General features: G+C 41.3%; 4 protein-coding genes across 5 annotated transcripts in view; 1 reads left to right on the forward strand and 3 right to left on the reverse strand.

Moving 5' to 3' along the window:
* Nucleotides 1–8996, reverse strand: part of LOC111967002 (AMP deaminase 2) — a 105819-nt gene extending 96823 nt beyond the window's left edge. Inside the window, exon 1 of one of the 2 annotated variants that reach the window (XM_023991919.2) lies at nt 8583–8996. In XM_023991919.2, the coding sequence (XP_023847687.1) occupies nt 8583–8592 (10 nt within the window). In that variant the 5' untranslated portion in view covers nt 8593–8996. Of the gene's footprint in view, nt 1–7642; nt 7823–8582 lie in introns of those variants that run through there. The other variant, XM_023991937.3, reaches the window with a different exon arrangement.
* Nucleotides 8997–12627: 3631 nt separating this feature from the next.
* Nucleotides 12628–26072, forward strand: LOC111967043 (guanine nucleotide-binding protein G(t) subunit alpha-2). The gene is made up of 9 exons (XM_023991954.3): nt 12628–13025; nt 20638–20680; nt 23006–23147; nt 23370–23527; nt 23650–23778; nt 23952–24081; nt 24574–24727; nt 24942–25148; nt 25399–26072. The coding sequence occupies exons 1-8, from the start codon at nt 12908–12910 to the stop codon at nt 25130–25132; spliced, it is 1065 nt and encodes a 354-aa protein (XP_023847722.1). The 5' UTR covers nt 12628–12907; the 3' UTR covers nt 25133–25148; nt 25399–26072.
* Nucleotides 26073–29781: 3709 nt separating this feature from the next.
* On the reverse strand, nt 29782–49476 carry LOC111967055 (guanine nucleotide-binding protein G(i) subunit alpha-3). Its single transcript, XM_023991962.2, has 9 exons — nt 49376–49476; nt 48827–49008; nt 47769–47811; nt 47412–47553; nt 45596–45753; nt 36565–36693; nt 36188–36317; nt 35922–36075; nt 29782–30395 (listed from the first exon to the last, which is right to left on the reverse strand). Exons 2-9 carry the CDS (start codon nt 48942–48944, stop codon nt 30205–30207), a joined length of 1065 nt encoding a protein of 354 aa, XP_023847730.1. The 5' UTR covers nt 48945–49008; nt 49376–49476; the 3' UTR covers nt 29782–30204.
* A 3878-nt stretch (nt 49477–53354) lies between these two features.
* On the reverse strand, nt 53355–59446 carry LOC111967065 (G-protein coupled receptor 61-like). The gene is made up of 2 exons (XM_023991967.2): nt 59076–59446; nt 53355–57172 (listed from the first exon to the last, which is right to left on the reverse strand). Exon 2 carries the CDS (start codon nt 56965–56967, stop codon nt 55579–55581), a length of 1389 nt encoding a protein of 462 aa, XP_023847735.1. The 5' UTR covers nt 56968–57172; nt 59076–59446; the 3' UTR covers nt 53355–55578.
* Nucleotides 59447–72089: the final 12643 nt, after the last annotated feature.

The following is a 72089-nucleotide window of genomic DNA, read 5'->3' on the forward strand; positions in this document are numbered from 1 at the left end:
CAAAAATGTTCAACATATACTTTCCCCATTCTACACTTGAGAAGCAGTTCCCGTATTCCACCACTTGGCACTGTGTGTACGCATGGTCATGGCTGTGCATAGATTTACGCACACGCTCAAGCAAACGTTCATATTGATAAATCTCACACTTTGCGTGCAAATAATCCCATGTATGGTTTACGTACAGATTTGTGCCTACGCATTATTGATAAATGAGGTCCTGGATTTCCTGACTGTGCCACCCCCAGGCTGTGAGGGTAGACAACAACCCATCTGCCATGTTGACCCTCAACACGGGGGCTTCTCAAGGGTACGTGCTGTTAGGTTCGAATGACACTATGAAAGACTAACCAAGTTTATTCTTCCCAGAAGATCAATACAGCTGCATTAGACAAAATATTTTCCACCTCCTTCTCTCCAACCCTTACATCTTTTATTGTTCGACAGGAAGATGAAGTGATGGGGTAATAAACCGTTCCTTCTCCCTTAAGGTGACCTGACCTCAACCCACTTGATGCCTAATCCAAAGCTCTCTCCCCTTATCAATGCCTGCCATATGTGATCGCTTCCCTGCCCAACTCACGGCTGTCATGGTGCCTGGTACCAGACTGTGTCTCCTCTCCTCCCAGAGGATCCCTCCCATAGGATCCCTGATGGCTAACAATAACATATCCTGACATAATGTAAACATTATACATTACCCTCTCTCCCTTAGTGACATAAGTATATTTCATATTCTCGGAACCCAACAGTGCTTAGTCCCCTCCTGTACTCCCTGTTCACCCTCAACTGCGTGACCGCGCATGACTCCAATGACACCATTATTAAGTTTGCTGACAACACAATGGTGGTAGGCCTGATCACCGACGACAATTTTCCATTAGTGCCGGCTGTCGGTACCAGGTGTTGAACTGACTGAATAAAGTTGATCCCTTATATCCCTTAAAACATGCAACGCGGCTATACACTAAAGGTATATGGCCAAAGGTATGTGGACACCCCTATAAATTTGTGGATTTGGCCATTGCTGACAGGTGTATAAAATTGAGCACACCGCCATGCAATCTCCATAGACAAACATTGGCAGTAGAATGGCCTATACTGAAGAGCTCAGCGACTTTCAACGTGGCACCGTCATAGGATCCCACCTTTTCAACAAATCAGTCCCTGGTTCGGGTCCCCGTTGTTGACATTGTGGGAGTTCTGTCGACGTGCACTTGAGCAGGGCGTAGAACCTGGCTGCTTCTGTGGGTCGCTCTGGATGGGAGTCTGTTAGATGACTGAATGTAATTTAAATGTTGAGCGGCTTCACTGCAAGTAGATTGTATGTTTTAATATTCAATAAAATAAAATAAATAAAGAATAATATAAAATACAACACTGCCTCTTTGAGACAAAAAAGCTCTTTACCGGACTAGCTTTTCAAAGACGTCTAGAAATTTAAATTTTTTGTGCTTTTGTAGGAAGCAATCACTCCCCTATTGTTGACTATAATTATCTATAACTGGGCTAGTAACTCACTAACTAGCAAAGGATATGTGCACGTGGTTACATGCAGCTCTCGCTTTGATCTCAAAACAAGCACATCTACAGTACTCATGCTGTAAACACAGCCCAGATCAAAGTAAATGGCACAGATCCATATATGGSAAGTCTATTTGTATATAGGCCTACTGCAGCTCTGATTGGTTATTGTCACTTCCTTGAGCACAGGGACTATGGTGGTCTAATTGAAACATGTAGGATTTACAGACTCGGTCAGGGAGAGGTTGAAAATGTCAGTGAAGACACTTGCCAGTTGGTCCACGCATTCTTTGAGTACACATCCTGGTAATCCGTCTAGCCCTATGGCTTTGTGAATGTTGACCTGTTTAAAGATCTTGCTCACATTGGCTACCGACAGCGTTATCACACAGTTGTCTGGAACAGCTGGTGCTCTCATGCATCTTCAGTGTTGATTGCCTAAAAGCGAGCATAAAAAGGCATTTAGCTCGTCTGGTAGGCTCACGTCACTGGGCAGCTCGCGGCTGGGTTTCCCTTTGTAGTCCGTAATAGTTTTCAAGCCCTGCCATATTCGACGAGCGTCAGAGCCAGTGTAGTAGGATTCAATCTTAATCCTGTTTTGACGCTTTGCCTGTTTGATTGTTCGTCTGAGGGCGTAGCAGGATTTCTTATAATTGTCCAGATTAGTGTCCCGTTTCTTGTAAGCAGCAGCTCTAGCCTTTAGCTCAATGCGGATATTGTCTGTAATCCATGGCTTCTGGTTGGGATATATACGTACGTTCACTGTGGTGACGACGCCATCGATGCACTTTTGATAAAGACGATGACTGAGGTTGTATACTCCTCAATAGCATTGGATGAATCCCGGAACATATTCCAGTCTGTGCTAGCAAAACAGCTAGTTGAGTGCGGTCTTAGTGCCAGCATCGGGTTGTTGTGGTAAATAGACGGCTACGAATAATATAGATGAGAACTCTCTTGGTAGATAGTGTGATCTACAGCTTATCATAAGGTACTCTACCTCAGGCGAGCAACACCTTAAGACTTCTTTAATATTAGACATCGAGCACCAGCTGTTATTGACAAATAGACACACACAACCGCCCCTCGTCTTACCAGACGTAGCTTCTCTGTCCTGCCGATGAATGGAAAATCCTGCCAGCTCTATATTATCTGTGTCTTCGTTCAGCCACGACTCAGTGAAACATAAGATATTACAGTTTTTAATGTCCCGTTGGTAGGATAGTCTTGATCGTATATCATCCATTTTGTCTTCCAATGATTGCACGTTGGCCAATAGAACAGATGGTAGTGGAGGTTTACTCACTCGCCTACGAATTCTCAGAAGGCAGCCCGACCACCGACCCCTTTTACTCTGTCTTTTCTTCACGCAAATGACAGGGATTTGGGCAAGTTCCCGAGAAAGCAGTATATCCTTCGCTTCGGACTCGTTCAAGAAAAAATCTTTGTCCAGTTCGAGGTGAGTAATCGCTGTTCTGATGTCCAGAAGTTATTTTCTGTCATAAGAGATGGTAGCAGCAACATTATGTACAAAATAAGTTACAAACAACGCAAAAAAACGAACAAAATAGCACACATGGTTAGGAGCCTGTAAAACGGCAGCCATCCCCTCCGGCACCATTTTCATTTATGACTCCTCATCCTTAGGAGTTGGGTGCAAATGAAAAGGTGCTTCACAACTGCACTCGCTCCTTCAAAAAAGTTTGGTGTTCAAAACACTCCTGCTCCAAGAACAGCTTTTGTTTCTGCCAGTTATTGTGGCATCCCCTTACCGAACATAAAATCCCCATTTTGCGTGAATCCATTTAAATAATTAGCTTTTTATTTCACTGAGCTGATGGTCAGTCTCAGCTGAGGGAAAGAGCAGCAGACTGAAGGTCCGCTTCTCAACACCTCTCTTCTCTCCCTTACCTCCAAAAAGAGAGACTGTCTTCCTGCTGATGGCGAAACTCGAGTCGCACCACATTATTTCTGCCTCATGAACAGTGAAATATTTCTCTATATTAAAAAAGACCCTAGCCGCTAATAATAACAACAATGCAAGCCTATCGATACACTTTCTTACTCATTCATTACTGTTGCAGCGCTTGTTGTGGAATGCATTCGTGATCGACCGGTTGATGAGCACTGCTCTAGAAAGTGGAGTGAAGTTCAATCTTGTGCTTCTCTCTGTGGGCTGATATTTCTTCTGTGCGCAGCAGTCTCAGGGTTACTGCGCGCCCGAGCACGCATGTAGCTTTGAGGGAACATTGGTGAAGAGCCTCATTCTGGTCCAAATAATTAAGGTCTTCACAGAATCCAGGCATAAAAACGGAATTCAACAATATTCAAAAATGTATTGACCTTAGTAGGGAATCAACTAGATGTATTGAACATTTATAAATTTGCCAAAGTTTATCATAAGACATGAACAGGATGCATCAGCGATTTGATTAACAGCAACTTTCTGAAGTGGCAACGAGAATTCCCCTGTCTGTGTGTGTACAGTGCACGAGTCTACCACTTTGTGTATCCGTTAGCGATGATGCTAATGAAAACAGTTTTCTGGTAGATGGAAAGGCTTCCCCAAAAACCTTCTCAATTAAATGTTAACTACAAAGTAGCTTAGCTTAGCTTATGTGCACTACAAAAACACTGCTAAACAACAGCCTCTTGCTAGGTGCACACTTGAATTAAAAGGGTAACTTTTTCGCAGAAACCTGTCTGATTCACACCCATCTCAGTGAAATAATCCATTGCGGAGGTCACGTGGATAGCACAGTCCAAGAAGGGGAGTGTGGCTAAAATAAACATTGCAAGTCTCTTTCCAGAATGCGCTCTCTATCGCTAAATGTTTTTATTTGTTGGCTTTATGTAGGCTATTTTGACATAGCTGGCAATGGTAATAGCAGTTACTTTTTAGGTTTGTATCGTTTTCATTTAGATTTGGATAGAATTTTGATTAACCACATGACAATGATTTTGAGATAAAGACGCTATTATAAATTATATGAAACTGTTCCACAAAAATGTGCATATGAAAACCATAACTGGCATGCAGATTGATAGAAATTGAAAGATACACTTGCATTCCATATGAGAAAGGTTGCCGATTGCTCGTGTAGCCTATTACTGGCAACTTCAGGAGAGTAATGGCAGAATATGCGAAAGCCAGCAGGAGCAGGAGGCATATGGTTGGGGATCTGGATCTCTGGCTTCCTTCAGTCATTTGTGTCTTATTTCATCAAACAGCATCAGACAAGCATATAGTTGTGTCTATATATTGAAAAATACACGTTTAAAAATATGTTGATTGGTCGACAGAACAGACGACTCTTTCGGTCAACCAAGATTTTCTTTAGTCGGGGACAGCCCTAATGTGGTTTAAGCATTGTTGTGGACTTAGAAAAGCAACAAAATTGGATGTTCTATTAAAAGTGTGATTTTGAGAGTGAAAACCCTAAAAATCGGAAAAACTGAAACCTGGAAAAATAAAACCTTTAATCGATTTTTCAAGATACTGTGGGCTATTTACTTCCTTTTTCTGTGTTAATAAAATACATAATTTGAACAAACATCATTGTGGCAATTCATATCAGTCAAACTGTAAATAAGATTTTAATCTCAACAGAAGACGTTAAATGTTAAAAAAGGTTTAATGTTCTCTTAGGAAATAGTCCTGATCATATACTGTAGGCCTCGACCTAGACAATACCCAAAACAACTAACAATACACTGAATTCATAAATGTTCTGTAATTTAAAATTGTAAAGGAATGTCTTTCTACCACAACAAATTTGTCCAATCTGGGAGGTAAACTCAATAAACTATTCAATAATTTCGCTGTGTATTTCAGATTGAATCAAGGAATTAGAATGTACCACCAAAATAGAGCTCCATCTGCAAAAAAAAATTCAACAGGACTGAGGGTGCCAGGCTGGCTCATTTTTCTATTTGGCTGGCTACCCTATGTACTTGTGGAAAACACTTCTATAGAGAGAAGGTCATTGACCTGGCAACTCTCCCTAAACAAGACATAGAAGCTGATTGTGGACAACAGGAAATGGAGGGCACACCCCCATCCACCTCGACAGGGCTGTAGTGGAGCGGATCGAGAGCTTCAAGTTCCTTGGTGTCCACATCACTTAGGAATTAACATGGTCCAGACACACCAACACAGTCGTGAAGAAGGCACGACAACGCCTCTTCCCCCTCAGGAGGCTTAAAAGATTTGGCATGGGCCCTCAGATCCTCAAAAAAGTTATACAGCTGAACCATTGAGAGCATCTTGACGGGCTGCATCAACGCTTGGTATGGCAACTGCTTGACAAACGACCATAAGGCGTTAGAGGGTAGTGCGAACGGCCCAGTGCATCACTGGGGCCGAGCTCCCTGCCATCCAGGATCTCTATACCATGTGGTGTCAGAGGAAGGCCCCAAAAATGTGACATAAAATTGTATACAATTTGATAGATACCTCAATTACCTCGTACCCCTGTACATCGACTCGTTACTGGTACTCCATCGACTCTGTACTTTTTACTCGTTGTTGTTATTATTTATTCATTGTGTATTTACTAGGGATGTCAAAGTTATAGCTAGCTAGCAACCTGGTAACTTGACCAGTGTTTAGGCTATACACAAATTTGGATGGCACAAGAAGAACTGAAATGGAATAGGCTACTCAAAGATGCTTCAAATGTAGGCTGCATATGCAAGAGTGGGGTGTTTATGATGGAAGCTACAATCTATCTGCAATATTAAAGCTGATCTATCCCCTAAAAAAATACAAATAAAAGAGTTGGGTGTGTATGATTGTGTGTGTGTGTGTGTGTGTGTGAGAGCGGGTGTAAGTGAGAGAGAGAGAAGGTGTGGGAGGGAGGGAGAGGGTATAGGCCTATGTGTGTAAAGTTATCTGAACAGTACATATAGTTACATTGTTTTCATAACATTGTTGGACAAGTTTAAAAGTTATTTGTATCCATAGAGCTAGCTCTTGGCACACTCATTTAGAACACCTGAAGCTTTAACAGTACTTAAAGCTGTGTGTGTGTGTGTGTGTGTGTGTGTGTACACAAGTGTTAAACTTCAAGAACATTGATAGGAGGGAGTAGGCCTACTTAAACATTAGGAGCATTTACAGCTATGTTACAGTGACTTTTGTGTTGTTTATGGTGAAAATGCTATTAAAACATTCTGATGTAAATAACTTTGTGTTTCTGTCCCTTACAATCAAAGCATAGTATACCTGTAACTCAATGTACTGCTTTTTAAATAAAAAAAATCTTTCTTTAGGGCTAAATTTGAGCAAATATTTTTGGGGGATTAATAATAATGTTTTACTGTCACATACACCGGATAGGTGCAGTGAAATGTGTTTTATAAGGTCAGCCATGCCATTAAATCTTCATTATTATAATTATTTGACAGCCTTAGTATTTATTCCTCGTGCCATAATTTATTTATATTTTGTATCTATATCTTTAACTCTGCAATGTTGGAAAAGGACAGTAAAGTAAGCATTTCACTGTTAGTCTACACCTGCTGCTTACGAAGCATGTGACAAATAAAATTTGATTTGATTTGGAACTGAGGTAATGAGACACTGAGGGAATACTAAGTAAAGACCACCATCTAGTGGTAAGAAGACACAACTACATCAAAAGACAAAACGTTCTTCAGTGAAAATCAGTATCCCAGACATCTTCACCAACTTTCATGCAAGGTTTACCTCTGATAGACATGTTGGACTTGACACGCAAGTGCTGACACCTAAACTAATGCACACAATTCATCAGATTTGTATAAATGTATGTGACAATCAATAATTTAACTTTCAATACAGTCACTTGTCAATACAGCTGTAAAATATATATAAAAATATCATTCAGACTGTGTGGCAACTGCCAACACAGTAAAATGGTGGTTTCAGTGGAGGACAAAAACAACTACTGCAGGCTGTCTGCAACATTCCAATAAATCTGACCCTTTTTTTTAAAGGACTGACTTCTCGCAGTCTACACCACTAAAAATTGAGGCCTACATTTTTCCCCGGGGAATTTTTTTTTAACCAAAAAAGCCCCAAGTCTATGACAGGTAACCAAGACAAATGATGGCAACGCAATCTTACAGCCCTTACCGCAAGAATGGGAGGATTGTTGTTGGGAAATTACACAGGTTCTTACTCATTCTTCTGTGCTTTTGTTTCAGTCTCTGCCGGCCAGGCTTCCTGCCTGGACACCCTAGCAGTAAAAAAGAGACCAGACTGCTGGCTCTTTTTGTTTTTTTTCTGCAAAGCTCAGGGTATTGCAGATTTGTTTGCAGAGTTGCAGATTTGTTTGCAGAGTTTGCACACCCCCTCACCCTTCAATCACTCCTCCCCGAAAATGATCATCCTCACCCTGAGTCAGTCATGTAAAATTATAGCCCCCCTTTTCCTGAAAATAAGTGAATTTCACCTCCCTTGTACCAGTGACATAACACTGAGGCCTAGAGATGATAGACAGACTGAGTGCAAAGTCGGCAGTGTTTTTCCACTGTCAGGCCACTGTTACACCAGCGTTTGAGCTAAACGTTCAATTTGAGTTACTACTGTCATTGTGTATCAGTGTACATATCCATGCATAACAGTCTAGTCACTACAAGAAAATCAACTCTCGTAAAAATCCTCAATTACTGATATGGGTGCACTGCAGTAATGCTTTTACTGAAACAATGCAACTTCAATATGTGATGGCTTGGTACTGCTGAAGTGAAATACTGACAGTATAGAAATGCTACAATCATGTAATAAACCAACTGTCCTGCGCTGTCCAGGTAGCTAAGTGTGCCACACATTTGATTTACAAGCAACGTTAACAGCTTCTGTTCTGTCCAATGTGGCTCTCTAGATCTTTTACATTTATAAGCTAACTTAGCTACTACTGTACTCATGAAAATAACGAACTGTGTATTTTACATTGTTTAGCTAGCCACAATACATTAAGTCACATACCAAATAACTCAAGAGGATTGGTCATGAAAGTTCTGACATCAACACGTGGTTAGAAAAACACTGGTTTAGCTAGCTATCTACTTACCACCTGCCATTGTTGCGACCTCAGTCTTAGCTCGAAGAGGTGATACAGATCGTCGCAGTAGCTTGCCTTGCACTAGGAAACAACTGGTAACCTTACTGTAGCTGACAGTTGTTGTTTTTCTCAGACGTCCCGAGTACAGCCTTCTAACAACTTCTCACTGGTAACTAGCTTGCTAGCGAGCTAGTTTTGTTAGCTCCAACTGACCAGTCATAAGAGAATGTGGAAATATTCCAGAAATGTGAATTTATTGTCTAGCTATAGACACATCTATTTTCTTGAGTAAATATATTTCCCCCACCGAATGTATATCTCATATCATCAGCTAGCTATGTTAACTAAACAATAAGATGTGTGTTTTTGTTTGTTTCGTGTGTGACTGAAGACTGCACACATTACCATTTGGCTGCACTTTTGACCGGGAAATGTATTAGCGGTTTTGACGTCATGTAAAACAAATTTTAAAAATCACATACAGAAAAAAGTGGAGAAAGTTTTAAAGGGGCCGTGTTAATTAGTTGTGCACAGGTCAGAAGTCAAGTAGTCCTACTAGTAGTCCATGGCTTTAAAACAAAAATTCTGATACATTTTAAACTTTGTTTGACAAGTGGTTCTGAAAGGTTATGACATTAACTTTCAAATTTTATATAATACAGTGCATTCGGGAAGTATTCAGACCCCTATACCTTTTCCACATTTTGTTACATTACAGCCGTATTCTAAAATAGATTAAATCGTTTTTTCCCTCACATTTACCTAAGTATTCCGACTCTTTACTCAGTACTTTGTTGAAGCACCTTTGGCAGCGATTACACCCACGAGTCTTCTTGGGTATGATGCTACTAGCTTGGCACACCTGTATTTGGGGAGTTTCTCCCATTCTTCTCTGCAGATCCTCTCAAGCTCTGTCAGGTCTCTCCAGAGATGTTTGATCGGGTTCAAGTTCGGGCTCTGGCTGGGCCACTCAAGGACATTCAGAGGCTTGTCCCGAAGCCCCTCCTGCGTTGGCCGGGGGGGCTTTTCTTGGATCATCGTGCTCTAGCGACTGCTTGTGGCGGGCCAGTCGCCTGCAGGCTGACCTGTGTTGTCTGTGTCTGCCCGCTTAACCCGGCTGGCTTCCGGGTTAAGCGGGCAGGTGTTAAGAAGCGCGGTTTTGCGGGTCATGAGGCCGTTGAGTAGTTGCAACGATGAGACAAGATCGAAATTGGGGAGAAAAAGGGGTAAAAAAAATGAATAAATAAAAGAATAAGGCTGTAATGTAAAAACATGTGGAAAAAGTGAAGTGGTCTGAATACTTTCCAAATGTATAATCAATTTTGATAACATCAGCTACAACTATATTTAAAAAATTATCCATATTGTGCCATTGACATTAGAATGTTGGAAGCTTAGCCATAAAATGCCATGTAATGGAGTAGCTGTTTTTGGATTGTAACTTTGGTGATAGAGGCACCAGATTTCACACAAACAGCTAGAACAGGGCTTTAAAAAGATTTGTAGATACAGGGCCATCACAGAATTCACTCATTAACCCACAGAAGACTTTCCCAATATGCCTGCCAAACACCTCAATGGGGACTTGGACAATTTCCCATGACCATACCTGTATAAAATATAATTGCAGTATGCCCCAAACTATCTTAAAATGTTCATAGTGGGCCTCCCGAGTGGCACAGTGGTCTAAGGCACTGCATCACAGTGCTACTTGTGCCAATAGAGATTCTGGGTTTGAGTCCAGGCTCTGTCGCAGCCAGCCGCGACCGGGAGACCCATGGGGCGGCGCACAAGTAGCCCAGCGTCGTCCAGGTTAGGGGAGGGTTTGGCCGGCATAGATGTTCTTGTCCCATCGCGCACTAGCGACTCCTGTGGCGGGCCGGGTGCAGTGCACGCTGACACGGTCGCCAGGTGTACGGTGTTTCCTCTGACACATTGGTGTGGCTGGCTTCCGGGTTAAGTGGGCATTGTGTCAAGAAGCAGTGCTTCTTGTTTGGGTTGCGTTTCGGAGGACGCAAGGCTCTCAACCTTCGCCTCTCCCGAGTCCGTACGGGAGTTGCAGCAATGAGAAAAGACTGTAACTACCAATTGGATACCCGGAAATTGGGGAGACAACGGGTTAAAAAAAAAAAAAACTTTTTTTTTTAAGGACAAGAAAAACTTAAGAGAAGAAAAAAAAATCATAGTGGTGTAGAATACACAACCACGAGTCAGGTGTGCCAGATATAAAGCTGCCAATAGATGACATCGCTGCACCTCAATCCACCTCAGATGAACAGTAATTCATATTGCACAGAATGAGGCCAGAATCCTGAGGCTAGAATAGTAAGAAAGTTTATTCATCCACTCTTCCTCACTCACTTAAAGGCTCTGTAATACTTTCCCAGGCATTTCTCCCACTCAGACAAGTAGGGCAGAAAGACACACACAAAATATTGTCTATTTATAGTCTATATATGTTGTAGCCTGCACATAGTGACACACTTTTTTAGTTTTTTTGGTTAAAGAGTTGGATGAGATGTGAATGAACATATTTAAAACTTGTCTAGAGTGTCCACCTCAGTCACTCTCAGATTAACTCAAGTAGTTCATACTGAACAGTGTCCTGGGGACAGTTGGATGTGCATTTATCCAATCACCCTCTTACTTCCTACTTACTTTCAAGGGTCTGACTGGCCGACTAGTCACTCAGGTGAGCAGAGAGGGAAGAGCTATTCTGAAAGAGGGGTGGACTAGTATCATTACACTTGTTCCCTGCTACTGTACCACCAGCACTGCACACCCCAGCACCTCTCAACCAGCGCCCCTCTCACAGTAAGTGGCCATCTGCTGGCCTAAGCTGTGGCCCAAGATTTAACAGGGGCCTCTGGATAATCTTGTCAACAGATCAGCTACACCAGGCCAATCCCATGATAAAGTAGGTAGCATATAGTCAAAGATCGAAGGGTCAGAATTAGAAAGGGACAACGGAATTGGAGGATGCCCTAATTAGCAACCCGGTTCTAGCCATGAGACCAATCTCTCTTTCTTTTTTTCTCTTTCACTGCACGTTGGGCAATCTCATAGTATCTGGAAGGGCCAATGTCTGGCTTTTTGTCTTCATTCAGCACTGTTAGTGCCACCTACCTAGTTGGTTAACCACAACTACAGTGCCACTCCATTTGAGTTTGTTCACATAAAGGATGCAACGCTATATCAGGTGTATGAAGCATTTTTACATTAGAATGACCTTTGTTACTCTGTTACAACCAAGCCCGGTCAAACAGTAGCTAACTGTTCATGGCCCTTTTGTTTTGTCGCAGACATACAAAGTTCTTGGAGATGAAAATTGCTGARAAAATATATCTATAAAGAACAGATCTTTCAATTAGGCACATGCAAGCACAGAAGGCACTGTGCACAGAAGGCACACTGCTGAGTACAGTAAATCTCTGTGCTGACCCATGACACAGTTTTCTGAGATCAGTGAAATCTCCCTCTGTTCACATTGTCTCTCTCCTCATCTGAGTGTAAAAGGCCAGTGACGTATGATTTATTGTAAGTGGTAGAGCTTGACCAGAAAAGCAACACTGTTGTTTAATGCCTTCTATCCTCAATGGATCACTCAGCCCGTGCCAGGAAACGAGACCTGATGCCTGTTAAACTCTCCATCCTTCACCAGCATAGTCACAAAGCTAAGGTCTTACATTGTAGAAATGCCTTATGATCACATGGCCTTCACAGTCAAATCCCAAAGTGACAAATAATGTATTTTCATGGCTCAGATTTGCATGCCAATTGTCACTGGCCATAGAACAAAAAGAACACATGACACCATCTATTTTTGAGTCATACTTGACAGAAGCTGGGCGAGCTAAATTGTGCAAGAGGAAGTCAACTTGGAACATCCATATGTTCTCTATTTCTAATCCACCCATCTCTTTCTAAATCCAATGGAGTTTGCCATTTTTAACCTTCACTTTTGCCCTCTGCTTCATCCTAATTGGATCTAACGGTTCCCATGGGAACGCCAGAAAAAGCCCTACCCAATCCCAACCTGACGGCAAGATGTCAGGTTTAGCGTAGGGGAATTAGGGAGGGCTAACACCAGAGAGTACAGCTTCCCTTAGTCCCCAAGCAGTGATTGTCTGACTGTGTGTCAGTATACATCTCCGGTGTCCTCTTCCTCCAGTCACCAACCACGGACTGAGGCCAGGATCCCCTGTTCCCAGCCCCCACCTCTGCCTCCCTCTGTCCCTGTCTCCCAGTGCACCCCTCAGACGCCGGGAGCGGCCGGCCGCATTTCCGTACCACACAGGATCTTGGCTTGAAAGAGTGATAAAAAAAAGTAAAAAATGGGAGCCGGAGGAAGTGTCGAAGACAAGGCATTAGCCGCAAAGTCCAAGGAGCTGGAAAAGCAGCTGGCGGAGGATGCGGACAAAGAAGCCAAGACAGTCAAGCTTCTGCTGCTTGGTAAGGAGCTGTTGTGCTTGTGGGGCTTCTTCTGAAAGTGCAGAAAAGTAGAATGGGACCCTCAACTGGCTTATGGTCTGTTAGCATATAAACCTGAACAGTGTCTGATGCAAACGCCTAGGATGAGCATAATCTTCTTTAAAAAACGGGAAAAAAGATATTGGTTGGAGATGAGAAAGTATGCAACTACAGTATGTGCCCTGTTCTTGGAGAAATAGTCACACCGCTTTTTTTTMGGTCAAAGTTGGGGGGCATTGTATTGGAAATTTCACAGCAATAAAAGTTACAAATACTTTAAGTTTACATCATGTAAACATTTGAGGTTTTGCGATGAGGCAGCCATACCAACCTGTATGAGCTTAAGCATCATCCATAGCAAACCTTTATGAGCATAAGCATAATATAAGATTTACATTGGTTACACTAATGACAAAAGTTGTGAATATTCACTGGTGAAGTTGACATAGTTGTTGTGAATTCTTTAATACTTTGATATGGTCACTTGATTGATGGAGCTCTTTTCTCAAGGTCATTCTGGAACATTTTCAGTAGCTAAATAGAGGCTCTTGTGGAAACACCTCTGAAATGATCAGAATTTGGATAAATGTAATATGCTTTTCCATTTGTGTAACACTTCCAGACTTGTGGAAACTTGCCAATGCTGAAATAGTACATCCAAAAACGGGCTTAACCTATTAGGACTATTCAATCAGGACTCTAGTGTTGATCCTGATATTGTATCTAAGTCTCAGGTATATATGAAAAGAGCTTTAACAGTAAAAGTTATTAAAGTAGTTCATAATCTGTTATATACTGTATTGGTGTTCTGTCTTTGCACATTTACTATATTTGCACATTCAACGTGACCCATGTCACTATAACACAGTCTGGATGCAAACAGATAAACATGTCAAGCTGAAAGTAGCTTACATTAAATCAGATAAGCCCAAGAGTGACTGCTGCTGTTACGTTACCTCAAGACTGAGATGAGAAATCGTAGGGCTTGTGAGGTCAGAGGTGTAAAAAAACACCATAGTAAAAGGCAATACCATTTCTATTGACTGAAACAACAAGTTCTCTCATACTGACATTATCTGTATGACAGTCGTTACTGGGTGTATGGGATAATTTAATGTTTCTCAGCAGCAATAAAGTTAATAGCTGAGTAAGTTCCCCTGAAATGGAACGTGTTGATTCATAACTAGGCTACTAGAAGAGAAGTTGTAAGTCTATTTCTATATTAGGGACATCAAAATACATTTTGATTCTGAGAAAGGTCTGAAAAGTGTAAAATGTGGAGCACTACCTAGCAGGGAATCAGATTAGTGTTAATGTTTGGTTCTGAAAGGATTGGAAGAGCCCTATGTTGTCTTCATAGGTTAGGAAACCAGGCTTATATATTTATATATTTCTGTATAAGTGGCCAAGGTTATGAATGTTGACATATCAGATGCATTTTTTCAATACAGTATGTAAAACAATGAGCCGTAGATACGTGTCATGAGCCCTGGTTATAAATAGCTTTGTGAGAGTTCAGGGGCAGGATTTAGTAAGCTTTTCTCATAGGATCATGGTAACCCAATTATGCTTTCTTTCCTGCCACTTAGACTCCCTGTAATCATTTCTCTAGCACTGGGTTACAACATGGCCCCACCTTGCAAAATGCATCATGAAATGCTAATTAGTAACGTCACAGAGACAAAAAGTAAGGGCCAAGCTAATTGACAAGGGCCAAATAGATCAATACTGTAATTCTGAGGAGCCAAATACAACAAGTACCAAGCCACTAAAAGGTTGCAGACTATAGAGTCAACAGAGGACTACCAGAGAAACTCAGTTGGGTCAACCATCAGAGTAACCAGAGCAAGCAGCCTCAAAAGCTCATTAGGATAAATTACAGGAGCCAATTTACAATAATGGAGCCAGAACATCCACCTGAGTTTACAACAGATCAAAGATGCAGATGTTACATCCTGTACACCATAACCCCTGTCTACACCCCTCACTAACAGTAAATAGGGGCCATGGTCCACATTTTAAACTAAACCAATGAGATACAGTGGCAGCTGAAGCAATTGGTCAAATATTGACACATTGCAAAAGTGAAGTCCTGTGAAATGGCTGACCCACAATACAGTTGGCAGTACTGCAACCATAACATTGTGAGTTGAGGCTCTGTAGACGTAAAATAGCAATTTCATGCCATCAATCCTCATGTCTCCTGTTGCTCCTGCAGAACACAACACAGATGCAACACAGCCAACTCTCTGGCAGAACTATGGAGTAACAATTACTAAACACAAAGTTGTTCTGTATTTTGAATGACATGTATGTGAAACATCTCTATTACTTTTGTCATATTCAACAACATTTGCTGTCAGAGCTTAGTGTATGATGTGTGTCTTGGGTGCAAGAACAGTGACTACTCAACTCTTGCTTAAAAAGAAAGCAATTGAACATTGACTTGGCAGAAGGACATTTTCTGTAGCTCCATGGGTGAGCCACTTTATCTGATACACGGTGCCATCTTCTGGTTCTAAGCTGAAGTTGAGAGATGCTTCAGGTATCAATGACAGATTAGTATTTACACTATTATTAGACCAACAGTTTATTTCTGTCAGCCCATTATAGTCTTTTCTTTCATCGGGAGGTAGGGATTCAAGAGTTAGGTATGAGTTTAAACTAGGTCTCTGTTTATCTAAAGCAGTTTTTAAACGAAATTGGTGGTGAAGTTTTTTACAGGATGAAAATCTATTTGGCTTTTTGGGAAACATGGAACCTCAAGAGACCATCAAAACAACTATGAAATCAGAGAGGCAATTGCTTACAGCCATTTGGCACAAATAAAGCATGGATTAGTGGAGACGTGTTGCAGAGACAGCCCACTAAGCACGGACCGACACTACGTCTTTTGGATATCTTGTTTTGGTCCTGTCCGGACCGGCGGTCTTTTACTTGCGTGGTCCGGACAGCCTTGATTTCAATGTCGGACTGGACCGAATCTTAACCAAGTTTCACAAGTTTGGACAACACAGTACAGTAGAGCACAGTACATTACAGTACAATACATAACATCTAAGTATAGTGTACAGTACAATATAGCACAGCAGAGCACAGTACATTACAGAACAGAAAATAAAAGTACAGTACAGTAGGTGCACAGTAGAGTGAAGTACAGTAAAGTTCAGTACAGAACAGCAAGGTACAGTATAATGCACTCTACTCTAATATACTCTACTGAATTAAACTGTACTGCACTGTGCCCTATTCTACCGTACTCTACTGAATAAAACTACTGTCCTGTACCATACTGTACGCTACTGTACTGAACTTTGCTGTACTGGGTTGTTCAAACTTCTGAAACATGACCTAAACATCTATCTGTTCAGATTTCACATTTGTATTTGTTTGGGTGCAGAGTTTATTAGAATAATACCCAGCAAGGTCAGCAAGTGTTTGTTTTTACATTTACATTTTGGCCATTCAGCAGACGCTCTTATGCAGAGTGCATTCAACCAAGGTAGATAAACAACAACATATCACAATCATAGCGACAACAAAAAAGATCTGTAACTGTTGCTGAGAATGTTATTGTAGTTGAAGTGGTCTGTTGGATAATTCTGTAGGTTGGACTACTTTGAACTAGCCTGGCTGACTTGACCCATGTCACTCACAGCACAGGAAGAGTTGTGACACACATTAACTTTTGGTAATGCAATATTTGTTCAGAAAATCTGTGACGGGTTTAATTGGTTCTCTCAAGTGTTTTTTTGTTGAAAATCCAACTGTTGTAATAGAAGGGGGTGGAGCTCAGGGGCTGTGTGTGACTGAGCAAGTGGGTGTTTGTGAGAAAGACAAAGGAGAGCCAATCAGTAAAAGCACAGACACCTTTCATTATCGACACATTGTGCTGACAACATCAAAAGAGCCATTCAAGACTCTGAAGTCAGGAGGACTTTGAGAGTAAGGTCTTAGCCAGACTAACTTTGAACATCGTCGTTGCCAGTTTTAAAGCTTTTGATCTTCAGTTGGCTCCTCTTTCCTTTATGGATTTAAAAAAAGTTATTGTGATATAATGCTCACTTCATTGTGCAGTGGAAATTTGTCCATAGAATCAATGACCAAAAAATACGTAATTTCACATCTGTAAATTATGTATTTTCAACTTTCATTCAGAACCAAACATGAACCTGATTTCAACATCCAGAAAATATGTATTTTCAAAGTCCGGAAAATACAGTACCAGTCAATGATTTGGACACATCTACTCATTCAAGGGCTATACATTTATTTTTTACTATTTCCTACATTGTAAATAATAGTGAAGACATCAAAACTATGAAATAACACATACAGAATCATGTAGTAACCAAAAAAGTGTTAAACAAATCCAAATATATTTTAGATTTTAGATTCTTCAAAGTAGCCACCCTTTGCCTTGATGACAGCTTTGCACACTATTGGCATTCTCTCAACCAGCTTCATGAGGAATGCTTTCCAACAGTCTTGAAGGAGTTCCCACATATGCTGAGCACTTGTTCCTTCACTCTGTGGTCCAACTTATACCAAACCATCTCAATTGGGTTGAGGTTGGGTGATTGTGGAGGCCAGGTCATCTGATGCAGCACTCCATCACTCTCCTTCTTGGTCAAATAGTCCTTACACAGCCTGGAGGAATGTGTTGGGTCATTGTCCTGTTGAAAAATAAATGGTAGTCCCAGTAAGTGTAAACCAGATGGCATGGCGTATCGCAGCAGAATGCTGTGGGAGCCATGGTGGTTAAATGTGCCTTGAATTCTAAATAAATCACAGACAGTGTCACCAGAAAAGCACCTCCACACCATCACACCTCCTCCTCAATGCTTCACGGTGGGAACCACACATGCGGAGATCATCCGTTCACCTACTCTGCGTCTCACAAAGACACGGCGGTTGGAACCAAAAATCACAAATTTGGACTCATCAGACCAAAAGGACAGATTTCCACCGGTTTAATGTCCATTGTCCTTTAGTAGTGGTTTCATTGCAGCAATTTGACCATGAAGGCCTGATTCACACAGTCTCCTCTGAACAGTTCATGTTGAGATGTGTCTGTTACTTGAACTCTGTGAAAAATTTATTTGGTCTGCAATTTCTGAGGCTGGTAACTCTAATGAACTTATCTTTTGCAGCAGAGGTAACTCTGGGTCTTCCTTTCCTGTGGTGGTCCTCATGAGATCCAGTTTCATCATAGCACTTTATGGTTTTTGCGACTGCACTTGAAGAAACTTTCAAAGTTTCTGACATTTTCCGGATTGACTGAACTTCAAGTTTTAAAGTAATGATGGTCTGTCGTTTCTCTTTGATTTTTTGAGCTGTTCTTGCCATAATATGGACTTGGTCTTTTACCAAATAGGGCTATCTTCTGTATACCACCCCTACATTGGCACAACACAACTGATTGGCTCAAATGCAATAAGAAAGAAAGAAATTCCACAAATTAAATTTCAACAAGGCACACCTGTTAATTGAAATGCATTCCAAGTGACTACCTCATGAAGCTGGTTGAGAGAATGCCAAGAGTGTGCAAAGCTGTCATCAAGGCAAAGGGTGGCTTCCATATTCCATATATGTTAATTCATAGTTTTGATGTCTTCACTATTATTCTACAATGTAGAAAATAGTACAAATAAAGAAAAACCCTGGAATGAGTAGGTGTGTCCAAACTTTTCAACTTTCATTCAGAACCGAAAATTAACCACCATTTCAACATCTGGAAAAAACATATTTTCACATTTTATTTAAAGGATGGGCAACCAGCTGTTTTATTGTCACATACATTGGATAGGTGCAGTAAAATGCGTTGTTTTACAGGGTCAGCCATAGTAGTACGGCACCCCTGGAGCCTTGCTCAAAGGCACATAGACAGATTTTTCACCTCTCGTATTCAAACCAGCGACCTTTCTGTTACTGTCCCAACTCTCTAACCGCTAGGCTACCTGCCGCCCTAATAGTAGAATACAGGTGCAATTTCGAAATTTGGTTGTGCATCAGAGTTTTCCTATTGTTATGTCAGTCACTGACAGTCACTCAGTTAGCTAAACATTTGAGTCTAGCCGGCTATCTAGTTAGTCTAGCCGGCTATCTAAACGTAGTAATCATGGTCGAATTACCGACCGGCGGGGCCTCATTGATTTTGTTGGTCACTTTCACTCAGATATAATATAAAAAACTGGAAAAATGTCTCTCCACCCTATGGCAAAGTGTATAATTGCAAAATAAATGCTGTAAAACTGCAAAAATACATCTCCGCCCCATGGCAAAATGTGTAGAATTGCAGCAACCTTGCTTTAAAATTGCAACATGTTCAATGCCCCATGGCAAAATGTGTAGAATTGCAGGAAATTAACTCAATTTTGTCTCTACACTGTCAAGAGGGGGTCCACTAAAATGTTTTGCTCACAAGGTGGAGAGGTCAACAAAATTCCACTTAGTGCCCCCAAAAGGCTATGGGGCTGGCTCTGACTGCATGTGTGGGTATGAATGCGGGTACACAGACCCGCGAGCCACTGCGGCTCCTCATGATGAGTTTTCCTGGAGGCCCCCACCCCCATCAAAGTTGCCTATCCTTTGTTCAGAACCTAAAATGTACCAAACTTCAACGTCTGGAAAATACGTCTTTTCAACATAATTTTGCCTACTGGGAGTCTTCTGGTTAATACCTTAAACCTTTACCTACACATGAGTAAGAGAAGAAGCAGCAACAGAGTGTAGAGGTAAACCAACCATCCTGCAGAAATTAAACAGTTGTGATAACTGACATGAGGTCAAGAAGACAGAGCAGTGACGTCTTCGCTTATCGGACAATCCTCTGAGAGGCTTTTCAACCCCAGGCCTTCTTACCCAATGCCTCTCAAATCTCTCCATTTAGCCCTGAGCTAATAAGGTCACTGGCCTCTGCTAAACCATTGGGACAGATGTCAATCACATTAGCCATAAACCCTTTCATACGCCCAATTCAAAATAGTCAGGAATCTTAGATGGCCCCCTTGAGGTGGCGTGTGGAACAACAAATCAGCTCGTGGTGACAATCTTGTTTGATATAAACCCAGAGTGAAATTAGCTTACTGGTATTATTACATTAAAATTCACTGCTCATCTAAGTCTGCCCTATGGCCCAGAACTTGTTTACTCTATTCCTATTCCCCCCCACTAAGTGTGTTGTTACAGTTCATGCAGAGAAATGGGCCAAGCTGTTAGTGTAGTGTGTAATGGGAAATATCCTATAGGATATGCAATGGTACAAATGCAACAACAACATGCAAAACCAAAGCTAAACACAAAACAGAAGATCATGATAGAACGGATGTGAAAGAACTGTAACTGTCACTTTTGCAACACCACTGAATGCTTGTCATGTCGTGTGTCTAAAAGCACTGGATCTGTGGCAGTGGAAGGGATGGGCAACTGCTGAGGTTCCTCTTTCACTATGTGCCATCATTATACATCTCTTTGCTCATGCTATGTTTCGMCCCTTGGGTTCCCTTTAACCAACTACAGGGTGAATGATGATGATGTGTTTGTACATGGGAAAGCCCTTGTAACATATCTACTTCTTAATTTGTTTTACCAGGTGCTGGTGAGTCTGGGAAGAGCACAATTGTTAAGCAGATGAAGTGAGTATAACAAAACAAACGCATTGCATCTCTCATTCCTCCTCACTCACATGCAGGCAACCTTGTCCAAATACTGTAACTCTAAATACTGTAACTCACTCTAAAAGGTGTAAACTGGGTGTTCAACAAGATGGACTAAGTTAATAGCTCATAATCACAACAGAATTAACCATAATAGAATAGATTGTGGTGGCTACAATTGACATGTACCCTTACAGAACAAAACACTTGCTGCAACATGATAAGTACCAGTTCTTGCCACTAGTGATTGTTGGTATGTATTCATTTGGACAGTGAAGATAAACATTTAATTTGGCTCTATACTCCAGCATTTTGAATATATGAGGCGACAGTACAGGATTTCACCTTTTATTTTAGGGTATTTTCATACCTGTTTAGAAATGAATGCACTTTATGTATCGAGTCCCCACATTTGAAGGTGTCATAAGTACACTATATATACACAAAAGTATGTGGACACCCCTTCAAATGACTGAATTTGACTATTTCAGCCACACCTGTTGCTGACAGGTGTATAAAATCAAGCACACAGTCATGCAATCTCCATAGAAAACATTGGAAGTAGAATGGCCTTACTGAAGAGCTCAGTTACTTTCAACACGGCACCGTCATAGGATGCCACCTTTCCAACAAGTCAGTTCGTCAAATGTATGCCCTGCTAGAGCTGCCACGGTCAACTGTAAGTGCTGTTATTGTGAAGTGGAAACGTCTAGGAGCAACAACGGGAAGTGGAAGTGAAGTGAAGTGGTAGGCCACAGAAGCTCACAGAACGGGACCGCAGAGTGCTGAAGCGTGTAAAAATCATCTGCAACACTCACTACAGAGTTCCAAACTGCCTCTCGACACAACGTTAGCACAAGAACTGTTTGTCGGGAGCTTAATGAAATGGGTTTCCATGGCCGAGCAGGCGGATACAAGCCAAAGATCACAATGCGCAATGCTAAGCGTCGGCTGGAGTGGTGTAAAGCTCGCCGCCATTGGACTCTGGAGCAGTGGAAACGCGTTCTCTGGAGTGATGAATCCCGCGTCACCATCTTGCAGTCCGACAAACAGATCTTGGTTTGGCAGATGCCAGGAGACCGCTACCTGCCCGAATGCATAGTGCCAACTGTAAAGTTAGGTGGAGGAGGAATAATGGTCTGAGGCTGTTTTTCATGGTTTGGGGTAGGCCCCTTAGACTTTCAGCATGACAATGCCCCTGTGCACAAAGCGAGGTCCATACAGAAATAGTTTGTCAAGATCGGTGTGGAAAAACTTGACTGGCCTGCACAGAGCCCTGACCTCAACCTCATTGAACACCTTTGAGATGAATTAGAACAACGACTGGAAGCCAGGCCTAATCCCCCCATATCAGTGCCTGACCTCACTAATGCTCTTGTGGCTGAAAGGAAGTAAGTCCCCGCAGAAATGTTCCAACGTCTAGTAGAAAAACCTTCCCAGAAGAGTGGAGGCTGTTATAGCAGCAAAGGGGTGGGGACCAACTCCATATTAATGCCCATGATTTTGGAATGAGATGTTTGACCAGCTTTGGTCATGTAGTGTATTTGGACAAATTCACTTATAGTGTATTGCATTCAGTCAAAAGCTTAGCATTTGGTCCCATATTCCTAGCATGCAATGACTACATTAAGCTTGTGACTACAAATGTGCATTTGCAGTTTGTTTTGGCTGTGTGTCAGAGTTACAGATGCACAAAGATCATGCCCCCAAAACATACCTCTCGCCATTACCAATAACAGGGGAGGTTCATATTTTTGGTGGGGTATAATATTTATGCTTCTTTTTCACTCATCATTCATGATTGTGCGTAATCATGGTAGCATCTACATTAATGTAGAAATGTTTAGAAACATATTATATTCTTATTTACAATAAAAGTGACTCCAAAATAACACAATACATTTACCATTCATTGCTTTTGGGCACAACAATCCAAAACACAACCAAAACAAACTGCAAATGTATCCAACAAGTTTGTAAAGTCACAAGTTTCATGTAGTCAATATAAGTGAATTTGTCCAAATACCATCAAATGGGAGGGCTAGATACATAACATGCTTTCATTTCTATACTGTAAACCAAATGTATGAAACATACATGTATTTAAATACTCTCAATTAAAAAGTGACATTCTGTACTGTCACCTTATATAAAACATTTGATATCAAATCCAAAATGCTGGAGTAGAGCCAAATGAAAGGTTATCTTCACTGTCCGAATAAATAGGTAGGGGAGTGCATAATGTCAGTTGTATTTGAAACTGTAATTACAACCCAACTGTTTTCTTCCTCTTATGTTGGGTAGAATTCTCCATCAAGGTGGTTATACCAAAGAAGAACAATTGGAGTTCAGGGCGATCATCTATGGTAACATCCTGCAGTCTGCTCTGGCCATCATCAGAGGCATGGAGATGCTGTCCATTGACTTTGGATCACCAAAAGGATCTGTGAGTCCCACTCTGCATCTTTAAAACCCCTTCTGATCCTCCAAACAGACAATGACACACACTGATAGACATTGACACACCAGCAGAAGTTTCGGTAATTGCACGTTATTCAAATATAAAGAACAACAATACATTGTTAGCTTAGCTAATTAGCTACTTTAGAATGGAAGGAAATTGAAGTTTCAGTAGCGGTAAAACTCACCATTTGACTTCATGGTGCAGGAAGACGGGCAGAAGCTGTCTAACCTGTCAGACTCCATTGAAGAGGGCTCCATGCCCCCTGAGCTGGCTGATGTCATCAAGAGGCTGTGGAGTGACAGTGGTGTCCAGGCCTCCTTCGAGAGAGCAGCCGAGTATCAGCTCAATGACTCTGCTGGATAGTGAGTGTCACAGCAACTGTTATAGTCTGTTATGACAGTCATATCTTTGCTGGTTACGTGTGAGAGTGATTATGTGGGTCTGGGGGTGTGGATGTATGCTAAACTGAAATCTCGCTAAACAGCTACCTTGGAGAATTGGACAGAATCACAAAGTCTGATTACCTGCCCAATGAGCAGGACGTGCTGCGTTCTCGAGTCAAGACAACCGGTATCATCGAGGAGCAGTTCTCCTGCAAAGAGCTGCATTTCAGGTGAGGGAATGTTTGCCAAGCATGGGAGACCACAAGCGGCCAATAGTGGATCTCCTATACATCCTTGTAGCGTGTTAATTCCCTTTGATCTTGGGTTTGATTTTGCACAATCATCGGTTAGGTCTGTACAGTCAGATGTTAACACCTCACTTCTTTAACCTCTCTTCTGACAGGATGTTTGATGTGGGCGGCCAGCGGTCGGAGAGAAAGAAGTGGATCCATTGTTTCGAGGGTGTAACCTGCATCATCTTCTGCGGAGCCCTCAGTGCTTATGACATGGTGCTCGTAGAGGACGATGAAGTGGTGGGTTTGGTTCTACAGTTGACCTCTGAAAGGTCCATTAGTTTGTAACAGTTGTGGCCCTTTATGTAGAAATGTTGTACTTTTGTACTGTTTACTTCCAGTTCTCTTTTTTATGCTGTGATCCATTTGGTAAGATTGAAAGAGCATCATGATTTCTGATTCTAACTGAAGAGTATTTTCTACAGTCTGACTTTGAAGTAAACAATGGATTATTCAGTCACAAGGTTACAGAACTCTACTATCCCATCACATGTTAAAGTCCCTAAGGACATAGCTCAGATGACTAAACAATATGATTGCTTCACAGTACCACCACCCCAGTTCAAGCACAGAAGACATGTAGAGTTGTGTTTGTGTGATAGTCAAAGGCCCAAAATAGGAAGCAAGATCATATCTTGGTTTAGAGTAGTTATTATACTAATCCAGCCTGAGGGAGGATTGTGAAACAGAGATTGTTGGCACTTAACCTAACTTTCATCCTCTTCTCCACAGAACCGTATGCATGAGTCTCTCCACTTGTTCAACAGTATCTGCAACCACAGGTTCTTTGCCACCACCTCCATTGTGCTCTTCCTCAACAAGAAGGATCTTTTTGAAGAGAAGATCAAAAAGGTCCACCTCAGCATCTGCTTCCCAGACTACGATGGTAAGAGTAACCACAAGTAAAAACAGCATAGTACATATTAGTACTATTACATAGTATTTCCCACGAGCAGGAATGATGGAAATGTTCTGTCTCTTCTTCTGCAATATGACGTAGCGGCAAGATACTAAACAGAATAGGTACTGTCAATTTCATCACCTACAATTTTAAACAAATGAGAACCACTTCATAAGCTGCCCGGTTTCTCTACCACTAGGCCCCAACACATATGATGATGCCAGTGACTACATCAAGAAGCAGTTTGAGGAGCTGAACATGAAGAAGGGTGTCAAAGAAATCTATTCCCACTTGACCTGCGCAACGGATACAAAGAACGTCGAGATTGTTTTCGGAGCCGTGACAGACATCATTATCAAAGAGAACCTAAAATCTTGCGGTCTGTTCTAAGCAGATACACAAAGAGGTACAGTAGTTATTGCGTTGGTTCTTGAATTCCAAATCGACGCCTAGCCTGTACATAGACACTTCTACTAGATTTGGACAAATCAGATAATAGACTTGCCTCAGACTAGGTGAAATTTTCACCATGATGGATACACCCATCCAATCTTTTCAGATTTAAAGTGCCTCAAGGGTAGGTTAAATTTGGAATTCAGCATCTTATTCTTTCATGTTATTTTTTGCCTAAAAAAATGTAACTTTCTTCCTCACAGATTGTATTTTTTCCCCTCATCCCTTCACTTGGATTCATGTTGAAGTTGAGCAGTAGGAACAGAAGGCTTTGTAATGTCATAAGACTCTTCAATTCTACACTATCCCTTCCCTTCATTCCTAACTCCCAACACCCTAAATTATGAGTAATGAAGGCAAATTTTTAAAAACAGCCCCTAACTTACTCCAAAGGAAGTCAACACACATGTCCAAGAAATCGAACAAAGATGGCAACATGTTCCTCGCGGAGACAATGTGGATGATGATGTAGATGGAAATGTGGATAAGAAGTCAGAAGAACAACCGAATGAACACGTTTGATATAGGTACTTTATTAGATATTCTGGGTTATTTCTGGCTCTTAAATGGTTTGTGTTGAGGAAAGTGTATAACGCTGCTCATGGAATCCAATTGATAAACTTATGAAAGGATACATTTTGAAGTGATCCATCTTACTCAACTTGGTCAGAGTGAAGTCCTTTCCAGTAACATTGTTCTTGCCCAATGATTTATAATGTTTATATCTAGTTCTGTTTGGATATGATTACTGTTTCGCACCAGATGTAACACAGTAAAAAGTTATTACGCTAATTTCAATCAGCGAGTTCAAATAGCTGGAATTTAAGAAAAAAGTACCATCAAAACAAGTTAGCAATGTATTTTGTAAATAGGGGACCTTAAACATTAATATTCGAATACGTTATCAAAATGTTCAACATCAGTGACATGTTTAGTGATGTGCGTGTATATTCCATTTTGACTACTGACAAATGAACCTGTAACTGACCGGTCTTGTGAAAGACAAACATTCAAAATAAAAATGTATACATAGCAACTGCCATTTCTGCATGTCATCATTCTTTGTATTTTTTTACGAAGATATGTGATCTTTAGGTCATACAAAGTTGATTTACTGTTTAAAAGGAATACATTTTTTGAAAAGTGAGGTGAGCGAGCAAATAGAAATATGAACATGTAAAATAAAATTTCAACCCCTTGTAAAAACACTAAACAACCTTAATACAACACCTTACCAATACATTTTTGCCTTTTTGTATGATGGTTTTGGAATTGACACTCACAGGGACCACAGTTTGAGTCCTTGTCAGGGTCCACCTCTAAGGAACTACATTGATGTTAAGTTTTGTAGCCACATATTGAATGCTCGACTTGGACTGTTACCATTTAGGTGCAGCATACCTACAATACTATTGAACTAATATTCTATAAAGATAAACAAGAGCTCAAGCATTAGAACATTTGAGGTGCTGGTAAGTCAAGCACATGATCCAAAAGTAAGGCTACAGGTCATCATTTTTCCTAAAATTACTGTTTGCGATTTACAAATGATTACTTTGATTCACAGGATCCGATTCACCACGCTTGAACCGAATCCCAAATACTACAAGGGCAAAGTGAATCGTTTAAAATAATAAATTCATATGAATCACATTTTTAACATTTATTTTACCTTTATTTAACTAGGCAAGTCAGTTAAGAACAAATTCTTATTTACAACGACGGCCTACCCCGGCCAAACCCGGACGACGCTGGGCTAATTGTGCGCCACCCTATGGGACTCCCAATCACGGCCGGATGTGATACAGCCTGGATTCGAACCAGGGACTGTAGTGACAAGGTTAGCACTGAGATGCAGTGCCTTAGACCGCTGCGCCACTCGGGAGCCCAATTGTCCCCCCAATTATTCACAATAAATGTGAAACGGGGCATCCGTTAAACAATAAATCAACTTTGTTAGGCCTAAGACTTAAATGTGTGTTGTATGACATAACCCCCATTGTAGGTGGTTTTGTGAGAGATATACAATGCAAACAAACATTTCTATGGTTTATAATGGTATAAGTCAAGTCTTTTACAATCTTATGATTGTAATTGACACTACTGAATAATTAAAAAGACAAGTTTGGTCCACATTCAATTTTAATGCAAGAAGGAACATTCAGTGTGTTCAATTTAGACAACTGTTAAAATGTCCAAATAGCAATTGTTTTTTGCTTGCTTATATATTTTGTAGGTTACCTATGTATTTTTTAATGTTTTTCGTAACTTTCTACAGAAGCCCAGAGGACATATGAATAAAAATACAATTCCCTCCTTATGCCGAGATCATGACTTATGTATTTATCTCATGATTTCTACATAACAAAAGTTGTTTTGTCGAGATCACCAAAAGTAGCACACATCATCCATTCATATGTGCAGATGCACGATAGCCACCTCATCAAGGAGCCCTGTGGCTGCGTTGATGGTAATGCGGAGCATTTAAGCCCCGAATGCTGCCTGACAGGCAGCGGCGTCTCCCAGGCTGCGTGTCCCCCTGAAGACCACAGCCAATCTCATGCAAGGAACAACGCAACTAACTAGGCTAGTCTTGTGAGCTAGCTAGGTAGTCCTGTTAGCTAACTTGTTATCTTGCATAACTGATGTGTATAATTATAAAAAAGGTAATTTAATATAACATTTACAGTGAGTGATGTCCATTCCTGACAGGCTAATCATTCAATTTCAGCCTTTAGAGGCTGATAAATCAGGATGCTGCCTTGTAGGCGGTTTCATATGTAAGGTTCCTTGCAGCCAGCCTACAAGGCAGCATCCTGACAGATCAGCCTCTGACACTACTACTGAATTTGATCGGCTGGCCAGGAATAGAGTGCACCCAACTCTTGATCATATGCATAACGCACCAATTGCTAATTTGCCTGCAAGGAGCTTCACCTATGAAACAGAAGGCGTTTAACCTATGAAACAACCTACAAGGCAGCATCCTGATGTTTCAGACTGAGGCTACTATTGAATCTGATCAGCCTGTCAGGATTAGAGCTCACCCACTCTGTAAATATTATTCATAAAACAAAGTGCCCCTTACAATTATACACATATCAGTTATGCAAGCTAACAACCAGCATAGATAACAAGACTACCTAGCTAACTCGCTCACAAGACTAGCCAGGTTAGCTGCATTGTTGCTTGCATGCGATTTGCTGTGGTCTTTGATGTGGCATACAGCCTGGGAGACAGCGGTGCCTGTCAGGCATCGTTCAGGGCTTGAATGCACCATGAGGGCTTAGCTGCTACATGAGCTTTTAGCTCAAGGTAACATAGCTTGATAACATTCTAACTTATAAACGGATAATGAGCTCAAAACACAAATGAAAGCATGAGGTTAGTATTAAATGCACCATCCCTTAGTGTAGCAATCAATAAAAACATATGCGCTGATCCAACGTGGGCTCTGCCACCTCAGCCATACTGTCAATCACTACGTCTACTCCCATTTATATAGTTTCTCGTGATCTCAACAAAACAACTTTTGTAATCGACATAACAAGTATTTTTTATATTTTTATATTCATGTCCTCTGGACTTCCGTAACTTTCCCCAGGCCTTTGCTATAAAATAAGAAGATATTTTCAGTCAACTCACCTGGTAAAATAAAAAAAAGCATGTTTTCAAAAGGAGGGGCGTTTAAAATGGCTTCCAGGCAAATACTTTTAGTTTATATTAAGGCCATTGTCTTCAGCGAAAGGCCATAATAATCTTTATACAAAATAGTTCTATCCAAAAAAACATAATACAAGTTAAGGCAACCATTAAAAAAAGCTTTCTCTTTAAAAGTGGTTTTAAAACATCAAGTGATGTCTTACAGTCCGCTAAGAGCTAGTATAATACTTCAGTGTTATGTAACGATCTGAATGGTGATATATTAAAACAATCAGAATTCAGCACATTAAAATCCCCACAAGAATACTGATTAACACTAGTGGACACAATTCCACAACAACAATTTAGTTTGAGCAATGACCATTTACACTAAGTGTACAAAACACTAGGAACATCTACTCTTTCCATGACATAGACTGACCAGGTGAATCCAGGTGAAAGCTATGATCGCTTATTGATCACTTGTTAAATCGACTTCAAATCAGTGTAGATGAAGGGGAGACAGGTTAAAGAAGGATTTTTAAGCCTTGAGACAATTGAGAAATGGATTGTGTATGTGTGCCATTCAGAGGATGAATGGGCAAGACAAAATATTTAAAGTGCCGTTGAACAGAATATGGTAGTAGTGTGCCAAGAACTGCAACACTGCTTGGTTTCACACTCAACAGTTTCCCATGTGTATCCAGAATGGTCCACCACTTAAAGGACATCCAGCCAACTTGACACAATTGTGGAAGTATTGGAGTCAACATGGGCCAGCATCCATGTGGAACACCTTGTAGAGTCCATACCCCAACAGATTGAGGCTATTCCGAGGGCAAAAGGGGGTGCAACTCAATATTAGGAAGGTGCTCCTAATGTTTTGTACCCTCAGTACATACAGTTATAAAGATAAGTTATCAAAACTCAGAAAATGCATAATAGTTGTGATCCCTTATTCAACATTTACAATGTAATTGATACATTTGAACCCTTTACAGTGAATGCTGAAAGCCTAAAAAGTGCAGAATGTTTTAAAGACATTTTACAGAAATTTGGCAGTAACAGTCAAAAACATTTGGCAAATCCAACACTCACAACTTCTATTCCACTTTAAAAATCAGTCCATAGCTAAGGAATCCATAACAGCAAAAAGATAGAAAACCAAAACCACATAAGTGCTCTGTGTAATCTTGTTTTGAAATATCCAAGGATTTATCATACATTATGGCAACAGTTTATGGTCTAAAAACCCATCCTGTATATGGTCTAACTGTCAAAAAGGCAATGATTGATTTATACCTGTAAATGTGTGATTCCAACACACCAGCCCCTATGATGACAAGACAGATGATGTTGCAGGAGTCTCAGTACAAGCCAACCTCCTTCAGGTTGGCTTTTATGATGACGTCAGTGACAGAATCAAAGACAAACTGCACGTTCTTAGTGTCAGTAGCACAAGTGAAATGGGTGTAGATCTCCTTTGTATCCTTACGCTTGTTCAAGTCCTCAAACTGACACTGAATGTAGGTTGACGCCTCTTTGAATTCGTTTGAACCTAGAGCAGAGGGGAATATGTTTTCAATATCATTTATGCAATTATTCTCACAAGGACATGCAATATATGTTTGACTTTTAATTAATACATTGCTTGAGCAAACTAGTCATTTCCTACTATAGACTAAAAACTTGCTAAACTCAAATATCCTGCTTCAGCAAAGTGTGCCATGAAGCTCCTCCCATATTGCACAAGCTAATATTTCATAAGAGGTATAACTCATTACTCAGACATCCCAAACAAGAATCCACTGTGTGCAAATGTACTGCGGGTACTATAACAACAATCCCACAGGAAATTGTGCTTTGTGCTGTTTTATAGATGCTGATTCCTAAATATCCACCTGTATATCTCTAAAATGTCAAAGAATGTATTAGTAGCCCTTTACACTCGTACACAAATTGAAAATGGAAGATTTGGGTACTGATAAGTACCTTAAAATTGGTACGCAGTGGCTGCACAGTAACACGCTAAACATYACGTCAGAGCTCAGACTCTTTGCTTCACAGTGCTGTATAGGTTTTGACTGACACCCGTTGTGAACTTGAGCACCGTTGTGATTCATAATGGACCGTTTTTGGGTTGGATAAACAACAGTAATTGTGTGATAGCGGGGATGCAGGGATGTGTTCCAAACAAAAACTACAAGGGTGCTTGCGCTAGTTCCTCAACTGCATAGCTAGGATATCTTTAAAAAAGCACCTTAGCTGAAGTCTCTTCTTTGAGTCATAAAAGGGCTTTGAAAATCAAATCAAATGTTATTTGTCACATGCACCGAATACAACAGGTGTAGACCTTACAGTGAAATGCTTACTTACAAGCCTTTAACAAACAATGTAGTTAAGAAAAGTACGTGGTAAGTAAAAAATAGATAAGTTTAAAAAAAAGTATAAAATATTTAATGAGCAGCAGTAAAATAGCAAGGCTACATACAGGGGGAACCGGTACAGAGTCAATGTGCGGGGGCACCAGTTAGTCGGGGTAATTGAGGTAATACAGTTGAAGTCGGAAGTTTACATAGACTAAGGTTGGAGTCAATAAAACTCGTTTTTCAACCACTCCACAAACTTCTTGTTAACAAACTATAGTTTTGGCAAGTTGGTAAGGACATCTACTTTGTGATTGACACAAGTCATTTTTTCCAACAATTGTTTACAGACAGATTATTTCACTTATAATTCAATGTATCACAATTCCAGTGGGTCAGAAGTTCACATACACTAAGTTGACTGTGCCTTTAAACAGCTAGGAAAATGTTCAGAAAATGATGTCATGGCTTTAGAATATTCTGATAGGGTAATTGACATCATTTGAGGTGTACCTGTGGATGCATTTCAAGGCCTACCTTCAAACTCAGTGCCTCTGATTGACATGATGAGAAAATCAAAAGAAAAAAGCCAAGACCTCAGAAAAAAAGTGTAGACCTCCACAAGTCTGGTTGATCCTTGGGAGCAATTTCCAAACACCTGAAGGTACCACGTTCATCTGTACAAACAATAGTACGCAAGTATAAACACCATGGGACCACGCAGCCGTCATACCGCTCAGGAAGGAAACGCGTTCTGTTTCCTAGAAATGAACGTACTTTGGTGCAAAAAGTGCAAATCAATCCCAGAACAGTAGCAAAAGGACCTTGTGAAGATGCTGGAGGAAACAGGTACATAAGCATCTATATCCACAGTAAAACGAGTCCTATATCAACATAACCTGAAAGGCCGCTCAGCAAGGAAGAAGCCACTGCTACAAAACCGCTATAAAAAAGCCAGACTACGGTTTGCAACTGCACATGGGAACAAAGATCGTACTTTTTGGAGATATGTCCTCTGGTCTGATTAAACAAAAATAGAACTGTTTGCCCATTATGACCATCGTTATGTTTGGAGGAAAAAGGGGGAGGCTTGCAAGCCAAAGAACTGCTGCCACCATCCCAACCACGGGGGTGGCAGCATCATGTTGTGGGGGTGCTTTGCTGCAGGAAGGACTGGTGCACTTCACAAAATAGATGGCATCATGAGGAAGTAAAATTATGTGGATATATTGAAGCAACATCTCAAGACATCAGTCAGGAAGTTAAAGCTTGGTCGCAAATGGGTCTTCCAAATGGATAATGACCCCAAGCATACTTCCAAAGGTGTGGCAAAATGGCTTAAGGACAACAAAGTCAAGGTATTGGAGTGGCCATCAAAGTCCTGACCTCAATCCTATAGAAAATGTGTGGGCAGGACTGAAAAAGCATGTGCGAGCAAGGAGGCCTACAAATCTGACTCCGTTACACCAACTCTGTCAGGAGGAATGGGACAAAATTCACCCGACTTATTGTGGGAAGCTTGTGGAAGGCTACCCGAAACGTTTGATCCAAGGCAATGCTGCCAAATACTAATTGAGTGTATGTAAACTTCTGACCCACCGGGAATGTGATGAGAGAAATTAAATCTGAAATAAATAATTCTCTACTATTATTCTGACATTTCACATTCTTAAAATAAAGTGGTGATCCTAACTGACCTAAGACAGGGAATTTTTACTAGGATTAAATGTCAGGAATTGTGAAAAACTGAGTTAAATGTATTTGGCTAAGGTGTATGTAAATTTCCAACTAACTCTACCTACATGTACATACAGTTGATGTGACTATGCATAGATAATAAACAGAGTTGCAGCAATGTAAAATAGGGGGGGGGGGGCAATGCAAATAGTCTGGGTAATACAAATAGTCTGGGTAGCCATTTGATTAGCTGTTCAGGAGTCTTATGGCTTAGGGGTAGAAGCTGTTAAGAAGCATTTTGGAAATAGACTTGGCGCTCCGGTACCGCTTGCCGTGTGGTAGCAGAGAGAACAGTCTATGACTAGGGTGGCTGGAGTCTGACAATTTTTAGGGCCTTCCTCTGACACCGCCTGGTACAGAGGTCCTAGATGGCAGGAAGCTTGGCCCCAGTGATGTACTGGGCCGTACGCACTCTCCTCTGTAGCGCCTTGCAGTCGGAGGCCGAGCAGTTGCCATACCAGGCAGTGATGCAACCAGTCAAGAAGCTCTCGATGGAGCAGCTGTAGAACCTTTTGAGGACCCATGGCAAATTTCTTCAGTTTCCTGAGGGGGAAAAGGCTTTGTCGTGCCCTCTTCACAACTGTCTTGGTGTGCTTGGACCAAGATAGCTTGTTGGTGATGTGAACACCAAGGAACTTGAAGAAGTGCTTAACCTGCTCCCCTAATGAGAATGGGGGAATGCTCGGGTCCTCCTTTTCCTGTAGTCCACAATCATCTCCTTTGTCTTGATCACGCTGAGAGAGAGGTTGTTGTCCTGGCACCACACGGCCAGGTCTCTGACCTCCTCTCTATAAGCTGTCTCGTCGTTGTCAGTGATCAGGCCTACCACTGCTGTGTCATAAGCAAACGTAATGCTGGTGTTGGGAGTTGTGCCAGCCATGCAGTTATGAGTGAACAGGGAGTACAGGAGGGGACTGATCACACACCCCTGAGGGGCCCCCATGTTGAGGATCAGCGTGGTGGATGTGTTGTTACCTACCCTTACCACCTGGGGGCAGCCCGTCAGGAAGTCCAGAATCAAGTTGCAGAGGGAAGTGTTTAGTCCCAGGGTGTTTAGCTTAGTGATGAGCTTTGAGGGCACTATGGTGTTGAACGCTGAGCTGTAGTCAAAGAACAGCATTCTCACATAGGTGTTCCTTTTGTCCAGGTGGGAAAGGGCAGTGTAGATTGCAATAGAGATTGCATCACCTGTAGATCTGTTGGGGCGGTATGCAAATTGGAGTGGGTCTAGGGTTTCTGGGCTGATAGTGTTGATGTGAGCCATGACCAGCTTTTCAAAGCACTCATGGCTACAGACATGAGTGCTACGGGTCGATAGTCATTTAGGCAGGTTACATTAGTGATCTTGGGCACAGGGGCTATGGTGATCTGCTTGAAACATGTTGGAATTACAGACTCAGACAGGGAGAGGTTGAAAATGTCAGTGAAGACATTTGCCAGTTGGTCAGCGCATGCTCGGAGTACACGTTCTGGTAATCTGTCTGGCCCTGCGGCCTTGTGAATGTTGACGTGTTTAAAGGTCTTACTCACGTCTTCCAGAACAGCTGATGCGCTCATGCATGTTTTAGTGTTACTTGCCTCAAAGCGAGCATAGAAGTCATTTAGCTTGTCTGGTAGGCTCGTGTCACTGGGAAGCTCGCGGCTGTGCTTGCCTTTGRAYWCTYTWARAGWRTYCAAGCGCTGACACACCCGACGAGCGTCGGATCCGGTGTAGTTTGATTCGATCTTAGTCCTGTATTGACGCTTTGCCTGTTTGATGGTTCGTCGAAGGGCATAGCGGGATTTCTTATAAGCTTCCTGGTTCGAGTCCTGCTCCTGGAAAGTGGCAGCTCTACCCTCTAGCTCAGTGCGGATGTTGCCTGTAATCCATGGCTTCTGGTTGGGGTATGTACGTACAGTCACTTCGGGACAACGTCATCGATGCCCTTATTTACAAAGCCAGTGAATGATGTGGTGCACTACTCAATGCCATCGGAAGATTTCAGGAACATATTCCAGTCTGTGCTAGCAAAATAGTCCTGTAGCTTAGCATCTGCTTCATCTGACCACTTTTTTATTGACCGAGTCACTGGTGCTTCAGCTTTTGCTTGTAAGCAAGAACCTGGAGGATAGAACTATGGTCAGATTTGCCAAATGGAGGGCGAGGGAGAGCTTTGTAAGCATCCCTGTGTGTTCAGTAAAGTTTCCCTGCGTTAAAGTCCCTGGCCACTAGGAGCGCCGCCTCTGGATGAGCGTTTCCTGTTAGCTTATGGCCGTATACAGCTCATTGAGTGCAATCTTAGTGCCAGCATCGGTTTGTGGTGGTAAATAGACAGCTACGAAGAATATAGATGAAAACTCTAGGTAGATAGTGTGGTCTACAGCTGATCATGAGATACTCTACCTCAGGTGAGCAAAACCGAGACTTCCTTAGATATCATGCACCAGCTGTTGTTTACAAATATACATAGACCGTCACCACCTGTCTTACCAGAGGCTGCTGTTCTATCCTGCCGATACAGTGTATAACCTGCCAGCTGTATGTTATTCATGTCGTCTTTCAGCCACAACTCGAATGACTTAGGAACTGTGCACACTCTGGAGAGTTGTGTGGCCACTTGGACACACCAGTTAGTCCTCTCACTCAAACCATTGTATTTTTGTTTTGTGTTGCATCTACCCCACATTTTCCAGGAATATTCTTATCATGTTACTGAATGTACCCAGAGTATTTTCAGATTTCTTATCCACAAATACGGCAAAAAGTACAGAAAATGTATAATGCAAATCAACAGCGGCTTGTTAGAATTCAGTCTTGTGTCAGGTGAACTGTTGTGTCCCTACCTTTAGTCTAATATTTTTTCCATAACCTACAAACTGTATCCTTTCAATTGTTTAAATGGTTGTGCATAGGCTTTTCATATTTCTTCTGTAAGAAACATTTAAATGTATCCCTATCCATACAGGCCAATTCCAATGAGTGTAAAGGGTTAAAGATGTACCGGAGTACTCTGGGTAGCAGATAGTGAGGGGGCTCTTCTGGATCTTGTCCTCAAACAGATCCTTCTTGTTGAGAAAGAGGATGACGGAGGTGCCCGTGAACCACTTGTTGTTGCAGATGGAGTCAAACAGCTTCATGCTCTCGTGCATTCGGTTCTGTGGAGATGAGCAGTGTTAGGGTCAGCGTGTGGGCAATCTCTTTTGATAAAGAGTATCATGTCATTACCACAGGACTATAGATCTAGAGTTTATGCCCTGTCCCACTCACCATCTCCTCATCCTCAGCCAACACCAGGTCATAGTCACTGAGCGCAACACAGAAGATGATGGCTGTGACTCCCTCGAAGCAGTGGATCCACTTCTTCCTCTCAGACCTCTGACCCCCCACATCAAACATCCTGCAGCCATGGAGATTCAGACAGAGAGAAATAACATGAGGAATTGAGAGAAGATAGAGGACATAAAAAAGGGAATGAGTGGGAGAGAGAAAGACAACACTTCTACAGTAAATTGTGGTCACTAGGGTGCTGTACAGACAGCTTTGCGATTTTCTACATTAGTGAATCACTAACTGTAGGGACAAAGGTCCTCAGTTATTATTGGTGTAGGTCGGCGCACGGAATGCTGTGTTAACAGCTTACTGACTTGAAGTAGAGGTCCTTGAATGTGAAGTGTGTCTCCACAATGCCGGTGGTCTTGACTCTGGTGCGCAGGACATCCTGCTGCGTGGGCACGTAGTTCTGCTGGGATATCCTGTCCAGGTCATTCAGGTAACTGAGGAGGAAGAGAAGGAAACTGACTTAACATAAATTACTACTTACCAATTGTTGGATAATGCCATTTCAAATTGATGAGCTAACATGTAATAGAAGTTCTGGTTTTGGATCAACCATGGATGTGAACAACAATGCAATTGAACAAATTAAGCCAATATGGAGGAATACAAAGTAAATAAAGAAAATGATTCCCAAAACAAACTCAGAGTAATCATATGGGCGATTCTCACAAAACTGACACTTGACCCAAAAGAAACTGACAAAATAAACATTTTCCATAATTCCTCTTGGATCACTAAGATTAGGATCTGTATTTATCTATTTCATAATCATTGTTGTGTTTATTGAACATATATTATGCATTTTACCACAATTTCCACAACTACCTAAGCAAGAATTATCATTAAGTTCAAAAAAGTAAAACAAATCCCTTTCTAATAAGTTTTAACATTGCTAACTTAAATGAAAAGGCCCGAGTTAAACATGACACTTAACATGTATTTAGTAATTTCTCATAACACAAGCTTTTCTGAATTTTGTTTTTTTTCTGTTATTTTTCTGTACACATATTTGGATAAAATAACAAAAAGGCACACTACCAGATTAAGCAAAAATGACTAAAAGTAAACATTTTATTTTTCCTAATATTGGTGCATTACAGTAAAGCAGGTTCGGGAGAATGCATGTTTCGGTAATGAGTGTTTCCTAGTTTAGCATTGAAAAACTGTACTGAGCTCTATTAGAGATTCAGTAATCCAAAACATCACTGTCATTTGTCAATCCCAAATGACCTGCATAAAACTAAAATCACTGATCTTAATGCAACTGACTAAATACCATTATTTTAGGATAAGTACTGTAATTACGTGCATGTATTTTCACAAGTCACTTCAGCATAAAAATGTGCCTTTTTTTTAAAGTAATTTAGGAATTTACAGGTAATATTGGTGTATTAGGACATGGATATGTGTGGTTCTAAGGTATTTTAGATGCATTTCTAAATTGAATGGGATTCTACAGGCAAATGGCACAACATGATATGCCTAAAGCTTCTAAATACAGTTTCTTCAGAAAGTATTCACACCCCTTGTCTTTTTCCACATTTTGTTGTGTTACAAAGTGAGATGAAAATGAATTTAATTGTATTCTTTAACGATTTACACCAAATACTCTCATGTCAAAGTGGAAGAATAAAACACTAACAGTGCATTTGAAAAGTATTCAGACCCCTTAATCTTTTCCACTTTGTTACATTACAGCCTTATCCTAAAATTACTTTTTAAAATAAATAATCTTAATTTACACACAATACCACATAATGACAAAGAAAAACAGGTTTTTAGAAAAATGTTGAAATGTATTCAATAAAAACTGAAATATGACATTTACATAACTATTCAGACCCTTTACTCAGCAATTACAGCCTTGAGTATGATGCTACAAGCTTGGCACACCTGTATTTGGGGAGCATCTCCAGTTATTCTCTGCAGATCCTCTGAAGCTCTGTCAGGTTGGATGGGGAGCGTTGCTTCACAGCTATTTTCAGGTCTCTCCAGAGATGTTCGATCGGGTTTATTTCCTAGATCTGGCTGGGCCACTCAAGTACATTCAGAGACGTCCCGAAGCCTCTCCTGCGTTGTCTTGGCTGTGTGCTTAGGGTCGTTGTCCTGTTGGAAGGTAAACCTTCACCCCAGTCTGAGGTCCTAAGCACTCTGGAGCAGGTTTTTGTCAAGGATCTCTCTGTACTTTGCTCCATTCATCTTTCCCTCGATCCTGACTAGAATCCCAGTCCCTGCTGCTGAAAAAAATCCCCAAAGCATGATGCTGCCACCACCATGCTTCACCGTAGGGATGGTGCCAGGTTTCCTCCAGACGTGACACTTGACATTCAGGCCAAAGAGTTCAATCTTGGTTTCATCAGACCAGAAAATCTTGTTTCTCATGGTCTGAGAGTCCATTAGGTGCCTGCAGAAATGTTTTGGTACACTTCCCCAGATCTGTTGACACAATCCTGTCTCGTAGCTCTACGGACAATTCCTTCGACCTCATGGCTTGGTTTTTGTTCTGACATGCACGGTCAACTGTGTGACCTTAAAATAGACAGGTGTGTGCCTTTCCAAATCATGTCCAATCAATATAAGTTGTAGAAACATCAAGGATTATCAATGGAAACAGGATGCATCTGAGCGCAATGTCGAATCTCACAGCAAAGGGTCTGAATACTTAAGTAAATAAGGTATTTGTTCATTTTTAATAGATTTGCAAAGATTTCTAAAAACCTGTTTTCGCTTTGGCATTATGGGGTATTGTGTGTAGATGGATATTAAAATGTATTCTTTTTATAAATCACAAATTTTAGAATAAGGCTGTAACGTAACAAAATGTGGAAAAAGTCAAGGGGTCTGAACACTTTCGAAAGGAACTGTATCTTGATTAGATAAGTATTCAACCCCCTGAGTCAATACTTGTTAGAATCACCGTTGGCAGCAATTACAGCTGTGATTCTTTCTGGGTAAGTCTCGAGGAGCTTTCCACACCTGGATTGCGCAACATTTGCCCATTATTCTTTTCAAAATTATTCAAGCTCTGTCAAATTGGTTGTTGATCATTGCTAGACAACCATTTTCAGGTCTTGCCATAGATTTCAAGAAGATTTAAGTCAAAATTGAAACTCTGACACTCAGGAACATTCACGGTCTTCTTGGTAAGCAACTTCAGTGTAGATATGGCCTTGTGTTTTAGACTATTGTCCTGCTGAAAGGTGAATTAATCTCCCAGTTTCTGGTGGAAATGTTTTTCTCTAGGATTTTGTCTGTGCTTAGCTCCATTCAATTAATTTTTTTATCCTGAAAAACTTCCCTGTCCTTTACAATTTCAAGCATACCCATAACATGGATGCAACCACCACTATGCTTGGAAATATGGAAAGTGGTACACATTAAGGTGTTGTATTGGATTTGCCCAAAACATAACACTTTGCATTCAAGACAAAAAGTGAATTGCTTTGCCACATTTTTGCAGTATTACTTTAGTGCCTTGTTGCAAACAGGATGCATGTTTTGGAATATTTTTTATTATGTACAGGCTTAAATTATTTGCACTCTGCCAATTAGGTTAGTATTGTGGAGTAACTACAATGTTGTTGATCTATTCTCAGTTCTCCAATCACTGCCATTAAACTCTAACTGTTTTAAAGTCACAATTGGTCTCACGGTGAAATCCCGGAGTGGTTTCCTTCCTCTCCGGATGCCTGTATTTTTGTAGTGACTGGATGTATTGATACACCATCCAAAGTGTAATTAATAACTTCACCATGCTCAAAGGAATATTCAATGCCTGCTTTTATATTTTTCCCCACTACCAATAGGTGCCCTTCTTTGCGAGGCATTGGAAAACCTCCTTGGTCATTTTGGTTGAATCTTTACTTGAAATTCACTCCTCAACTGAGGGACCTTAGAGATAATTGTATAATGTCAGATAATTGTATATGTTGGGTACAGAGATGAGATAGTCATGTTGAACACTATTGTGCACAGAGTCCATGCAACTTATGTGACTTGTTATGCAAATTTTTACTCCTGAACTTACTTAGGCTTGTCATAACAAAGGAACATGTCAAAATGGGGGATGTCCTCCTTTAAGTACATTTATTTTTTTATTTAACTCGGCAGGTCAGTTAAGAACAAATTCTTATTTACAATGACGACCTACCCCGGACGACGCTGGGCCAATTGTGCGCCGCCCTATGGGATTCTCAATCACGGCCGGATGTGATACAGCCTGGACGGCGGGTTGCGCTATGCTGAATCAAACTCCAGATTGTGGCTTTAAGTTAATTAAATGGTGTTTATACACCCATATTTCTTGACAACCCCTATTTAATCAAATAACTGATGTTTAACAAAAATGCTATACAATAGGTATAAGGAGTGGTCCTAGTAAATAAAGTTACCAGCACAGCAAACCCATTGACTATATGTTAGAATTAGCTTATTATAATTTGCTGAAATGAAAGATTTCATTCCCGAAACAGACCTAAAAATTATGCAGTAATGAGAAATGTGTGTTTCAGTAATTAGAGGCCAGTAGCTCAATCTGCAAGTAATAAGAGACGGCCACTACAATGAGCAAAAAAATGTTTGGACCACATTGCTGAAGCCCCATTCATGGCTCTATGTTGGTATGGTAAGTTTTCCCAATTTGAGCCTTTGTCATTTCAGTATGTCAAGTGTCATAAAGGGGGTGTTTGAGAATAAGATTCTCATTCTGAAGGCATATAAGTGAAGAAATTAAATGAACTTCTGTTCGTCTAAGGACTGCTCCTCTAGATGATGCATCATGGGTGAATAAAACGATTTTTTTTAAACGATTGGAGTTTTTACAGCAACTTGAAAAAGTTAACACTCTTAACGTAATAAATATTATAGTTTAATGTAAACTTCAATTAGTATAAATGTTTTGATTTATGGACAACATATTTTGCATTTTATAGAAATAAGTTACGTTTTACTTTAGAAAAACCTATTCAAATGACCACAAGAGGCATTTCGATAATGAGAATTTGGGGTGAAAATGTACAAAATTCAGGTGCCAGTGAGTTCAGGACAGACAAAGCTGTAGGCTATTTGTGCAAGGGATAAGAAGTAATCAAGTATATTACATTTCCACTGGATCAGATCATTAAACCTTTCCCTTTCATGCCGAGTGGTTATCGAAAGCTGGAAATATTTGAGGAAATAGTCATTCACAACTGACTTTTTTAAAGTCTGCTAAATGACCAAAAAATGTATAAATTGTCAAAACTCGTAAATAGAATGAAATAAACAAACTCTCACACGCATGAGCGCTGCAATCGTGTGCACTCCGACAATGAATGGTAAACTAATAATATTGAATGCATTAAACAAAAATGACCATAACCAAACAAACATTGTAGATTAGAAATGATCGGAATTAACAGTAAATGTAGGCTACTACTGGTGATATATGTAATGGGGAATTGATAGACAGTAACAATCAAAGGGCAAACAATTCCCACAATGAAGTTACAAAACAACAAATGCACACGAAATGGCGGGACAGAGAGCATTATAGAGAGAGACGTGCCTTGTGCATCTTAGCCACTCTCCCTTCTTGGACCATGGCATTCCAGCAGCCTACTCAATGGATTAGTCCACTGAGACAGGCACAATTCAGACAGGTGTCCCCTGTGCAATAAAATATGTTTTAAATAATATATCTATATATATATATTACACACAGTACCAATCAACAGCTTAGACACACCTACTCATTTAATGTTTTTTCTTTATTTTTTACAAATGTTCTACATTATAGAATAGCGAAGACATCAACACTATAAAATAACACATATGGAATCATGTAGTAACCCAAAAAAAGTGTTACACAAATCAAAATATATTTGAGATGCCACCCTTTGCCTTGATAGCTTTGCACAATCTTGGCATTCTCTCAACCAGCTTTATGAGGTAGTCACCTGGAATGCATTTCAATTAACAGGTGTGCCTTGTTAAAAGTTAATTTGTAGAATATCTTTCCTTCTTAATGCGTTTGAGCCAATCAGTTGTGACATGGTAGGGGTGGTAATAGCCCAAGTCCATATTATGGCAAGAACAGCTCAAGACTGCGTGAGTCAGGCCTTCATGATCAAATTGTTGCAAAAAAAACACTACTAAACGACACCAATAAGAAGAAGAGACTTGCTTGGGCCAAGAAACATGAACAATGGACATTAGACCGGTGGAAATCGGTCCTTTGGTCTGAGGAGTCCAAATTTTATACATTTTTGGTTCCAAAAAAGCTGGTTGAGAGAATGCCAAGAGTGTGTAAAGCTGTCATCAAGGCAAAGGGTGGCTACTTAGAAGAATCTCAAAAATAAAATGTATTTTGATTTGTTTAACACTTTTTTTTTGCTTACTACATGATTCCATATGTGTTCGCTCACGGTTGTGATGTCTTCACTATTATTCTACAATGTAGAAAATAGTAAAAATAAAGAAAAACCCTTGAATGAGTAGATGTCCAAACTTTGACTGGTACTGTATATAAAACATATATAAAAAATATGCATGTGCTGCCATCATTCTATTTCTATGTGTGCTGATGCTGCATCTTGCTTGCAGCCTTTTGTGTGCGCTCATTTGCTACAAATCAAAGTGTATTTGTCACGTGCGCAAAATACAACAGGTGTAGACCTTACAGTGAAATGCTTACTAACCAACAATGACATTTTTAAGTAAAAAATAAGTATTAGGTGACCAAGATATAAGTAAAGAAAAAAATAAATAAAATAAACAGTAAAAAGAGTGAAAAATAACAGTAGCGAGGCTATAATAGGAGCGAGGCTATATACAGGCACCGGTTAGTCGGGCTAATTGAGCAGAAAGTAGCAGTAGCGTAAAAGAGGGGTTGGCGGGTGGTGGGTGGCAGGACACAATGCATATAGTCTGGGTAGCCAATGTGCGGGGGCACTGGTTAGTCGGGCTAATTGAGGCAGTACGTATATGAATGTATGGATAAAGTGACTATGCATATATGATAAAGAAGCAGAGCCAAGCGTAAAAGAGGGTTTGGGGGTTTTTTTTTTTTTTTTTTTTTAGGGCTTTCCTCTGACACTGTCTGGTGTAGAGGTTCTGGATGGCAGGCAGCTTAGCCCCAGTGATGTACTGGCCTTACGCACTACCCTCTGGTCGGAGGCCGAGCCGTACCAGACAGTGATGCAACCAGTCAGGATGCTCTCGATGTTGCAGCTGTAGAACTTTTTGAGGATCTGAGGACCCATGCCAAATCTTTTTAGTTTCCTCAGGGGGAATAGGCTTTGTTGTGCCCTCTTCACAACTTACTTGGTGTGTTTGGATCAAGATAGCTTGTTGGTGATGTGGACACCAAGGAACTTGAATCAAGGATGTGTTGTTAACTACCCTCACCACCTGGGTGCGGCCTGTCAGGAAGTGCAGGATCCAGTTGCAGAGGGAGGTGTTTAGTCCCAGGGTCCTTAGCTTAGTGATGAGCTTTGAGGGCACTATGGTGTTGAACGCTGAGCTGTAGTCAATGAATAGTATTCTCACGTAGGTGTTCCTTTTGTCCAGGTGGGAAAGGGCAGTGTGGAGTGCAATAGAGATTGCATCATCTGTGGATCTGTTTGAGCGGTATGCAAATTTGAGTGAGTGGGTCTAGGGTTTCTGGGATAATGGTGTTAATGTGAGCCATTACCAGCCTTTCAAAGTACTTCATGGCTACGGACATGAGTGCTACGGGTTGCCTTAGTGTTCTACAATTTAGGCAGGTTGCCTTAGTGTTCTACAACATCTTGCTTGTTTCAGCAAGGAGCAACAAAGTTTAGTCACGTTGTTAAAGTCCACGTTACCGCAGAAACGGACTCATCCACACGAATGCCCGGCCATCCTCTTTTCAGTCAGCTGTTCATWAAAAAAAAAAATCTAAATTAAACTTAACACTAGAACTACTAAAGCAGTCATTTTGACTGCTTATTAATTAATTAAATGTATTACAGTCAAGCCTCCGACCAATTAATTAAATTACTCAGTAAAGCCTCCGTCCTTGACTTTTCCTAAATAAAACACACTGCTGTTGTTAGAATCATAATAATCACATACAGAACTGGAGCTATAACAAGTTTTAGGAGGGCATGTCATTTGTTTTATGGTTTTCCCCCCCATTGCCCTCCTCCTCCACCCATTCAACCAACATTGGAAGAACAAGCTACGGGCCGATTATCAGCACAAAATGTACTCAGAGAGCAGGCCCTACAGCTCAAGCAAAAAACATCAGCAAATCATGTAACATGATCGCTTCAGAGAGATCATGCTTTACCTCCGTTTTGATGACACAGAAACGAGAAATCTGAAAACAGACAAATTTGCCATGGTATCTGACATTTGTACAGAACAGCATTGCAAACCAGGAGAGAAGATACCTGTTGATGAACAATTGTTCACAACAAAAGCTTGTTGCTGCTTTACGCAGTACATTGCGAGTAAACCCGACAAGTTTGGAATTAACTTTTGGTTTGACGTGGACACCAAGTACATGCCGAACGGCTTTCTTAGAATAAGGCCGAAACGTAACAAAATGTGGAAAAAGTCAAGGGGTACTTTCTGAATGTACTGTATATTAAATGTATTTATTACACTGTAATGACTGCTCGTTAGCCTCGATTATAACACCAGCGATTCTAGTGTTAAACAGTTCTGGCGTTTATTTTTTCATGACGGTCTTCATCCATAACACGGTCATTGTGCCAGCCATACTCTTCACACACATTGTAATAGTGTATTGTTGTATTGTACATTTTATAAATGTAAATTTGAAGGAATGGAGCAATGTACATACTGTATGTATAATGCAATGTCTAGTTTGATGTACTATTTTATTTATGATGTAGGCTATTGTTTAACTATGATGTATTGTTTTATTCCTGTTTGGACGCCAGGAAGATTAGCTGCTGCCTTGTCAGCAGCTAATGGGGATCCTAATAAATACTCAATCTATAGCCTGTTGATAGTACAGTACATTTTTTGAAAAGCAAGCTCCCAACAGAGGCAGTGGAAAACAGAAAAACATTTCAATGTATACGAAATGAGTCCAGGCCGCAGCCTCCTGATTAACATGTCACATAAGACCTTAGGTACACGTTCGTTACACTTCTCCCTATTTCCAATGATTCTCTGGAACTCAAATATTATTTTCAGATCATCAGGCTTTCCCCAACCTTGGATGAATTACAGTCATTTGGATTACAGTCTCGCTTCTCATGTTTGAGGATAACCAATATGCCTCCTATCAGTCATAATGGTTCTCTAGGTCGTTATAATATTTGATTKAAGTAGTGTTAGAGCAGAGATTTGTAATGCTCTTACTATGAGGCGGAGTCGTTTAGCTGGTACTCTCTAGACCTGCCAAAGCAGATTTGGACCCCTCCGTCCTGCCATAACCTCTTGATGACCCCAGCCAGTTCAGGGGTCATGACCCCTTCCTCTGCAGAGCTGGCCAAGGCAAAAAGCTGGCGMGCATCATCCTGGAGACACAGCAAAACAAAGAAAACCACAGTTACCAACAGGAAACAACAACGCTTGTCTATCGTGGAAACAGTATGACAACAGAAAAATGTCAATCCCAAATAGGGTTGGGCGGAATCCAGATTTCCATACCGTGCCTGTGCTGTCCCGGGATATATGGTATTACTGGTAGTGCACACAGGGGGCGCCATCCCCCCCCCCACAAAAATCATAATTTACCAGAATGCTAACAAGTACTAAGGAATCCCCATAGTGGATGCTAGGTAAATGCTAACAAGCTCATGGAAACATTTACTATCAAGAAAACCCAGTATCTCAAAGCATCTCAAAACGTAGTTTGCAGCATGCACAAAATAAATATTAAACAGCAGGGATCTTAATCCAGGAGGGGATTGTCTCTGCTGCAGCTACCAAGAAGCTTGAGCTTGCAAGCTAACATTAGCCACTTAGCTAACATTAGCAAACCCAACTGGGGACAATTTATTTGGCACAATTTGATAGTTAACTTAATAGTTATACGATATATAGCTGGGAAACAACAGTAGTGAATTTCATACAAGTGTAACTTGATCACCTCACTTAAGTTGCGCTACCAGAGTGACAGTACCCTTGCGAAGCACCCATTTTGCTCGTTGTGCTTCTTTGTAAACAAACATGTGACTGGCTCAAACAGATGTTTTGTGAAACTAGTACCAGTAAGCATAATAATGAAAAATAATCTAACAGGCAAAATGTTTAACACGGTCTGCTTTATTCATTACCTAGTGCACAAGTTGACAGAAGGTATTTATTTAACAAAGTACTAATATTCAAATGTATAAAAAAAWTTTTTTTTAAAGAATCATACTGATGGTATTTCAAAATAGACCGGGATACTGTATACTGCCCAAACCTACTCCCAAATCAACATGTTCGGTGCAGAATCAGTTTAAGTGATTTACTTCACATGCTGACCATCCATGTTGTTCCTCAGCTGTTGTCCTCTGCTACCGCATGGTAAGCGGTACCGATGCCCCAAGTTTAGAACAAACAGGATCCTGAAAAGCTTCTACCCCAAAGCCATAAGACTGCTAAATAGTTAACCAAATAGCTACCCAGACTAATCTACATTGAGCCTTTTTTGCACTAACTTTTTTGACTCATCACATACACTGCTGCTACTGTTTACCATATGTCACTATATTCCTAGATAGATATATATATATATATATATATATATACACACACATACATACACACATATCTACTTCGATTACCTCGTACCCCTGCATATCGACTCGGTACTGGTACTCATTGTATATAGCCAAGTTATCATTACTCATTGTGTATGTATTATTACGTGTTTTACTTTTCTATTATTTCTCTCTGCATTGTTGGGAAGGGCCCGTAAGTAAGCATTTCAATGTTAGTCCACACCTGTTTTTTTACGAAGCATGTGATAAATACAATTTGATTTGGAACAAAATGTCGCGGCAGCCAGTAGATCATTCTGTACACTGTTCTTGTGAAGTATGTACTTCCTTGTAGTCATAACAGCATAAATAGAAACAACACTTACTGTGGCATTTTACAAGGAAACAATAGTAAATGAATCTAACATAATCTATTAAACTAATTAAGAGCACTGGAATGTAAAAGAATCTTCAAGCTGACTCACTGATCGTGCTGTGTCCCCAAAGTCTATGCCCAGCCTGCCCATAGCTCTGATGATGGCGATGATGGACTGGATGGTGTTGCTGTAAACCACCACTCTGTACTGGCTGCACTCCTCCTGTGTGTACCCATCCTCATGGATAATTCTGGGGGCAGGAAGAGAAGGTTAACATGCGCATCTTACTGGTGCTTGCGGTCAACATCTAAGCTAGGCCTCGTGACATAGATAACATCATATCGCAACGGCTCATAGCTGATACAGCACTTCACATGGGTTCCTAATCGGTCAAAAGGTTTAAACAGAATGCTAGCTTGTTATTTTCTTTTGGGTGTGCACAAAACGGTTGAAACATGTACTCACTTCATCTGCTTTACAATTGTGCTTTTCCCAGACTCCCCAGCACCTTGAAGTGGAATGTTTAGAGGCAAAGAAAGGAGACATAAGATCAGGAGAAGTTTCAAATCCTTAACTCTACTAAATGTGTAGAGATACAACAACAAACATGCACAGTCAGAGCTCAGAACCAGCTGATTCCATCGGTGACAGTTCTACAACCCCCTWCTGTTTTGGGGCCTTTGCACATGCCCTGAGAATCTAGGGGAAAACATCAGGCTACATCATGAGCATGAACGCTAAAGTGTTTTTTTTAATGCAGTCTGTGGAAGACTGAATTGTAATGACAGCTTTCATTTGAGTAAAGTAGGTTCCACCATAACCATTGCCAGATAGCATCTATGAACGGGGTAGGCTCATGACTAACTGTTTTAGCGCCTATTGACCATAGTATCTTCTGACTGGGGGTGTTTTGTTAAGAGCCCAGACGCTTGCTCTAAACATTATCACTTGCGGTATGTTTTTGGAAACACAAGGAGCATATTTTTAAAATTAGCGAGAAATCATTTTCAAAAAACAAAAAAAAGTTTAAAACAATGTGTTCCCACCGCCATATCTCCATGTTACATCTCTTGTTTATGAAAGCCATAGGTGGCCACCTGCGATAATTAGCTCAAACAAATGTGCGCAAGCATAACTGGGGAGGAAGTGTAGTTCATCAACTGGCGGCACACAGCTTGTGGATCTGTGCAAAACTGCTACAGTAACTGTATATATATATATTTATTTATTTTAAAGAGTATTTCTCGCTGATATGAACGATAAGGGGCAAAGCGTATGTCTCGAAAACCGGTTTGAAAGTGATGATTATTGACTTTTCAACATGTTAAAACACAGCGTCGGAATTGTAGTTCACATGGAGCCAAATGTGGCCGAATGTAACCTCAAACCCTAAATACAGAAGAGTTTAAGAGCTAGTCATGAGCCATACATAACAGTAATTCGATCAGTTAGACAGACACCCTCTCCAGATCTCATATAATGTATATACTAGCTGCGAATGTCAGTCACATATGAACACTCACCTAGAAGCAACAGTTTGACTTCACATGATGCCTTTTCGCCAGCTTCTCTCAGATTCCGATCAATATTTTTACTCCTCTCCATGGCAGCTTTATCTTCGGCACTTAGTGTGCAACCCATTTTGATCCCAGCAGGTAAACCCTATGAAAATGTCTCGCTTATAATCTACCTGGCTTTTGACAAGCTGTCCAAATGGAAAAAACGAAGGTGTTCAGTAAAAAGAAAGAATGTCATCCCTAATTCTACAAAATTATATTGCTGTGTATGTCAAGCGCTTGACGCAGAACTCTGTCAACTACGACACATTTTCAAACGAAATGTGTGCGACGACGAGCATGAGAAAAAAGGAAGGGAGAAAGGCGTTGGCCGGGAAACTAGCACGTTAACCATACAAATATTTGTTAGCTTTTTCTATGCACATGGAGGGAGCCGAATACTTTTGATAGAAGAGCAAGAAATTCAAAATTCATACGAAGAAATTAAGTAGTTAACATTAGTTACCACATTAACTTAATTGGCAAGCTAGAAACGTAACTTTATAACGTTACTACCTGTATGTTCTTTCCGCGTTGCGTTGGCTGTGTAAAAATTGAGCTAGATAAATAGCTACAATCTAAACACCCTATACAGTGACTCAAAATACTCACACACTTCTAAATACTATTGTCTGTTAACTGTTCTAAATTGTCTGGTCCTACAATAACGCAGAAGAGCAAAATATGTTTACTTTCAGAGCCACGTGACGCGGAAATTGAGGAAAATAATTGCCGGGCTGATGGGAAATGAAGTCCATATCTATCAGTAATTTAGTATAGTGATTCTCAACCAGGGGGTCTAGGAGAATTAGGAGTTTTCAGGGGTCCCTAAAAAATGGCTTAAAACTAACACATAGCACCCAACCCCTCTGTAGTATATACTGTAGTATTTACAGTTAACTATAGTATAAATACTGTAGTAAAATAACTGTAGTATATACTGTAGTAATTAGTGTAGTGTTTTTGCAGACTGTACTATACTGTAGTATTTACTGTAGTGTTTTTGAGGACTGTAGTTTACTGTAGTATTCACTGTAGTGTTTTTTGAGGATTGAGTATACTGTAGTATTTACTGTAGTGTTTTTGCAGACATTACTGTAGTATTTACTATAGTGTTTTGGTTTTCTAATCCTTGACATAGAAGTGGAGACTTTCTCCTTCAGGAAAACTTCTGTAGAAATACTAAAAGAGCACATTTTCCATAACCTGTAGGTAGGTAGGTAGGACTGGGGTTGAATGGATAGTTCAGATCTACTCTTTTCTATAACCTGTAGGGAACACAATAAATGGTGTATACTTGGCATGTAGGTTTCTCACTTATGGGTGGAACAAACTATGATATGGGGGAGGAGAATGGGCAGGGCATATGAAAATTAAATACTGTAGTTTTTATTATAGTTTAAAAYGTGTGGTGTTTTTGTGGACTGTAGTGTTTTTGTATATATTACTGTAGTATTTACTACAGTGTTTTTTGTGCGGATAATGCTGTAGTATTTACTATAGTATTCTACAGTATACAGTTGAAGTTGGAAGTTTACATACACCTTAGCCAAATACATTTAAACTCTGTTTTTCACAATTCCTGACATTTAATCCTAGTAAAAATCCCCTGTTTTAGGTCAGTTAGGATCACCACTTAATTTTAAGAATGTGAAATGTCAGAATAWTAGTAAAGAGAATGATTACATATCAATGATTACATATCACATAGAAGTTTACATATCCTCAATTAGTATTTGGTAGCATTACCTTTACATTGTTTAACGTGGGTCAAACATTTCGGGTAGCCTTCCACAAGCTTCCCACAATAAGTTGGGTGAATTTTGGCCCATTCCTCCTGACAGAGCTGGTGTACGAGTTCAGGTTTGTAGGCCTCCTTGCTCGCAACGCTTTTTCAGTTCTGCCACACATTTTCTATAGGATTGAGGTTAGGGCTTTGTGATGACACTCCAATACCTTGACTTTGTTGTCCTTAAGCATTTTGCCACCCCTTGGAAGTATGCTTGGGGTCATTATCCATTTGGAAGACTCATTTGTGACCAAGCTTAACTTCCTGACTGATGTCTTGAGATGTTGCTTCAATATATCCACATAATTTTACTTCCTCATGATGCCATCTATTTTGTGAAGTGCACCAGTCCCTCCTGCAGCAAAGAAACCCCACAACATGATGCTGCCACCCCCGTGCTTCATGGTTGGGATGGTGTTCTTCGGCTTGCAAGCGTCCCCCTTTTTCTCCAAACATAACGATGGTCATAATGCCAAACAGTTTTATTATTGTTTCATCAACCAGAGGACATTTCTCCAAAAAGTACGATCTTTGTCCCCATGTGCAGTTGCAAACCGTAGTCTGGCTTTTTTATGCGGTTTTGGAGCAGTGGCTTCTTCCTTGCTGAGCGGCCTTTCAGTTATGTCAATATAGAACTCGTTTTACTGTGGATATAGATGCTTTTGTACCTGTTTCCTCCAGCATCTTCACAAGGTCCTTTGCTGTTGTTCTGGGATTGATTTTCACTTTTCGCACCAAAGTACGTTCATCTCTAGGAGACAGAACGTGTCTCATTCCTGAGTGGTATGACGGCTGCGCGGTCCCATGGTGTTTATACTTACTATTGTTTGTACAGATGAACGTGGTACCTTCAGGCATTTGGAAATTGTTCTAAAGGATGAACCAGACTTGTGGAGGTCTACAATTTTTTTTCTGAGGTCTTGGCTGATTTCTTTTGATTTTCCCATGATGTCAAGCAAAGAGGTACTGAGGTTGAAGGTAGGCCTTGTAATACATCCACAGGTACACCTCCAATTGACTCAAATGGTGTCAATTAGCCTATCAGAAGCTTCTAAAGCCATGACATCATTTTCTGGAATTTTCCAAGCTGTTTAAAGGCACAGTCAACTTAGTGTATGTAAACTTCTGACCAACTGGAATTGTGATACAGTGAATTATAAGTGAAATAATCTCTGTAAACAATTGTTGGAAAAATTACTTGTGTCATGCACAAAGTAGATATCCTAACCGACTTGCCAAAACTATATTTTGTTAACAAGAAGTTTGTGGAGTGGTTGAAAAACAGGTTTTAATGACTCCAACCTAAGTGTATGTAAACTTCCGACTTCAACTGTTCTACAATATTCTATAGTAAGTAGTATAGTATACTACAGTTTACTATAGAATTCTGTAGTAAACTGTAAAAAAAATTCATGTGGGTAGCTGGACTCGTTTACTATTTTATGAACATCCATTATGCTTACTACCGTGCGTACAGTGCATACAACTAATGACAATTGTAACCAACAAAACCTGAATGTGCTTTCATGTAGAACTCTAGCCATTGGTGGTTGTGAAAATATCAGGTCTTGTGAACGATTCCAACAGGAGAAGCTCCTCCCACCACCCCCACTACTGAGAAATGTCAGTGGTTATATGTTGCCATGGGAATGGCAGAGCCTGGAGAAGCTGGGGGTGGGTTGACTGAGGCCCTTTGCTGAGGATGAGGTGTGATGCAAGGCCTTTCAACATAAATGTAGTATGTTCACACAGCAGCAAGACAGTGGTAAAAAAACTACAGGGCATCTCATGCATAGTATTACACTTCTTCAACAGAATCAGATTTATCTGTTGAAGTTCACTCTACTCTTTATTTGATGCGTTCACTCTAGTGTTAATTGCAACTAAAGAATAATATATTCTTTCCTACACTGTAAATTGTGTTACTGCTGATTATTTCAACAGTATCTATTTGTCCTAAGCTGGTAAACCCTGTCCTCCACACTGTCTATCCATCACTCTCAAAATATAATGAGTGAAATGTGAACGTATCCATCGTGCCCTTTGTGACTGTTTTTCTGTTTTCTTTTACCTGAAGGTCAGATTACTGGCTTTGAAGTTGAAATGTAGCCCCGGGGTTAGAGTATTTTAACTGCATATCTCCCCCTCTTTCAATGGTATATCAAAGCAATGAGGGGCACCAACCATATACATTATAGAAAAAGATGAGCGAGTGGGTGGAACAGAGAGATCCAAGTATCCCTCCACCCAGCAGCTTGTTAAGAACTACATTCCAGGGCCCACTTTAAGTCTGAACTCAGCCCCTTAGTGACCTCTCTGAGGTTAGGAGTTGCCATAAAGTAAATCCCGGTACTGCAGGTGACCACCAAATGACAGAGATGGCTAATATACAATTCACACTGACCCAAGTAGTCTCAACAGCAACCTTGATCYTTGTTTAGACCAGTGCCCAGGAACTTGGAGAACAAACAGAGATAGGATGGTATTTAATAAGCTTCCTGGCCTTGGAGGGGCAGATTGTTGCGAGCTCTTCTAAGTATCACACCACTCTCACTTGTCTGTTAAATCCTCTAAAATTACAGTCATCTTCATCTTGTCTTTCATCCAGCATTTCGTCACATAGATCTATGATTCCTAACAATCTAATGGAAATAGAGATGAGGTTAACAGTAGACCTGCACACATTCAAACATAAAGTACAAAATATAAAGATGTCATACATTTATTTGTTAAAACAATCTATAAATTAGTCAGAAGCCAGAAAMACATTTTTTAATTTTGTACTCTTGCGTTAACCATCTATGGTTTCACAGGGCTGATGATACCTCAAAGTGTCCAGTACTGTTCTGGACAACTCAAACGACTCTAAATTCCCTCACAATGTGACACCAGAGAGAGCAGACGTAAAGCAGCGTCATATCAAGCCTCTCAGACAAAGRCATATCAGGACAGCTTTTGTCAGTCTGTCCTTGTTCAGCTGCAGAAGGAAAGCAACCCAAGGAGCATAGAGTAAAAAATATGTGGCATGACTTACACAATATCTTTTCTATCGGTACATTGTGTGCTGACCTTCAAATGAAATCAATCTTGTATCTGAGGTAGAGAACTCTGAGGAGCAGGACTGTTAAATATAATTAGGTTTATTATATTCTCCAACCTGTTGCTCCACAGCTAATCAACACACACTGAAAAGACAGTTACTGTATACCATTTGAATACACCATTGTCTTTTGTTAATTAATCACAAAAGATACAGTAATCAATAATAGCTAATAATAATCAATAATTTGCAATAATTAAATGCTTAAGTTGAACTCACTATTAGTTTTTTTAATCAAACATAAAACACAGCTACATTTGTAGAACGACAACTGTCAAAATCGAATTGTATAGAAATGTAACGTAGTGCATCAGTTAAGAAAAATACTCCTGCCTTAACTGAACATCTGCCAATGTACTGAACACCTTCCCATGTCAATTTGAGGGGTACTGTACTATCTAAACGGTAGATAGATGATAAATAAATGTACTTTTCTGACAGACCAGAAGTAGTTTAGGAGAAGTAAAGAAAAGATTGCCTACATCCTAACTGTGGTCACAACAAACCTGGTCTGCTTATGGGAAAACACAGATGATGTGTTAAGGAAAAGCACCAGAGAGAGGGGGTATCTGCCCAGAGGTTTACCTATCAACAACAGGTGGCTGATCCATGGTACTTCTTACTTCATACCCTACCTACATCATCATCAGAACCAGGGCACAATTACGGTACAGTAGCTCTGTCATCATCTATAAAAGGCACAACTTATCTTTATCGTAGAGACATAGTGACCACTCACTCACTGTCTACTATACATCCATATCATGATATTTTACAGAGGTAAAGGGATCAGGAAAACGTCATCTTTTCAAACATGACTTCCTGCACTCCAACATTGGTGTCTTTGTTCTGCAGCTTACATAAATAAGCAGTCATAAATCGGTTCTTCACAAAGTAATTGATCTACCAMTATTAAATATTAGATACATTATTTGTGGATGTCTTCTGAAAGTCATAGGACCTGATATGGTTTAAGGTATGCTAATAGAAGGAAAGTCATCTATAGCCTCTTTGCTCAAGGGCTTGTTTGGTTTGAAATCCAAAAGGAAATCCTCAGAAGAGATAATGGTCACACTTTATTTGGATAGTCTGGTCATACTATCAACAAACTATCTGTTGATAAGCAACTGCTTGCTAAGGATACGGTTAGGATTAGGTGTAGAATAAGGGTTAAGTTTAGGGTTAGGATAAGAGTTAGGGTTAGTAGATAGCTACTTTAAATGTTACTGATAGTCTGTATATAGTCTGTAGAGCTACAAATGGACTATCCAAATAAAGTGTTACCGAGATATCTGTATTAATAACATGCTGGCCCTATCAATGCGTTGTGAAAAAAAAAGTATGTAAAGAATTACACCTGTAAAACTCATTCTAACAAACAACACCAATATCGGCATGACTGGCAATAATAGCCTGTTCTCTGCAGCTACAGTTGTGCCATTTTGTCTTTCTCCCAAAAATGCCACGACCCTTTCCCAGCAAATGATTCCAATGGGAACATTACTCAAAGAAGATAAATTCCATAGCATTACAGCATTTACAGAATGGAAAGTGAAGCTGCAAAAAGTGATTCAGGACAATACAGACTCCACAAAAATCTCTGTCAATTTCCCATTGCACAACTTTTGAGTTTTTAGAATAATATAATCAAAAAGAAAATATCAAAACATTGTATAGTAAGTCGCTCTGGATAAGAGCGTCTGCTAAATGACTTAAATGTAATGTAATAGTAATACTCTGTGACGTAAACCAGAGTGTGGTTATGTTACTGTGGTAATTGTTATCCTAGTAACTTTTTGTGTTGGTTTTTACATCAAATAAATACAAAACCTAACTGTCTGATAGGATATGGTTGTTTTTAATCTGGTGATGCTCAAGGAATTCTGAGGTCTCCTCTGCAATCTGTCCTGGGATGCGGAAGTCGATGGGAATGGGTTGAGGGGGCTGGGCCAGGGGCCGGCAGGCCTCTCCCTTGGGGCTGGAGGTGCTGTGGGAGTCCTGGGGATCCAGGTTGCAGCCAGTGCCCTGGAGGAACTGCAGGAAATTCTCCTCTATGGATCCCTCACGGCTGGGCAGTCGGTCCTCCTCTTCTGTTGCCCGGCGGAACAGGCAAGGCACATGCTTGCCAAGCTCCTCGCGGATCTGCCGGTTCAGACAACCGTAGAAGAAAGGGTTGGAGGTGAAGCAGAAGTAGCCGATCCAGGTGACCACCTCCTCCAGGGGGGCCAGCGTGGCTGGAGGGCTAGAGGCCAGAGCTGAGTACAGATGGAAGGAGAAGTAGGGCAACCAGCAGCACAGGAACTGTCCTCCCACTGCTGCTAAAACTGCTGCCGCCTTGCCCCCTCCGAATGTGCGGTGAGGGGTGTCGCGCCCCAACCCTGTCCCCGTGCCCGTTCCTGAGCTGGTCACCATGGTGGAGCGGCTGCTGAGCGACTCGGAGCGCCGGCGGCGGGGCGTGTCCATCCAGGTGGGCAGAGGCCCATGATGCATTGCCGCAACACGCGCCACCTTGAACATGCTGCAGTACACCACCAGGATGACCAGCAGCGGGCACAGAAAGTACACCAATGTGAACAGGACCATGAAGGCCATGCGGTTCGACCCACCCCCCGTCCAGTGCAAGGAGCAGCGCCTGTGACTCTGAGCTGGGGGTGAGGGGACACCCTCACCCCCTCCCCCAACTCCAACACCCTCCAGAAAAGGAGTCCTCCCGCCCTGTAAGGCCCAGGCCAGCAGCGGCAGGGCGGACATGGCCAGGGCTTTGACCCATATCCCCACCAGGACTGAGGCCACCAGGCCCAGGGTCATCTTCACCTCGTAGCGCATGGGGTGGATGATGTAGTAGTAGCGCTCCACGTTGATGGCTGAGATGGAGAGGATGGCGGCGGTGACCAGGCACACACTGAGGAAGAGGTAGCTCCGGCACAGGGCTTCYCCAAAGAAGGCCCTGCCTGAGAGCATGCCCAGGGGCATCAGCACCAGGGCTGCCAGTAGGTCCACCAGGCACAGGTGGAAGACAAAGGCAAACTTACGGAGCTGTGGGGCCTTGGCGATCACAGCCATTACGGCCCCGTTGCCCACCACGGCCAGCAGGTCCATGAGCAGCATGGCGAGCAGTGCTAGTGACTGGGACAAAGCCCCGCTCTCAGGTGACTCAGAGGCTGAGGTGTTGGGCATGGGCTGTGAGAAGGGGAGGGAGGAGTTCCACAACGGCTCCATCGGATGGCGGGACAAGGTAGACAGAGGGTGTCAATCACAGGCCCATCACCCATCCTTCACAGCCAGGGAGCAGGGCCAGGAACCAGAGGCCCAGTCTGGGAGGAGGTCAGATAGCAGCAGCTCTGTAAAAGGGGCCTGTGAGCCTGGGTCATCCTGGGAATGCTCAACCTCCCTTAATAACCTCCTCAGAAATGCAGGCCTTCTCCTAGGAACAGAGAGAAGTAGAATGAAGGACATTAGCTAATGCAATTCACAATGGCTGACACAGGACAATAGAACAATGTAACTGTTTTTGTGCCGATGGACGTGGTTTTATGAGATAATCCTAACACAAACTCTGTCAGAGCTCTATGGCAACCAGTATCATTTTAAGATTAATTCATTAGGGTGACAGTTTGTAAAATTCTTATCAACTCAAATCTGTGAGAAACTAATCCAAAGGCAATACATTAATCCAAAACCAGTGTTTGAAGGGACTAATTCCTAATTAATTTCTGATGAAAGGAGAGGACATTTTGCAATGTGTTTTCAACATGTTGAAGACAATCTCTGTGTATTGTGTAAATTGAACCACTATGCAACATTTTGAGATTGAATAAGAGAGTAAACCACACCCTTGGCTTTATGGCTCCTGTTTAGTGTCAAGCTACAATGTACCTGTAGTGTTTTATAAACACTATTTTCCCCAAATAAACCTCCCAGTGGGAGTCCCAATCGATTTATACAGCAACATATGATGGTGCATTAGAGTCTTCCATTGTCAGAAAAGTGCACTATTTTTATTTGATTAATGCCCCAGGCCTGCCCCGGTTGAACCGGGTTAGCGTTGATTGCATTCATTTTGGAACCGGGCTGCCTCCCGGGCTTGAGTCAGGTGCCCCGTGTGGGCCGACGGCGAAGTTGGCTCAAAACAAAAGTGATGTAGGCCTAGGTTAAGCACGTGGACTAATTAATAGGATTCTGTGTTTTCACATGCAAGGGTGATTGCTTTGATAACAAAGCTTTATCTGCTTTCCCAATGAAAATTTGTTAGAATTTTAAAACATATACTTAATTGAAAATGTTTCTGAATGATGCAGCGTGCTGCCTGCCTTGTTGACAACATAACAGAGCAGCACAGATTACTGTTAGATTTGAGAAGGGCGTTCCTCCCTCACCGCTTTAGCCCGTTCACGTCACGGGCCATAGCCCGGTGGACTTAATTGAAGTCCCTCATTGTGCAATCCCCCCACTTTGACTGTTGAGTGACAGACTCAACTCAAGCACACCTGTCAACTTTGGCCACACCCACAGCCCTCAGCTATGAAACCTGCTACTAAAACCGACCAATACACTTTGATTTGATTTATGAATTTGATATTCTTGTTATTCTGGTTGTCTTCTAAGTCTGTGGTTATGTTGAGTTGTAGCCTAATAATTCTGATTGTATCCATTTAGCACAGTCGTACTTCCTGACACAGTATCTCATGACTCTGTTTTTCAGCTGTCCCATAATGCACTGTATGCATTTGCAGAGTACACAGCACTGGAAAAAGGTGTCTTTAGAATGACACTCTATCCTATGTATTCCTGCCCCTTTCCCTTCTTCTTCCGCCTCCTCTTTATCCTCTTCCTTCCCATCCTCCTCATCCCCCACTCCAATACAATGATAATTGCTTTTCTTCCATACTCTGGGGCTCTTTTTTCTCAACAATATCACATACAGTTTAGGCCTATGTGCTATAGGTCTGGTCTTGATATGTGCTGTAGGTCTGSTKMRYKWWWMRYKMASCAGACCTACAGCACATATCAAGACCAGACCTATAGCACATAGGCCTAAACTGTATGTGATATTGTTGAGAAAAAAGAGCCCCAGAGTATGGAAGAAAAGCAATGCTGTGTACTCTGCAAGTGCATACAGTGCATGTTGGGACAACACATCTATTACATTCCCAGTCTAAAGGGACCAACCCATGCCCAACATTACAACACCATGTTACAGTATCAAGACTTGATCACATAATATATTCTACATTCAAGGAGGATTAGAGGAGGAAGATAGAACTACAAATAAAGAGAGAGAGGGATGGAGAGAGAGACAGAGAGAGAYACAGAAACCCACAGTGTACCTGGATCAGGGCAGGTTTTGTGATGATGTAGCCTGCTGTCTGTCCTGCTCTTTAAGGATATAAAGCTGGTTGGTTAGCTCCCAGTGCTGGGATGCAGGATAGACATCAGTCAGCCGCATGCGTTGTGTATGGTGCTGACTGCTGCTATGGCACTCCCCTTCTTTATCAGCCTGCTCCTCTTTTCCTCCTCTGCCTTTGCCTCGTCTTTTGGTTATTTTCCGGATGAGGGTAGCTGTGTTGACAGTGATAGATTTAAGGGGATGAGAGAGAGAGAAAAAAGAAAAGGAGCAAATGTTGTCTCCCTCCACTTGCTAATGTAAACCGCACACTCACACACATATAAACTCACTCTCTCCCTCTCTCTTGCACACTCACACAGAGTGACTGCAGAGATGGAGAGGAAGGCAGAGGCATAGGCATAGGACCAGAGCCACTCTCTCTGCTGGGTCTTAGTGCCCCTGAAGTTTGGCTATCATTTTTATTTTGCAAACAGAGGGTTAAATGTTAAATTAATGGAGATAAATAGAGAAAAACAGCATGGCTTATTTAGATGTTGGGTTTTTGTTTTGTTTCTCGGGACAAAAGAAAAATATGTTTTTTTTCATAAACGCTCCAATACACAAAAAACTTAGCCCAGAGTCTTTGACATCTTGACTCCAGGTGACCTTTTGTTGTGTCACCTCTCTCATGGTTTATCAATCCCATTTAAACACACCTCTATGGAACATACCCACATGCCCCAAAAACATTTACTCAACCTGTCTTGTGAAGAAATGTTTCAATAATTACAGAGGGAAAAGGAATCAGTGTGAAGATCACCATAAAGTAGAACCTGGTACTCCCCCCAAGCTACCCCTGCCCCCCCCCCCCCCCCAGGTCTGTACATTTAGACACTGGTGGTTTCAAATGGTAGATATGGCTAATACATACGATTCACACTGACCCAAGTAGTCTCGACAACAACCTTGATTAATCTTTTGACCAGTGCCCAGGGACTTGGAGAACGAACAGTGATAGGATGATATTTAACAAGCTTCCTGGCCTTGGAGGGACAGATTGTTGCAAACTCTTCTGAGTATCACACCACTCTCACTTGTGCACAGGTTTCTGTCTGTTAAATCCTCAAATTACAGTTGTCTTCGCCTTGTCTTTCATCCAACATTTCTTCACATTTGAGCAAATCTACACTTTCTTGCAAGCTAATGGAAGTAGAGATGAGCCATCCCAAATAACTTTCCTAATGGAGAGAGCAAGGTTAACAGGAGACCAGCACACAAGAACATATACATTTATTTGTTAAACCAATCAATAAACAAGTCAGAAGCCAGAAAGGAAAAAAGTTAAATGTTGTACAGAATCTACCAATAAAAATCTCTGATTCCTCTCACATGATGGTTTTTACTGAGACAAAGAGGCATTAATTAGCTCAGGTCCTCAGTTAAGGCATCAGCACCCATTCCATCCAGACCATCATACTGGGATAACACAGCAGCATTAGTCTCAAGTTGCCACGGTGATCTTCGCTGAAATGAGGAAGACAGTGGCTGATGGACGTTTTCATAAACACTCCCTCTCATTGCACTGCCAGATCATCTCCACTCCACTGTCTATGGGAGACAATGAAATGGAGACCCTGCCAGGCAATATTTCTCAATGCTATGAGTCTACAGCTGCTGCTGGGTTCTAAGTGCTTTTCATTTGCGTTTAAAGGATGCAGATGCTCATTCATGCACATTAGCATTTATGTAATTCGCACCCTAGTTTTCAACTCCCCTAAATTTGAATTTGTACTCTGGCTGGTACAATCATGGCACTGATGACACCAGTCTATTGCCAGCAAAGGTCGGATCATATTGAAATACATTGATATTACTTTTACATTTCATATGGGAATACTTGAAAGGCCAGATAATGCTCAGCATTGTATCCTCTGATGACAACAGAATGGAAATGCATCATAATGTTCTGCATTGTCATAATAACCCGATGCTAACATAATTATGTGATCTAATCATCTGATGATGGTTGCACCCGTCTCTCTTCCTGTTGAACTACTTTCATCATGTCATCACTCTAAACACAAAACAAGCCATGCTGGACCAGAGCACAGACACAGACACTGTGTCCTCTCACCACACCAGCAGCACTATGCTGCAGAGATACGGTTTCACAGTAGTGACACAGGGTTTATGGCCATTTCTAATACTGTTGGAAGAGAAGATGGAGAGAGAGATTTAAAAAATAAGGCTGTTCTAGAAAGATGTGTGAGGAAGATAAATTGTGTGTGTGTGATTGTGTGTGTCTGTGCGTGTGTGCATGCGTGTACATGCACATGAGTGTGCCTTTGTGCATGTGTGTGCACATTTGTACATGCGCGCGTGTGTGTGTGTGTGTCAGGTGTTGACTCATGACAGAAATAGCAGATTCTTGCTCGCCTGGCAGCACCAATCACTGCCACTGCAAATACAATGGTTTCCATGACAACCTTGAAAATAGACTCCACATTCCCAGTCAGAAATAGCAAAGGCCAGCGTGCTAACCCCACAGCCCCCACAGACAATAATAACCAGCCATAAATACGCACACACAAATATCAACTGCGTTCATAAATACAATCTTGCAATTACTTATACCAAAACACAATTACTTGCACAAACAAAAAAACACATTCAAACATGAATGTAACACACAGGGCTACTCATGCATGCAAAAAACGTGAACCAGCTTCTTGTTCACACAAGCATATATATATACTACTGTTCAAAAGTTTGGGGTCACTGAGAAATGTCCTTGTTTTTGAAAGAAAAGCCTTTTTTTGTCCATTTAAAATAACACGCCAGCATCCCGGAGTCGCCTCTTCACTGTTGACGTTGAGACTGGTGTTTTGCGGGTACTATTTAATGAAGCTGCCAGTTGAGGACTTGTGAGGTGTCTGTTCTCAAACTAGACACTCTAATGTACTTGTCCTCTTGCTCAGTTGTGCACCGGGGCCTCACACTCCTCTTTCTATTCTGGTTAGAGCCAGTTTGCGCTGTTCTGTGAAGGGAGTACACCGCGTTGTACGAGATCTTCAGTTTCTTGGCAATTTCTCGCATGGAATAGCCTTCATTTCTCAGAACAAGAATAGACTGACGAGTTTCAGAAGAAAGTTATTTGTTTCTGGCCATTTTGAGCCTGTAATCGAACCCACAAATGCTGATGCTCCAGATGCTCAACTAGTCTAAAGAAGGCCAGTTTTAATTATTCTTTAATCAGAACAGTTGTCAGCTGTGCTAACATAATTGTAAAATGATTTTCTAATGATCAATTAGCTAATCCAAGTTAATCATTTTAAAAGGCTAACACAACGTGCCATTGGAACACAGGAGTGATGGTTGCTGATAATGGGCCTCTGTACACCTATGTAGATATTCCATTAAAATCAGTCGTTTCCAGCTACAATAGTAATTTACAAAATTAACAATGTCTACACTGTATTTCTGATCAATTTGATGTTATTTTAATGGACAAAACATTTGCTTTTCTTTCAAAAACAAGGACATTTCTAAGGGTCCCAAAACTTTTGAACGGTAGTGTGTATATATACAGTACCAGTCAAAAGTTTGGACACACCTACTCATTCAAGGGTTTTTCTTTATTTGTACTATTTTCTACATTGTAGAATAATAGTGAAGACATCAAAACTATGAAATAACACATATGGAGTCATGTAGTAACCAGAAAAGTAACCAGAAAAACAAATCTAAATATATTTGAGGATCTTCAAAGTAGCCACCCTTTGTCTTGATGACAGCTTTGCTGTCATTGGCATTCTCTCAACCAGCTTCACCTGGAATGCTTTTCCAACAGTCTTGACGGAGTTCCCACATATGCTGAGCACTTGTTGTCTGCTTTTCCTTCACTCTGCGGCCCAACTCATCCCAAACCATCTCAATTGGGTTGCGTTCAGGTTATTGTGGAGGCCAGGTCATCTGATGCAGCACTCCATCACTCTCCTTCTTGGTCAAATAGCCCTTACACAGCCTGGAGGTGTGTTAGATCATTGTGTTGTTGAAAAACAAATGATAGTCCCACTAAGCGCAAACCAGATGGGATGGCGTATCGCTGCAGAATGCTGTGGTAGCCATGCTGGTTAAGTGTGCTGTCATGACGTGGCCCTTTCTGGGTATAGATCGTGGCATCCCCCCCGCTCTCTCTCTCTCTCTCCTACACCCAGGTTCTGTTATCTCAGGTCGTAAATTCCGGGCGGAGACTCTCTCCCCCTGGCCATGCAGAAAGAGAGACACTTAGAGAGAACAAAGGATTTCACATGGCGAACTCCTAAATCCCCAAAATAGAAATTTGATACAAAAGGTTCACTTGTGAGAAGGTGGGATTTGTTTGTGGACACTTAAGGGATGGGTATGACGAGTGTGTTTCATTTTGTAACCTCAGAGAGAACAGGAAACACACACAACTATATCTCTGAATATGTACATTTCTCAATTATGGGCTTTGCATCTAATTCTTGTATAAAATGAATGAGTAAAGATGAAACTATTTGTGAAATGATGTAAGGTGATGTTAAACCCTTAATGAAAGAGAATTGTATTCCCTTTAAAGTTTAACTAAGTCATGGGCACGCCCCCGTGAGCACAGACAAGATCTGGCGTGATACGCCTTTACGAATAAAAGCCCCTCCTGAGGAAATCCTCTTCCGACCACACGTTCCTCGATGGACACGAGGGGGCACAGGTTGAGTTTGCACCACAAAAACCTCAGTATAAGCTAAGGTTGTAATGGTTGTTGAATTCCCAACCATACCACGTGGAGCATTGGCTACACTGCTGGAAATGGTTAAACTCTGAGACTGTCAATCCCTACAGAATAAGAGCAAATCTTAGAAACGAATCACTAGTCTGCGGCTAGAAATTATGTCAACCTGGGATGCGAAAACCGACAACCGCCGAAACATTTATTTTATGAGAACATTTCGGAATAGTACTCTTAAGTATTCATTCTAACCACGAAAGACTTTGATCTTCAGGGAAGCAGAGAGAGAGATTATGATGAACTGACTCTCCAACAGAAGGACTGACGATTCCAACAAAGATCACGACAACACACTGGGCGTAAATATATATTCATTGCAATTATTCCCGAATGAGTGAGCGTTCATGTGCAAAGGATTAGCATTTCAATTAATATAATTATCAACTGTGTAGTGACTCCTTTTGTCTTTCCCGCCCTTCTCAGTCCACATCCACTTCCCTTTGTTCACCAAGCCGTCATATCGGCTCAGCCCACTAGGGAACCTCCCCTATCATTTCCTTGTAACCATATCTACTGTTGTTTGTTCATGCATTTCTGTGATTACTTAGTTAGTTAGTAAATCAATTATTAAGACAATTGGTGTATGGATGATTCATAGTAAAGGCTGAGTTCGTGCAGATAACCAACAATTTGTGATGTTTGGAATGAGACTAACGTTAGGTAAAGAATAATTCATTAATTAGAAGACTAATTGATCAGATATTAAAATATCTGAAGAGTTATATTAGGAAAATTATGACTTTGTAATCTTAAGATTTTCCTTGGTGCCCCGACTTCCTAGTTAATTACATTTACGTGATTAGTTTAATTATGTAATAATAATTAGAGAATTGATTGATAAAATAACAGTCTTCACTTTAATGATGCCAAAGACACGACATATTATGACGCCCCATGCAAGGATTCTAAGATAGAATTGGACTTTGCTTTTGAATGATATATATATATATCAATTGAGCAAAATTAATTGTACAGACTGCATTGTATACAGATATTGGTTGTGTGTTTCCATTTGAAAAAGCTTCCGGTCATGTGTCATTACTGTCAGAGCAATGAGTTGTAAATTCCAGATTTAGTCCATTAGGCCAAACTGTACTATTTCTGTCGGTCAATATACATTTCTAGAGCAAGGGCATAGAGCCAGTAATGTTAGAAATGAAAGAGATCTCTTCGGTGACAGAGCCAAAGTTCTGTGCACCTACCGTGCTAAACCATTGTGGGTAGGCCACAGGAGTATCTGTATTTATGTACCGTGTCGCTCCGGTCAACATAATGCTAGCAAACTAAGCCGAATGGGTTAATGTGAGACGTCACTAGTAAACCCCCCTTTCCATCGTGAAGGGGACCCTATTTTGTGCTTGGAAGTTAGATTTCTGTATAAAGTAGGATTAGTTTAGCACTAGATGCTACAGCTAACAATGGGAAAACATAATTTTTCTTTTTCCTGTGTCACGTTGAAATTCCTCCGCCTTGCGTCCTGCCCTTTGTACTTCCATTCGATTTCACCTTTCTGCTATCAGTGACTCCCTGGTGGTGAAGAATCGCCAGTACATTTCTTGAAAAAAAAGAATTAGGTGTCACCCAAACGTGGATCACGTTCAACAAGGTTTACTTAGGATATCCAGCCAATCAATTGATTGGATATCGATGTCTCATTCAATTGAACTAACAAGTGAAATTGCCAGATTTACCTTTCAAGTGGATCTTTTAAATAATATCCAAATTGATTGGTTTTCTACAATGTGACAATTTAAACTTTTCACATTAACCTAGATCAACAAGGTTCAGGTTAATTTAAAGTTTAATTCCCAAACAGCCTATACAGGTTTGATTTATCATTAAAATATATCAATCAGTAAAATCTGCTTTTGCAAAGCACATTCAGTAAACCCCAGTACTGACGGAAGTCCCGCCTCCAGCTGGAGTCCCATGTGGCTTCGGCCTTAGGGAGAAGTGAACCTAGTGGTGAATGTACCCTAACATTTAAATTACTGGTTACTTGTATGATAATCCAAACAATCCCAATTGCTTGGATATCATCGTCTCATTCAATTTAATAAGTTAAATTGTCGAACATACCTTTCTAGGTTCTTCCAATTAAATGAGACATTTTAAACTTTGCTATAGTAACGTAGATGAACCAACTTCCCAGGTTAAGTAAAGTTTAATTCCCAGATAGCCTATCCAGTTATGATTAATCATTATCATTTATTAATTCAATTTGCCTTTGCAAATTCATTCACGTCCAACTCCCACATTACTGGTACAGTACTGAGGGTTCATTAATGTTTATAAATAGATTAAAATTGTATTTGCAGCTTCCAACGTATTCCAKAACCAAACTTTGGAAATTTTTGAAAAACATTTTTCCTTTCAAATGTTCTAATAATGTGCAAGCTATCAGAGGGGGTAGTCCCCACTCTCCCGCTAATTAGTGAACCTCCACCCATAAATGGATTAATCTCTGACCTCAGCAGCGATACCAACCTTAATTATGCCATTAGGGGAATAACAGAAGACAACAACGCTCTCCAAAATCAACCATCGGGCGCAGGCCTGTAAAGGTTCTCTCCAGTCTAGCCCTAATGTCTTACCATCCGAGATTGGCATCGGTCCAATACCGCAGTGCACAGCTGAAGCACGAGCAGGTAACGGTAAACGGAAAGGGACAGGTGGAGAGAACCGGGAAACCAATGACAAATGCAGAAAAGGGAAAAATTCTGCTAGCTATGGAACTGCGTTTGAAAACTGAACAATTAAATGTAATTGCAAAAACTTATGACGATGAACAAACACAAACTCTTCAACAAAATCGTATTCTACAGGAACAACATTTTATGCTGCAGGAACAACTCAATTTAGCCAAAACTAAATACGATGATGTCCACGCCAAACTAGATAKATCTGACYAGTTATCTACAAACAGGTGCACTCAACTTGATAACATGCATGCAGTTTTGTTGAACACTACTCAAAGTAACAATGTTCTACTCAACATGCTGCAGACCAAAGACGATCAGTTAATGAACACAATGACTAAGTTGGATGACAAATCAGCAGAACTCATTGAAGTCGCTGACCAAATGAATGATGAGAGAACTCAGGTGATGAAGATGGAAATATTGATTTCTAAGCAAGCGGAGGAAATCTCATCACTGAATCTCTRGCTCCGTACTCAAGACCTCTATCTACAAACCATGATAGATAAGTTTGAGACCGAAAGGAGCAAGTGCGACACTCACGTGTCCAAAATCAGTACTCTAAGCGCTCAAGTGGACTCTGCAATYCAGCAGAATACCACCCTTAGGTACAATCTGGTGGAATTCCAGAACGATCACATGCTACAGCGTGACTACCCAACCAAGCAACCAGAGCCCGGCACTCAAAGGAGTGAAGACAATAGGTTTCAGACGTTGCCTCCCTCATGTGTCCCTCAGTCTTCTCCTCTTGGCCATTTGGCACTGAGTAATATGGTACCTCTTGACCAACAGAGCCAAAGCTTGGCTTCTCCTCTTGGCCTTTCGGCCCCAAGTTCCCCACAGGAGGAAGCTAACCCTCTCCGCCCGCTTGGCACGAAATACCTTGAACGAACACCCACAAGCTTACTATCATAGGCTTCGTTCAGCTTACTTTGGCCTARTCACTGAAACAGGAATGGAAGAGCTGTTACCATTCAAACACATGTTTCTGTCGAACATGTATCCCACCTTCATTACCTACTTGGGCCCTGCAGCCATGTTGACTTCCCTATCTTACAACTCAGAGAGCTTGCAAGCACAGATTTTGAGGCATCAAAAGTTCACAACGCTAAGAGCCCTGGCCCCTCGGTTTTGAAGTTTGACCTGGAGCACTCACTCCAGTTAGAGGGTGCATTATCAGGTATTGGAGAGTTGAGAGATGACCACGAAACCACGATTCCAATAACCTCCACGGTCTAAATAACTGTAAAGTACGTCGCCATCAAAACGACTACTGCTACAATCGACCTGTTCGCTACGTTCCTGCACCAAACCCACAAAAAGTGTCAGATCACAAGGGTAACAAAGGGTTGAAGGACGATCAAAACGTAGACCAATGTTCTCCAGAAGTTCCACTAAGTGAAGAACTAAAGCGAGAACATTTTGAGAAAAGGATAAAAGAAAAGTCACAAGGACTAGACGGGGAATCACCGGACACCAGGTCTGCAGGAACACCCATAGCAAGGACGTTAAAATTCAAATTTCTCCCGCTCTCACTCGAGACCCTATCCAGGGCCCGCTTGATCAAGAAACAAGCCCACGGACTTTGTCTATAGACTCTGATACAAAGGTTGCGAAGAAAAAGGTCAAACGCTTCGTTAAAGCCAGGCCCACTCAAAATCCGAAAAGTCGATCTGCTTTCACCTCGAACAGAAATGGCACATCACGTCAAACGACCACTCCACTTCGTGGGGAATATGTCCACTAAACACGAATCTAAACGCCCGTACCTGGAAACAGTCCTGGAGGACTGCTTAACTTGTCATGCGCTAATTGATTCGAGTCGGACAATATCGCTCATCTCTCAAACATTGTTAGATGATCTCAAAAGGGCTTTGAAGCATACTAGACAGTGCCTTGAATTCTAAATAAATCACAGACAGTGTCACCAGCAAAGCAGCCTCACACCATCACAACTCCTCCTCCATGCTTCACGGTGGGAACCACACATGTGGAGATCATCCATTCACCTACTCTGCGTCTCACGAAGTGTCACGTTCCTGACCTGTTTTCTCTTGTTTTGTATGTGTTTATTGGTCAGGGCGTGAGCGGGGTGGGCATTTCTATGTGTTGTGTTTCTATGTTGGGTTAAAGGGTTGCCTGGTATGGCTCTCAATTAGAGGCAGGTGTTTGGCATTTCCTCTGATTGAGAGTCATATTAAGGTAGGTTGTTCTCAATGTTTGTTTGTGGGTGATTGTCTCCTGTGTCTTTCGTGTCTGTGCACCACACGGGACTGTCTTGGCTGTTCGTTCGTTTGATGTAGTCTGTTCCTGTTCGTGAGTTCTGCGTGTAGTTATGTAAGTTCCATGTTCAGGTCTGTCTACGTCGTGRTTGTTATTTTGTAATTTCCAAGTGTTTTCGTATTTCGTCTTCGTGTTTCAATAAATATCATTTATGTCTAATTACCTCGCTGCGTATTGGTCCACCGATCCTTCTCTCCTCTCCTCGTCCGAGGAGGAAGACGACAGCCGTAACACGAAGACACAGAGGTTGGAACCAAAAATCTCAATTTTGGACTCATCAGACCAAAGCACAGATTTCCACCGGTCTAATGTCCATTGCTCATGTTTCATGGCCCAAGCAAGTCTCTTCTTCTTATTGGTGTCCATTAGTGGTGTTTTTTTTTGCAGTAATTCGACCATGAATGCCTGATTCATGCGGTATCCTCTGAACAGTTGATGTTGAGATGTGTCTGTTACTTGAACTCTGTGAAGCATTTATTTGGGGCTGCAATCTGAGGTGCAGTTAACTCTAATTAACTTATCCTCTGCAGCAGAGGTAACTCTGGGTCTTCCTTTCCTGTGGTGTTCCTCATGACGGCCAGTTTCATCATAGTGTTTGGTGGTTTTTGCGACTGCACTTGAAGAAACTTTAAAAGTTCTTTACATTTTCCGTATTGACTGACCTTCATGTCTTAAAAGTAATGATGGTCTGTCGTTTCTCTTTGCTTATTTGAGCTGTTCTTCCCATAATGCGGACTTGGTCTTTTACCAAATAGGGCTTAACAATAAAAAACAAAAGTACCTTATTTACATAGGTATTCAGACCCTTTGCTAAGATGCTCGAAATTGAGCTCAGGTGCATCCTGTTTCCATTGATCATCCTTGAGATGTTTCTACAACTTGATTGGAGTCCACCTGTGGTAAATTCAACTGAATGGAAATGATTTGGAAAGGCACATACCTGTCTATATAAGTTCCCACAGTTGACAGTAAATGTCAGAGCAAAAACCAAGACATGAGTTCAAATGAATTGTCCGTAGAGCTCCGAGACAGGATTGTGTTGAGGCACAGATCTGGGGAAGGATACCAAAACATGTCTGCAGCATTGAAGGTTCCCAAGAACACAGTGGACTCCATCATTCTTAACTGGAAGAAGTTTGGAACCACCAAGACTCTTCCTAGAGCTGGCCGCCCGGCCAAACTGACCAATCGGGGGAGAAGGCCCTTGGTCAGGTAGGTGACCAACYACCCGATGGTCCCTCTGACAGAGCTCCAGAGTTCCTCTCTGGAGAGCATTCCAGAAGGACAACCATCTCAGCAGCACTTCACCAATCAGGCCTTTATGGTAGAGCGGCCAGACGGAAGCCACTTCTCAGTAAAAGGCACATGACAGCACGCTTGGAGTTTGCCAAAAGGCATCTAAAGTACTCTCTGACCATGAGAAACAAGATGAAACCAAGTTTGAACTCTTTGGCCTGAATGCCAAGCGTCACTTCTGGAGGAAACCTGGCACCATCCCTACAGTGAGGCATGGTGGTGTCAGCATCATGCTGTGGGGATGTTTTTCAACAGCAGGGACTGGGAGACTAGTCAGGATCAAGGGAAAGATGAACAGAGAAGATTCTTGATGAAAACCTGCTCCAGAGTGCTCAGGACCTCAGACTGTGGCAAAAGTCACCTTGCAACGGGACAACGACCCTAAGCACAAAGCCAAGACAACGCAGGAGTGGCTTTGGGACATGTCTCTGAACATCCATGAGTGGCCCAGCCAGAACCCAGACTTGAACCTGATTGAACATCTCTGGAGAGACCTGAAAATAGCTGTGCAGCGACGCTCCCCATCCAACCTGACAGAGTTTGAGAGGATGTACAGAGAAGAATAGGAGAAACTCCCCAAATACAGGTGTATCAAGCTGGTAGTGTTATACCCAAGAAGACTCAAGGCTGTAATTGCTGCCAAAGGTGCTTCAGCAAAGTACTGAGTGAAGTGTCTGAATACTTATGTAAATCTGATATTTTAGTTTTACATTTTTATAAATTAAAAAATATATATATGTTTTTGCTTCGTCATTATGGGGTATTGTGTGTAGATTGAAGAGTGAAATAAAACAATTTGATAAATTTTAGAATAAGTTTGAAACGTAACAAAATGTGGAAAAAGTCAAGGGGTCTGAATAGTTTCCGAATACACTGTGTTTGTGTGTGTGTGTGTATACACACTGAGTGTACAAAACATTAGGAACCTAATGTTCCTAATATTGAGTTGCCCCCTTGTTACCCTCAGAACAGCCTTAATTTGTCGGGGCATGGACACACTACAAGGTCAATCAGTCAATCAAATGAATTTATAAAGCCCTGTCACAAAGTGCTATACAGAAACTCAGCCTAAAACCCCAAACAGCAAGCAATGCAGATGGAGAAGCACGGTGGCTAGGAAAAACTCCTTAGAAAGGCAGGAACCTAGGAAGAAACCTAGAGAGGAACCAGGCTCTGAGGGGTGGCCAGTCCTCTTCTGGCTGTGTCTGGTGGAGATTATAACAGTACATGGCCAAGATGTTCAAACGTTCATAGATGACCGGTAGGGTCAAATAATAATAATAATAATCACAGTGGTTGTAGAGGGTGCAACAGGTCAGCACCTCAGGAGTAAATGTCAGTTGGCTTTTCACAGCCGATCTTTCAGACAGCAGGCGTGGTAGTGAGAGAGAGTAGAAAACAACAGGTCTGGGACAAGGTAGCACGTCCGGTGAACAGGTCAGGGTTCCATAGCCGCAGGCAGAACAGTTGAAACTGGAGCAGCAGCATGACCAGATGGACTGGGGACAGCAAGGAGTCATCAGGCATAGGCATGGTCCTAGGGCTCACGTCCTCTGAGAGAAGAGAGAGAGAGAATTAGATGGAGCATACTTAAATTCACACAGGACACCGGATAAGACAGGAGAAATACTCCAGATATAACAGACTGACCCTAGCCCCCCGACACATGAACTATTGCAGCATAATTACTGGTGTCAACAACATTCCATAGAGATGCTGGCCCATGTTGACTCCAATGCTTCCCACAGTTGTTTCAAGTTATCTGGATGTCCTTTGGTTGGTGGAACATTCTTCATACACACAGGAAACTGTTGAGCGTGAAAAACCCAGCAGCGCTGCAGTTCTTGACACACTCAAACCAGTGTGCCTCGCATCTACCACAATACCTCTTTCAAAGGCACTTCAATCTTTTGTCTTGCCCATT

The sequence above is a fragment of the Salvelinus sp. IW2-2015 genome, linkage group LG1, assembly GCF_002910315.2.
Source record: "Salvelinus sp. IW2-2015 linkage group LG1, ASM291031v2, whole genome shotgun sequence".
NCBI lineage: Eukaryota > Metazoa > Chordata > Actinopteri > Salmoniformes > Salmonidae > Salvelinus > Salvelinus sp. IW2-2015.

What these genes read in the sequence shown, in the direction of transcription:
- LOC111967043 (XM_023991954.3), top strand. Translation starts at nt 12,908, where the DNA reads ATGGGAGCCGGAGGAAGTGTCGAAGACAAGGCATTAGCCGCAAAGTCC. An exon ending in AGTCAAGCTTCTGCTGCTTG is followed by an intron (nt 13,026 to 20,637) that starts GTAAGGAGCTGT and finishes TTGTTTTACCAG; the next exon opens with GTGCTGGTGAGTCTGGGAAG. An exon ending in TGCAAAGAGCTGCATTTCAG is followed by an intron (nt 23,779 to 23,951) that starts GTGAGGGAATGT and finishes CTCTTCTGACAG; the next exon opens with GATGTTTGATGTGGGCGGCC.